The 72,089-nt window shown below is 38.6% G+C and overlaps 1 protein-coding gene across 1 annotated transcript; it reads left to right on the top strand.

The window, feature by feature from the left end:
* Positions 1–22,041: 22,041 nt before the first annotated feature.
* Positions 22,042–54,086, top strand: LOC120541716 (transmembrane immune signaling adaptor TYROBP). Its single transcript, XM_039773599.1, has 5 exons — positions 22,042–22,223; positions 36,842–36,862; positions 41,032–41,172; positions 52,539–52,594; positions 53,257–54,086. The coding sequence occupies exons 1-5, from the start codon at positions 22,157–22,159 to the stop codon at positions 53,311–53,313; spliced, it is 342 nt and encodes a 113-aa protein (XP_039629533.1). The 5' UTR covers positions 22,042–22,156; the 3' UTR covers positions 53,314–54,086.
* Positions 54,087–72,089: the final 18,003 nt, after the last annotated feature.

Below are 72,089 nucleotides of genomic sequence, written 5' to 3'. Positions count from 1 at the left end.
AGATTCTGACAAGCAGTCTGATACAATGGGTCTACCTGCAGGCATCTGGAAAGGCACCGTCCATGTTTCCAGAGATTTATGGATTTTTGGGAGCAAATAAAATTTCCGATTTGTCAGATCAGGTGGTCCCAAAAAATATTGTTTTTGTTTGAAAGTGATATATTCCTGTTCCAAACGTCTAGATACTATAGTAGTTATTTTTTGTTTAGTTATTTCCTGTACCGTTTGTTTTAAAGGTAATGTAGATTATTCAGTTGTCTGAAAGCCTCATATAAATATTGTTCTCTATTCATGATTACTGTTAACGATCCCTTATCCTCCAGTTTGATGATAATATGTCCTCGTTGTTTTAGTTCTTTCAACAATTTTCTTTCTAATTCTGTTAAATTATCCAACCTATTCTGCTGTTCCCTGAGATAATCTAATTTTTGCCAGTCCTTTTTAATCAAATCTAATATTGGATCACTAATATACTTAGTCTTTGGAACCCAAATAGATTGTTTTTTAAAAGGAGGTGGAGTCTGATTTATCTCATGGTCAAAATAATCTAACAATTTTAATTTCCTATGATAATGGTGTACATCTCGTCGAAGAAGTTCGCAACCTATTGTTGTTGGTGTGGGTATAAAAGTTAATCCCTTTTGAAGCAATGAGATATTCGCTTCTGTTAATTTAAATTTACTAGAGAGATTATAAATGTTTGTGACCTGAGACGAAACTGTTCTGCTTACCTCATCAAAGAGTTTAAAGACTCCTGCCAGTAGTCCAACACAAGTCTAGCTGTTTCCGGTATCCAATATATCTGATCCCTACAAATTTCTATCAAGTCTGGGTTTGGTACGTTTAAATAACTGAAAAATCTATTGATTATATTGTTAATGTCTATAATTTGATCCACTATCTCACTACTCCCATGTGGGATTTTAGAAATAAAAATTCTAGCCTTAGGAAATTTCCTTCTAGCTGTACTAATCAAAGCATAATAATAATGTCTTATAGTTGCATCCTTCACTCTTAAATTATTTACCCCAACTGAGAATACAACTGTTTTAACCTGCTGTTGCCTAGTCAATTTAGATATGATTTTTTCAATATGAAAACTCTTAGCTCCTGGATAACTATGAATCTCTGATCGTTCAGAAAATCCTCTATTCTAGCTAAGTTTGAATCGCCGATAAATAAGTGTTCCTTCTTAGGAACAATTGTACAAGTATCTTTTGTCATCCCCCTACATACAAAAGGTTTTAAAACCACCTGTAATTGATCTACTCTCCGTTGTGGGGAATTTACAGAACTAGGAAGAGGATCAGAAGGGGGCTCAAGATCACAAAAAATGTTTTCGTTTATTTGGCTCTCTTTCATCCTTTCCTCATCTTTGTTTGGAAAATTATTTTGAGAATTATGGACTTCTGATTCAATCTGTATATCTTGAACAGGCTCACTGGCAGAAGAATTCAAACCTGGAAGAGAATTTAAAAGACATATCATTTACCCGAGACTTTATCCCAATCGTCCTTAGTTATCTATGCTTTCTGGCTCACCTAATTGATCCTCTACTTAAACAGATGGAGTTATGTTAGGGTTAGGATTAGGGTAGGGGATGCCAGCGGGCTGGCATGCACAGGTTCTTAATGCACATTTATTTTTCAGTTCTTTTTATTTAAATCCCAATCGCATAATCATCACACCTAATTCATTAAAATCCTACTAACAGTTAGATAGACTCCTTAATTCCTTATCTCTCATTAAGTCCATTAGGGACAAACGTGTCTAAGGCCATAATCCACTCTAGTTCTTTTTTGAGTCTCCAAGTTTTATTCCAATAACTTCCACTTTCTAGGGGAAAAAATAGGGGTTCATGCCTTGACTGTTGGAAATGAATATATAATTGAGTTTTTTTATCCTGTTTCTCAATTAATCTGAGGTGTTGAATGAATCTGGCCTTTACCGTATTTGTAGTTTCACCTATATAGATAAGGCCACAGCTATTACATTGTATTGCATAGATGCAAATTTTGGAGGTGAGCGTCAATTCTTGATAAATAGGCAATTCTCTCGATGTTATAGGATTACTAATCATTTTTTTTATTTTTAAACGGTATCTGCCAGGCTGTCTTATTTCTTTTGCGAATCATACAAGAGGCCCTAACCAAATAATCTTTTAAATTCATGTTTTTACGGTAAGCAGAAACTAATTTAATGTCCGCCAACTCCTCATCTATTAGTTGGGCCCCACAGAAATTATTTTTGAAGATTTTTACTACCAACGGAGCCTGTCTGGAATAAGAAAACAATAATGGCAATAGGTTTGTTCCTGATCTTATCTCCCTTCCTTTTCTACCTTCGGTATACACTTCCCTCCACATATTCACATCCTCACCCCCTCCTACTTCCTCCACACCAAAAATAGCATTTGACTCACCTTTACTTCCATCCCATTCTGCCACTTGTCACTTGTCCAACCACTCCACCCCATCTCACCCCTCTAGCGGAATTTGAGGAACCCCTGTATTTTTATTTAACTAATTACTGGGATTTCAAGATATTTCTGATAGGTATTTGCCACCTCTTGCTTAATCTCTTTCAGGAACCTCCTGGAGTAACCCCTCTTCCTCAAAGATTTAAACACAATACATACGGCCTCATTCACATATTCCTCTTCCATATTGATCCGATAAAATCTAATTAATTGTGATTTCACTATAACCCTAAAGGTATGTTTTGGGTGATAACTAGATTTTTGCAGAAGAGCATGTGTGTCAGTACTACTAATGAAATAAACTTTGGAAAAGATTCTGTTTTCCACTTCCGATACTTGTTTTATATATAATTGGGTATCCAAAAAGGTCAGGGACTCTGCACTAATCTCTGCTGTTAAGTTAATACTTTGATGTACACTATTCAAGATTTCCAAAAACTCATCAAACTCCTCCCTGGTGTATGTCCAGATACCAAAAATATCATCTAAGTATCTTAAATACAGATGTGGTAACCTACGACACCTGGAAAAGGCCTGTTCCTCCCAATCAGCCATATATATGTTAGCATAAGAGGGGGCATATCTCTTCCCCATCGCCGTCCCATAAGTCTGTAAATAGAAGCTCCCATTAAATTCAAATTTGGTAGTTTTTAAATTTAATCTTAATAATTCCAAAAGATGTTTGTCGGACCATGTCCCATCAGGATAACGCTTAAATGTCCTCTCTAAGGCCTCCAATCCCAATTCAATATCAACATTGGTATACAGTGATTCGACATCCATAGAGAACATAAATGCTCCCTCTGGAAAAGATTTATTCTTAACCAACTGAAGAAAATTATATGTATCCTGTACATAACAATTGTGTCTCTGAGACAAAGGATTAAGATAATAATCAATGAATTCCGAAACTCTATAATATTCGGAAGAACAGTCAGAAATGATCAGCCTACCTGGAGGAATCTGGTATGGTATTGTCCAACTTTCCGGATTCTTATGGACCTTAGGCAACAAATAAAATTTACAAATTGATGGATCTGGTGGACCTATTAAATACCGCTTTTGTTGGGCCGTTATAAAGCCTTCCTCCTGCATAGTCTCGAAAATCTTAACCATCCTAGAATGTATCTTTTCTCAACTAGACTTTTTAAGAGGTCTATAATGTAACCTGTTTGACAATTGTCGTTTAGCTTCAAAGATATATAGTTCTCTATCCATAATAATCGTCATGGACCCCTTATCCGCTGGTTTAATAATAACATATTTATTATTCAACCTCAGATACTCTAAAGATACTCTTTCCGGCAGAGTTAAATTATAAGGGGCCTCAGGGAAAACCTGCATCTTCGCTAAATCCTGTCGGTCGTCATAAATCATATCTACGATGACCTGACTAATTTTACTATTTATTGGTTCCCAATGAGAAGGCTCAACAAGCACCTTTGGAGCCTGACCTCCTTGATACTCAAAATAGTCCAACAGTTTCAATCACCGATGATACTTAATCTTAATCTCTTCTAGGTTTATCTGTGTTGGAACAGGAATAAAGGTAAGTCCCTTCTGTAAAAGCGATACATCTGACTCTGTCAACCTAAAATTATTACTTAAATTATAAATGTTAACTTCCTTTGCCTCAACAAACCTAAAAGATTCCTGAATTAAGTCCAAACATTCTAGTCAATGGTCTACAATCTCGTATGCTTGTCCCGGTTTCCAGTGTAAATTATCACCTCCCACTAATTCAACATCACCCTGGCCAAGAGTTTCTATCACCTCAATTTCTGATAGTGAAGATAAACAATCATTCAACTCCTGTATCCAGGTAACCACTTCTTCCGATTGTTCCGTCACTGAATAAGGTACCTTGGCCATATATATTCTAGCCCTTGGGAAAGATCTTGTCATACTACGTAATAGTGATGGGACAATTTTATTCCACCTACTAGGTTTAGATTTATTACAATCATTCAAACCTACACAAGTAATCACTTTCAACACCTTAAGATTTGGTTTTCCCATACGTTGAAAAATATCCTGTAATCCTCCAATTGTTATTCCTGGATAACTGAAAGCCTCCAATTGATCCTGTCTAGAATGTGGAATTGGGCTAATATTGGAATCCCCAAATATTACATAAGGTTTATTAATCTGGGGGACCTTAAAACCTTCACTCTTCCACCCCTTAACCCTAATTGGACGATCCACTATTTCAATAGGTTAAGGTTAGGGTGTTCCAGCTCAGGGGCTAGCCTGAGTCTGTCTGACTTCAGATCAAAATGGTGATGTAAACTGTACATTTTAGTGAAAGCTGCAGTATTATATTTTCTGGTAGCACTTCTATCTATTTGTGTCTCATTAAGTCAGTTGTACCCACAGTACTGTCCAACCTCTATCCGTGGACATGTCTCTACAATATTTGAATACACAAAATACTGCGTAATGCATCATTCTTAATTGCTATTTATTCCAATGGCGCAAGCACAAGAAAGGTTTTCATGGACGTGTCCATATTGGTTTTCCGAATGTTTTACTACAACATGATTAACTAGGATGTAATTTCATTCCCATCCTCAACTTTTGAGGTAAATGTAAAAATGGAATGTGCACCTGTCTTGCTACTGACACTGTGTGACCACAAGAACGTCACTTCATCTGCCTGTATGCCAACTGAAAAAACTAAAGAAATGTAACCAATCGTATCTCAAATGTTTTAAGTCAGTTTTGAAAAAGGCATCAGTCCAATAATAAGTAAAGAGATCTCGCAAAGCATACCATGCTCTTAAAACCAAATTCTCAGTTTTATCTCCTTGTTACCTTAGTTGTATCTCATGTTTCCATTTTGTCTAAAGCTGCTTCTCCTAAGGAGTTTTAAGAAGAACCATCTGTGCCAAAGTTGGTTCTTAAATAAGAATCTCTTTTATGTCTCATGAGCCATCCAAGATGCACCTTTTTTTTCCAATGGGTTTGGAAATGTTTGGTGTGGCTGAATATGAGCGCCATTAAGTCATGGAAATAACTAAATGGCTTCATTAACGAAAAGAATTGGTTTCTAATTACAAAATTAGTTGGATTTTGAGGCCCACATCTTAGTTGGTCGTATTGGCTTTGCTTCTCATTTTTGTCTAGCTTCAAGTTAATAAAAAACAAACAACTAGGATTTGAGTCTTAACAAGCAATTCAATTCAATTACCCAAAAGCAGTCTCTTCAAGTAGCAGGAGTAACTGCATACTAATGGAGTAAGTGGTAGGAATGAAAACAGGCAGTCACTTTCAGCATCTGACCGTGGCACCCGTGATTTAGTCTGACTTTCCACACTCTTCAGTACACACATACACCTCAAAGCCATCAGAACAGGTTTTCAGTGCCTTACCTTCCTGGAATGCTTCTGTGGGAATTTTTTTTATATGTTGCACCAATTAAAATTTCAGGGTAATTTAAATTGTTTCCATTCTTCTTTTTGTTAATTAAACTATCAAACTTTGTTCAAACCCATTTATCTTTTCTGATCTGGTCAGGACTTCTCTAGCAAGACCTGGAAGAGGCCCATTCTCACACAGGCCACACTAACTCCTACTAGGCCAATTCATAGTAGCCATTTACTGTAATCTGTACGCCTGTAGGATATGGAAGAAATGATAACATATCTGGAGGAAAAAAACATTCAGACAAGAACACCACACAGTCAGGATTCTAACCAAGGTTATTATAGTTTTGCCTTTTTATATTAGTTTTTATTTCTATATTTTTTTTGACCTTACTTAGAAATTAATTTTAGTTTTAGTTTTCCTTCATCATGTATTTTTAGTTTTAGTTTGGTTTTTATTTCGCAAAGACATTTCTATTTTATTTTTATATATATTAGTTTCAGTTTTAGTTTTAGCAATTATGGCATGGAGCACCTACAGAGTTAGTTTTGTGTCACAATCAGATAGAACTGTACACTTAACAGATTTGGATACAAGTTTAATGTTAGTGAAAGCTTACTATACTACCTGGTTAATTATCTGGTTTTGTTTTTGTCTGATAAAAACAAGCATAATCAAAACTAGACACTGAGTATGAACAATTTTATAATTTTTTAAATATTTTCTCATGAAAATCACAGGGGCCTAGGAAGAACAGAGCTCTTAGACTCGAATCAGTGTGCAGACCCCACCTAGCTGTATTAAGGGAAACAAAGAACAACAAGTATGTAGTGTCAAAGTTAGGGGTGGTGAGCCCACCATAAGAACAGTAAACCCATAATGAGCAGGGCAAGAGCAGATAATAAGAGTACGGACAGGCACAAAACAACAGAGACAGCGTCTGTGATTAAAAACAACATATACATTATCTAAACCTGTTTATCCAGAGTAGGATTGCAGGAAACCTGGAGCCTACCGGAGCAGGTTTGGATGCAAGGCAGGAAAAATCCCTGGTATGCAATATGTATGATAAGGCTCATGTTAAGAACAAAAAGAATATGATATTTCAACCATCTATTTTGAGAGAGAGAGAGAAAAACATTTGACAAAAGGGAGACAGGTAATTTAAAATATAATTCTGCTAATGGATTAATTTCACAATATCAGGTATTTTGAGTTGTGAATATGAACTAAAAAAGATAAATTAATAAATATGGAATAAATACAAAATAAATAAATACAATAAATACAAAAATCCATTAGTAGTTTTTCATTACTTGTCAGACTCTCTACCTTTGTTTGTATTGCTTCGTTGTTAAACGATGTTTTAATGTAAAAGTGATTGGTCAGCAACAATATGCTCCTCTTGTATGATGACCTAGTCAGTGTCTCGATCAGTGCCATTTTATTTTCAAAAATCGCCAGTGGTCTCTCAACTTTCTCGTATACTCAGATATGGGGATGGATATTTGAGGAGTAAACCGCAAGACAGTGATTATATTTATATATTATGTACATTAAGAAACCATCAAAAACAAATCAAATGAATAATATATTGAGCAATTATTATAGAAGTAAAGATGAATAAATCGGACTCTGCAGCTGTATAGAAAAAACAAAACATCGAGTATGTGTTCAGGTAAAGTACCACTTCCGGGTGATGGATATGGCCCAAAAGTTAAACAAATCTACTATTGTGGTGTAACAACCATATGCCGAATTTCATCCATATATCTAGTTGCTTTTTTGAGTTACCGTGTTTACACACACATACATGCATGCGCATACACACACAATTCCAAAAAACAGTATTGTTGGACCCTGGGAGGTCTATAACATCAAGATTCATCAAAATATCAAGGTCGAATTTTTTTCATGATTACTATACTTTCTCTATATTTTGTATATGATAAAGTAAAAACGATTTCTCCTGTGCGAAGTGGCAGGTGAATTGCTGTCAACAAAACGCAGACACCTGAGAAATAAACTGAAACGTTACTCACTCGTGATTTTTCTGTCCATATGATAAACGTTTTGTTGTCTTGCACATTCTGATTTCTGCCGTTTGAATTACATCTTGATATACAACAAGCACAAATCGCTTTCTATTTCTTACGCTTTATGCAACCGCACTCAGCTTGCTCTGTCGCCGCAAATGCTGTGTGAACAGCCGCCCTACGTCACCTGCCACTGTATAGATGAATATGTGCGGGCGGCTCGTGGTGGATGACTTTCTGATTTAGAGTTAAAACTTACAAGGGTTAAAGACTAACGGCAAGAATATTCATTCAAAAAAGAAAACAAAAAATATTTTAGTAAATTGTTATTTTATTTCAGTTAGTCTATCCAGCTAATTTAATAGTTTCGTTTAGTTTTAGTTTTTCATTTCGGTTTTGTTAATTATTTCATTTCAGTTTACAAAAATGTTTTTTTAATAATAGTTTCAGTTTTGATTTTAGTTTTTGTTAACTATAATAACCTTGATTCTAACTCTTCAGATCATCAGTGGCATAAAGAGATTACAAAAAGCATAGGTGGAAGCATAAAATGGCCAAAACATTATTGCACAGTATCTGGAGCAATGCTTATATGCCATCAAATAATTCACAGTAGAAAGTGCAAAAATAAATTCATAGTAAGGCTGAGGGACAAATAAATCCATACTTGCATAAAAATGAGGTTAACCAAGTCATGAGTTAGGCTTCCTCTAAATGAGTGGTATGAGCATCTTGGCTTAAAATAACCTGTGGAAGGAAAATATTGCGGGTTGCTATGGCAACAGCTGACCAAGTGTGTGTCACATCTAGATTCCTTTCTTTCAGAAATTTATCAGTGAAGATCAGGTAATTTTAAAGCACATAAATAGTACATCATGATTGCCTAATTAATAACAAATTGCTCATGTCCTTCTGAATGCTCAGATGTGAGTTACATATTGGAGGCCCTGCTTTCTACTCTTTTGTCCCTGTACAGATTTCAGGAGTCCAGTGACCCAACACAGATACCTTTTGGTTTCAACTTATGTATGAAGAAAGTTATAATCTGGACCAAGTCTACCACTTTGCAGGTTCTGTCTTAGGGGTTTACGTATAAACACCAGGCTAGTACATGGAGAACTTCATAAAGTATAGTTGGCCAGTGGCTGGACACGCTGGGCAGTTGCCCAGGGGCCCCACGATCATAGGGGCCCCATGCTAATCTATGCATGTTATGATTTGCTAAGTGGTGGTGTAGGTAGGGGTGCCAGTGCACAGCTTTGCCCGGGGACCTATAATGCTGTTAAGACGGCCCTGAGTGGCGAAAATCATACAAAAACATTGGGTCAGTTCAGCAATTTGGGAGATGTGAGATGGAGTTATTTCTCAGCCAGTGAAAGTCTACTGGTATGCTGACTACGCATGGTAGCAGCAGAATATAGTTTGAAAAGGAATTGTAACTGTAACTGCCCCTTTTCCAGATTCTCAAAATCGAATAGCTACTCAGTTGGCAAGGTAGGATACAGCATGAGTCAAACACGAAACAAAATTAATTCCTCGGTCTAATAAAGTTTGTTTTAAAAAGTTTCAGTGAAAACCAAAAAAAGGAACAAATCACAAAATTCAGAAAATGGTTATTACACACAGAATAAAAGGCAAAAAGAGAAAAAAGGTTTCTTCTCTGTTTCATTATGATCTTATCTTTTTATGTTATACTTCAGTTACTTTCTGTACTTAAAAATTCTGTTACTTTTCTATGGTAAACTTCCATTGGTGTCACTTCAGTACATTCAATACGTTCAGTATGATCTGAAACTGTTTGCCCATCATGCCATACCAATTACAAAGCTATAGTGGGAATGACAAGAAATAATTAAAATATTCCATTTACAAGTTATCTTGTAGAGGTTATAATAGTACATTCCATTTACTATGCACTAATATATAGGTAAACATTTTAACATAACTAGGAAAATACAGTATTTCTTCCTATTTAACACAACGTAACAAACTAACAAATGGCTCTTGCACGGGATATAAAAAATAATTTATAAAATAAAATAACCAACACTCAATACACATGCATGTAACCAGGGCCAAAATGTCAATCGTCAGTCATAGTCAAAAAGCAGAGCCAAAATTCCATCCATCCATTATCCAACCCGCTATATCCTAACTACAGGGTCACGGGGGTCTGCTGGAGCCAGTCCCAGCCAACACAGTGCGCAAGGCAGGAAACAAACCCTGGGCAGGGTGCCAACCCACCACAGGGCACACATACACACCCAGCACACACTAGGGACAATTTAGAATCGCCAATGTAACTAAGATGCATGTCTTTGGACTGTGGGAGGAAACTCGGAGCACTCGGAGGAAACCCACGCAGACACGGGGAACAACATGCAAACTCCACGCAGGGAGGACCTGGAAGCAAACCCAGGTCTCCTAACTGCGAGGCAAGAGCCAAAATTAAAAAAAAGAAAAAATAGGCCCGAGTTGAATCCAATCATGTAAAACATGGAAATGCATGACATAACCTTTATACCCGTTACATGGGCATGCCACACTCTTCACTATTGCTTAGCAAACATCAACAAAAATCCTCAAAAGAGAAACAAAATTAAACACTTCACGTGGCCGTACTTTTCACATTAAAGTATTAACTTATAAGACATGTTATGTACTGTAAATGATGTTAACACTAACAGGAAATGAAAACTTTTAATTTTGTTTGAAAAAAGGAGATGGGTCTAGCTGCTGACCTCAGCAGCTCCGCGATTCAGTAGCTCCACTGGACAGACAATTGGATTTCAGGTTTTTTGTCACTTGATTTACTTGACTTGAGTTAAATAACCTTAACCCAACCCTAATCTTAACCCAAACCATAGTGTAACCAGGGGTCATAACTGATATAATATAAAGCAACAACCTCCTCAATGGAATGGAGCTCTGAAAATACGCAGTGTGGAAACCAGGGACTTGTACATCCACCCCACCCCAACATCGACAGACAGAGACACGAGTTTGCCACACAACACACATTTATTTCGGCGGGAAGCACTATTCCTATGTTCCCCCACAGCAGCACAGTACACACAAGCAAAGCACCAAAATACACTGTTCACAGTCTCTTGTTCTTTGTCTCCTTGTCATCTGCCTCCACTCCTCCTATTGGTAAACTTTGTCCCTCTTCCTCCCAGCTCTGGCTCCTTGAATGGAGTGAGGCGGCTTCTTTTAAGCAGACCTGGGAGTGTTCCAGGTGGTTCATTAATCAGACCTGGAATCACTCTCTGGTGTGGTGAAAGCCCCAGATAAGGCTCTGCAGCTCCCCATGGCAGCCCCCCACAGAACTCAACAGGGCTGTGCCTGTAGGAATCCATGGTGCCACAGCCATCCAGGAGGGCTGCCCTCTAGTGCCCATGGGAAGGTAATGCCCTGCTGATGCTCTCTTCCCCGGTCCTTCTATCCAGCTGGTGTCCTCGCCCAGGTAATGGCCACGGCGGCCCTTCACAGCAACTAAGTGATCTGAAGTGTTTATTGAAGCTGCACCTCCAAGTTTTTATTTTTCTCATTCGGTTCATCAAGGGAAGAGAGGTAGCGGCTTAATTATATAAATAGTAAAAATGCCAGTCTCCGCAGTTTCATATTTTTTGAGTATCTTGATACTGATGTAAAATGTGTACCATGACCACTTTTACTAACCAAAATATAATGCCTCATTAAATCATGCTATTTCAGATTTATTATCTGAAATAATATCTAGTCATAACAAATGTCTAATAGCAGGTGACTTCATCTTTCAGGTAGGTAATTATTGTGTTCCTAAAGCTAAGGAATCTATGAATCCTTTGAACTCTTTTGATCCCAGTCATTTAAGATGCATAGCAGGAGTTAAATCTCTGATATCACTTTAAGATGGTAAAAAGTTAATAGACACTTCTGTCTCTAGAGTTATGAATAGAGACCTCAAAAAAAGCCCACTAGAGGGGAATATACCCTCAAACCCTGACTAGATATAAGGGCAAACATAGGATCATTATAAAATAAAAGGTTTGTTCTCACAAAGAACAACAAGAATGAAGCTCTGGAGACCACAAAGGGCAAAATGGAGTATTCTAAAACAATAAGACAATCCAATGCAAACTAAGTTCCAATACAAGAATCCAAAGAGTGTTCAAAAACCAAAACAAAAAGGTGAAAAATCCAATAAATCACAATAAGCATATTAGAAACACAATCCAAAATTTCCCGAGTGCATTCATATGCAGGGATCTATGGTATCTGGGGTGAACTTCTCCATGCCAGTGGTAAGGCTGTCCTCCTGGCATTGCAAGCAATCTTTGCTTCTATTTGGGAGACAGGTATCATCACAACTGACCGGAAAGGGAAGGGTGATCACCTGGATTGCAACAACTACAAAGGGATATCACTGCTCTTGGTGCTGGGTAAGGTCCTGCCAAGGGTCATCTTGCCCCCAAACTTTCTGGAGATCGTGTCCAGCCTGTACACCGGTACTATGAGTCTGTACAGAGTGGAGGTAGAACCTCTGCATTTTTTCCACTTGATTCTGGGGTTCATCAAGGTTGTGTTCTTCCTCCTACTCTGTTTACTGTTTTCATAGAGAGGGTGTTGGGCAGGTTTATGGGGTCCAGCAGCTCTAAGGCATGTGTTTGAGAAGAGAGACTTACTGATCTTGACTTTGTCGAAGATGCTGTGATTTTCCCAGGGTCAGTGGAGGCTCTGATCGGGGCTATCAAAAGACTGAGTGAGGAGTTGGAGTGTCTGGGCTTGATAGTGTCCTGGATAAAAACTAAGATCCAGGCCATTAATGACCTCTTGGCCACACCCTTCAGCAGTGTGTCTGTTGGTGGCCAGAGCGTCAACCTCATCGAGAGGTTTACTTTCCTCAGCTGTGACATTCATTTCTCTGGTAATCTCTGGTTCCTATGAAGTCAGTAGACAAATTGGGAAAGCAAGGGGGTTGATGAGGTCGATGGAAAGGGGTGTGTGGTGCTCCCAATATTTCTGCAAAAGTACGAAGGTCCAAGTCTTTAGAGTCTCAGTGCTTCATGTTTTGCTATATGTTTGCGAGACATGGAGGCTTTCCAGTGACCTGAAACAAAGGCTGGACTCCTTTGGCACTATGTCTCTTTGGAGGATCCTCGGTAACTGCTGGTATGACTTGTTGCTCATTTAGTCCCGAATGAGGCACATTACCTACAATATAAGAGAGTGTCAGTTACAGCAATACGCACCATGAGGTGCGATTTCTCAAGGGTGATCTGGCTCACAGGATCCTCATACCTGAGGACCCGAGCTACTGGACCAGGCCAAGGGGACATCTACATAACGCCTGGCTGTGGCAGATAAATGGTCATTTCCAGAGGGTGGGACTGGACCGCATGTCTGCCTTGGGGGTTTTCAACAGAGATCCCAAGCTGTTTCATCATGTGGGGGGTGCGGCAAAGTGCTGTACCAGTGCATGCTCCTCAACCTGCCCTAACCTGATTTAAATAAACTACAATGGACCGAGGGAAACCCTAACCTTTATAGGGCTGAGGGCAGTGACGGGCAGGTGGTCCTTGTGATGTATCAAGTCCACAGCTCACGTCAAAAAGGCCACTTTTTAAATAAATAATCGGCACCTTAGCGGCTTAGAGAGGGGGCGTGGTAGTGTGGTGGATCGGTTCCCAGGGAATTCATGATGCGTGCGATCCTCGCTTATGTGCACAGGTGAGGAGTTGTTCCTGGGAGCTGCTAACTGACACATCTGATTCACGTCCCCCTGATAAATAGAAGCGTGAGGCGGCTAGCAGAAAAGGGGGATAAAAAGAAAGAAAAAATGGAGGGAGGTTGCAGGAGAAGAAGAAGGCAAGAAGCAGGGAGAGAAAAGCTGGTGCAGGAGAGCACGAACGAGCAAGCACATGCTCAAGGGCAGCTGAGCTGTGAGCCTGGGTGTTCAGCCGGCACCCGAGGAGCAGTCAATTGTGGTCGCTCCCGCCGAGCATTTTATGAAGAGCAGGAGTGACCGGAAGAAGGATGGCTCGTCATGGAAAGCAGCGGGAGTCGGGACTTGGGACATGAAAGCACCAGCGTGAGCACCCTGGTCGCAGGGGGGCCCAATTTGTGGTTTAGTGAAGCCCACTGGAGCCAGAGATTGGTGAGGTGAATGAACCAGCTGAAGAAGGCATAGAGAAGGTCAGCTACAGGTAGGGTGGCTCCACTGGCGCATAGCCTGGATGGGAGAAGCAGGGGAGTCACAAGTAAAAGAAGGCTCCATGCTTTGCGTTTTTAAAGAGACTGTTTCCAGCCATTGTTTTAACCTCATTGTTTTTTAATGGTTTTTCTAATGGATTTAATCCTACACCTTTCACTCATTTTATGGATTATTTATTTAAGTACATATTTCAAAGCACTGCACTTTATTTTGAAAATTTTGTTTTGTTTGTTGTTGTTTTAATAAAAGCACTTGGCACTTTTGCACCATCCCTTTGCTTCATTGTTTGTGCCTCACTGTACAGCTCATCAGTGACATTACCAACGGTGTCGGGTTTGAGGGCTCCAAGAAGCAAGATGGGAGCATGGCGTGAACCCGTGTCGTCACAGTCCTCTTGGGGAACCACCCACAAGACACAAGGAACTTTATACAGGCATAAAAAACAAAACAGATAATTGACAAAAGTAACAATTACATAAATAACTAAAAGTACATTAAACAAGGAATTGAACCCCAGCCATTTAGCTGTTGTGATTATAATAATGCACTCTAATCAGGAATACTTTAAAAAGATATGGAAGGTTAACTGAAGCCTCTTTATATATAAATCTCTATTTATAATAACCAACAATGGACTACATTTTTTATTCATTTATTGAGCTACCTTTTAAATATAGTATGAAATTGATGGGTAACCTATTACTAATTAAAGACAAGAGTAAGTGTATAAAGCAAAAACTGCATGTATCTCTGAGATACTCTTAATATGTTCTAATGAGCACTAGTTTGTACACTACGTTTATTGAAGCAATTAACTTTAAACAATTGGGTATGTTTCATTTCTTGTGAAAAATGAAGTGAAAATGGTTTTAAAAAAAATGTACTTATTGCAACAAAAACAGTTTAAGCAGAAAATAAAATTAAAACTGCTTACAAAGAAACCATAACAAAAACTTATCAGATCAGATCCAGAAAACAGTCTAATTTATTATTCATTATTCAACAGCAAACACACATGACAATTGTCCATGAATAAGTCCCAGTGCAGCAGTAATGGAAGAAGTGGTATGGAGTAAAAGGTGATGATCCCAGGAACAGCTTTCTGTAAGTCCTGATGAGGCAAGGGCTGTGATTTGGGGAGTGCTCCCTCTGATGAAGCACAATGTCCAATCCAACATTACTCAAATGACAGGCAGGCATGAGACAGTCCATACATCCTTACAGGTTCATCATCCAGGGTAGAAATGATATTCCACAGGGGTTATGGCAGACAAGACAAATGGGTGAAGAGAAACACAGACAACTGCATTCTTTGCTGCTTAACTGGCTCCTTTTTAAGATTCCCGGTGGCCACTCTTGTCCTCAGCAACTCCTTCGTTCACTTCAAACATCCAACTAGGGGAACAACCTCAGGGCAGCTGGGAAGTTGAGTCATTTATGTTGTACTGCTGCTACAAAGTGACCCTTAGTGGCAACACTCTGTTTCATAATACACAAAACCCAAAAGAAGCATAATATTCTGCTCACCTTTTATCAAATGCTCCAGTGATGCCAGATGAACCCATTATGAAAGATGTCATAGACGTTATAGACTTCTTACGCAAAAGATGGCTTTCCTGATAATGTAATGTCTCAAGTACCATGACCATCAGAAACTTCTCCAGATGGCACAGATAATGCCTAATGTGTAGAGCTTCCTAACATCTCAAACCAGGAAGGTAATGACTCCTGTATTGAAAGAGCTCATGAACTGTGGTTATAACCATTTCTTTAATTCTCCCACACACCTCAAGATAACTCACCCCTTATAAAACTTGATTTATGATGCAAAGTCTTGACTTATGATGACCCAAAGCAAGCTCCTAACTTTATTGACAATTTCTACTGGTATATTCGGTTTACTGTGGCTACTTCTGTGATAATTCTGTCATAAATTCCTTCTACATCTTTCCAGTGTTTACAATTCCTTTGTCATGATCTTCTTTCAAATGTATTTATGTTTTTGCTTTATTTTCATTTAATTTCTTTTTATATGTGGAGTTTTATTATCCATGGAATAAGTTTCTTATATTAGTTTTGTGGAATTCTCTTGTTTTAAGAGTCCTAAATATATTTTACATCTTCCAGCCATTTTGTTTCTAATGAATTGCTATGTTGCTATGGGTAGTGCTGCTTGTGTCATCGGGTGTCAAGGGTAAGGGCTCGTTTATACTTCACGCTCAGAACGCATACACACTCGCATCATGGCTGCCACGCGTTCCCAGTGTTCATTTGACGTGTCGTCTGAGCAGGTCCTCAGAAATTAATGCGACGCATATGCAAGTTGCAGTACCAGTAAAAAGTCGGGGTGCGCAGTGTGATAAAAGTTGGAATGTGACGTCAGAGTCTCTGGTTACTATCTACATGTGACAGAAAGCCGCTTACGGATCCTACGAGACCGATGTGCGCGCTTCGATGTTTGATGAATGGTTCGATGTGGTGAAGCAAAATGCTGACATGCAAATGCATTCATGGTGCTTTTATATTCAAGCATCGCATATTCCCGATCGTAATGACACGATACATTTTAAAAGTCTCACATGTCATCTGCTGTGCTGTTTTTTTTTCTAGGGCTTCCTCCAGACCTGACAGCAGCGGCAAACAGCAATAGATCGCCACACAGAACACATTAAATGTATGATATTCCAACTCTCTGCACATTTAGAATCCTAAGATTTATACTTGATACCACTTTCATGATAAAATGCATTAAAGTATGTATGTTACATTTTACAGATAAATCGTTAATTTCATTTAAATAATGAATACTTTTAATAATTACACACATGGGGGTGACACAGTGGCAGAGCGGTAGCACTGCTGTCTCACAGGGAGTCACATCGCTGGTATTCCCTGCCTGAAGTTTGCATGTTTTCCTGCTGGGTTTCCACAGTGTGCTCCAGTTTCCTTCCAAAGATATGCAGATTTGGTGACACTAAAATGACGTTAGGGTATGTGCTTGTATTCACCTTATGATGAGCTGATGCCCGTCCAGGGATTGTTTTAGCCTCGTGCCCAATGCTTGTTGGAATGGACAAATCCCTGGATTGATGGATTTAATCATCCTTTTCAGAGATATTGCGGTAAGTTGTCATCGGAATTCACAACACAGTGAAGCCAAACCTGTTCTTACCGTGTTGACATCTCACAGTGCCACCTGGTGGATTCCTCCAGATTTCCGTAAGGACGCTGGAAAGGGGTGTGTGGCACTCCCAATATCTATGCAAAACGACGAAGGTCCAAGTCTTTAGAGTCCTGGTGCTACCTGTCGTGCTATATGGCTGCGAGACAAGGACACTATCCAGTGACCTGAGATGAAGACTGGACTCCTTTGATACTGTGTCTCTCCGGAAAATCCTTGGGTACTGTTGATTTGACTTTGTATCGAATGAGAGGTTGCTCATGGAGTCCCAAATGACGCACATTACCTGCATTGTGAGGGATCGTCAGTTACGGCACTACAGCCATGTGACGCGTATCCCCGAAGGTGATCCGTCTCATAAGATCCTCATTGTTGGGGACCCAAGTGGCTGGGCCAGGCCAAGGGGTCGCCCACATAACACCTGGCAGCAGCAGATAGAGGATCATTTCCGGAGGGTAGGACTGGACCGCGTGTCTGCCTGGGGTGTTGCCAACCAGGATCCCAAGTTGTTTTGTCGTGTAGTGGGTGCAGCAACGCACTGTACCAGTGCATGCTCCCCAACTTGACTTGATACACTATATAGTCTCCTTTCAAATTATACCATAACTGGTATTTCACTAAATCACTTTTCTTTCCTGTCTCAACAAGATAGTTATATCTTTTAAGGTTTATGACAGCCTTCTTCCACCTTAAGGCTTCTGGACTAATGGATCAACCACCAGGAGTCAAGTGCAGCAAAGTCCTTATACCACACGCTGCATGGAATACTGTACACCGTTTTCAGTGCAGATTTCTTGCTTTTGGCATTAAAAGGGGACAGTCTGCAGAGTGTTGGTAGGTTTATGGGCTATTTTGATGCATGGATGCCCAGCTGTATATGTATGTGGGACAAACATATAAAACACTTGCAACACGCATACAAGAACATTGCAACGCTGTCAAAAGGAATTACCCCTAATCTCTGATATACACACATCCAAGTTCAACCAGACACACATTTAACTGGGACACGGTGTAAGTAAAATTCAGGGCTAATACTAGAAGTGCCAGAGAGCTGGCTGAGTCATGGCTCTCAAATGAAAACACCATTAACAGATATTTGGACCTGAACCCAGCATACACAGGCTTAAAAACAAAGAACACCTAAATAATGAAAAGACTTTATGACCAACAATGCCACCTGACTGATCCAACCTCATTTGCTATATATTGCCTTTGATTCCTGTATGTCTAATCAATTTCTGTTGATGATAATACATGGTCAGTTGTCGAAAGCTTAGAAATAAAAAGCTATTATAAGATACGTGATTCATTTTCTCCCTTTATGGATTACTATTGTGGCCGATGGCCGGGGCTCTTGCCCTATACTGCAAGGACCAGGGTGAGAAAATATATCCAGAGCTGTACCGATAGATGGCAGCCCCCCTGGGTTGCAGCGGTGCCTAGGATTCCCACAGGGCTCCATGAGAATTGGAATTTGGAGCAGCCCTGTTGTGTTCTGTGGGCGCCACCAGGGGTTGCTGCAGGAATTTTGTGGCAGCACTTTCACCACACCCGGTAGTGATGTCGGAAGAGGTCGTCAGACACCCAGAGCACTTCCAGTTGCCCTATAAAAGGAGCTAGCCACACAACAAAGCTTGGGGCAGGAGGAGGAGTGGAGGCGAAGAGGAAGAGAAAAAGAGAGAGAGAGAAAGAAGAAGAAAAGAAAGATAGTGCTGTGTGCTGTAGACTGTGTCACTGGGTGCTTTGTACTGTGCTGTGCAGTAGGGAACGAGACAAAAGCATTTCCCCACTGAAATAAACGTGTGTTGTGCTGAACTTGGGCTCTGTGGCTGGCGTAACTGGGATTTGTGGAGCTGTACGCCCCCTGGTGGTCACACTAGCTACAAATATACTAACTGTAATATCGACCTTCGCTTCCATATATACATCTATATATACTTCAAAGATTAATTGTAACTTATGAATGCACCATTAGGTAATTTGCCTACCACCTTTATCATTAGCTGCTTTTTCACAGTATAGTTTCATTTTCAATTACTCCGGTCCTATGTTGCTTGTTGTAAGTTCAGTTCTTCTTTTCTGCACAAAGCCAAATTTTGCACTCTTTAATTACCAATGACTCTGACTCCATAAATGATTCATCGTCTGTCTACATGTGCGTAAAGGTGCAATATGTGACTTTACAATTGGGTATGCCAGCAGTCTGGCTCGTTCAAACTGGAACAACATTTTCAAACCATTATTGTGGAATAATGCTTCTAATCCTTAAAGGCGTGTGGTGGACCCAAGATAAGAATTATTAATTACTCAGATTATAATTAAATTCCTTGCTATTTCAAAGGGAAGAGTTAAAGGGCCAAGGTTGTGCAAAACTTTCAAAAAAGACTCTAGTGAATTTGAATAAGTGTTTTGGCTTTGAACAATGATTGATTGTTCTCTGGATCTGAGACATTTATGCCGTTAGGTAGATCGACAAACTTTTATCTCCTGCTCTGTTTTCCTTGCCATTGTGACCTGCCACCTATTCAGCTCTTGGCAGTACAACGAGGACATATCAATCAGGGCCTAGCAGATATCTCTGAAAGAAACACAAAGTAAATGTAGTGGGAATAGCTCAAGGGTTCTGTGGTCTTGGCATTTGATACAATTCAATAGCAGGAGCTTTTAGAACCGCAGACAGTTTGCACGTTCTTCCTGATTCTTCATGGGTTTTTCTGTGGGTACTTTGGCTTTCCTCTCACATCTCAAAGATACCACTAGACTTCCAAAAAGCTTTTACCCTTGATAGAATAAACTGTTATCTCCCACATAATTATCTGTTTGATTTGTGATCAAGAATCCATTATAGTAGCACTAGCTCTACCAATAACTCAGCATTACTGTTTCAGTTTTTCTGTAGATGAGGCACTTTGATCTATGGGTGCTGTTTTCTCCACCAATGAAACTATTGACTTTTCATTGTACAATAAGGCATAATAGTAGGAAATTAAACTGAACTGAATCAAGATATGGAAGTTATGTTAATTAGTGTCACCAAACTGAAGCTTCTATGAGTTAGGATGGGTGTGTGGGGGTTCCTTGTGATAGTTTGGGTCCCTGTTTGGGGTTAGTTGTACTTGGTGCAATCAGGACTGTCTGTTTCTTTCCATGATTTGTAAAAAAAAGATATTCGTTATAAAATGGATGGATAGTTTGATAATGCATCAGCTACCTGCTCTTACATTTTTTATAACGATAAGCATAAAAATGGCAGTGTTTTATTCATGAATATGTAAGGAATTGCAATACAAGACTTTAAGGTGTATTTAGTCTGTAGTGGATGGTATAATAACGTAGAAATATACTTCTCATGCCATATGAAATACAAACACTGTTCAGTTTAACATAAAACTATTGTCATAATCTCTCTATTATAAAAAAAAAATCTTGAGAAGGCAGATTAGAGAGACAAGACGTGATCTTCTCAGAAGACAATTTGAAGTCCTACGAGAGACACTTTAACTTGCTCCCAGCTCTTAAAACAATGACAAGCGACAAGCAAAACACACAGCTCGCAGCAGATGATCTGATCACTTTTTCCTTGCGTGCGTTCAGTTTGCCAGAAAGTGGCAAAAAGGACAGCGGCTGTACAGGCTTTAAAATGATCGACAGGCAGCATGACAGCAGCTGCCCCCCTTCACATTGCGAGCTGTGTTTTACGTCCTGCGAGAAAGAGATGTAACAATGCCCGGGGCCAGAAATAAAGGACAAGTATTGTTTTACAAAAGTTTTTAAAGTAAAAGTGAAAATAATGCATATGTAACAATTCCCATGAAAATAACAATCTCTTTAAATTGTATATCCAGTAAACCAAACACAGGGGTGGGCGAATGAAGTAAGCAGGGGTGGAGCCCCCTAGTTATTCCTAAAAATTATTACATCGACCTGACTGACCCTGTCGATTTGATTACAGAGCCACATAGTAAGAAAAACTCATCAAAGACTTTGTTGGACAGCTATCAAAGGATCTTGACCATACATTATTCTCCATCCATCCATTATCTAACCCGCTATATCCTAACCACAGGGTCACGGGGGTCTGCTGGAGCCAATCCCAGCCAACACAGGGCGCAAGGCAGGAAACAAACCCCGGGCAGGGCGCCAGCCCACCGCAGACACTATTCTCCCCTCCTGCTAAATGAATCTTAGGCTGGAGAGGTCTGTTAACTTTTGACACTCAAGATGCCCCTTTACAGGTTTTAAAATGCTTTTTCTTTCCTAGTGTCTATATAAACACAGGGAACTCCAGTTTCTGTACAGCAACTTGACTGAAGAAGGGGTCTGAACTGCCTCGAAAGCTTACATATTGTAATCGGCTCACTTTGCCAGTAAAAGAAGTCATTTTGCTTCACTTCTCATTGCATCAATAATGGCTAACACGGCACATCACCCCGCTATTACAAACATATTAACCTAAAAGTGTATTACGTCTATTCTCAATGGATATTTAACAATGATGATAAAAATCAAATCACTCATTTTTATTTAGATTAGAGCGAACCAAAGATGGATAACAGTTCATAGTAAGTGACGAGTGATGTTCACTTTATGATGGCACTTCCAAAAATACCCTCAACATTTCCACTGTTTGCTGTCTTTGGTGCTGTTAAATAAGGGCATAAGAGCTTTGAGAATCAAATGTCTGAATTTTAATTCTACTTTTATAAGAGGAAGAAGCACTCTGTGGCCAAACTTGAGGCCAGTGATGTCAGAAATACAGTTAAAACTCGTTACTTCCTCTTTGAAGTCAGTGTGTTGACCAAGCCCTGCTGTGGCCCTTAAACAGAGGAAGTGTCTTACTTGAAGCATTTTGTTTTTTAACTTGTTTTTATCAAATTTCATGATACTCAGTGGATATGCTCAGAAAGATGGCACTGAAAGATATGTCAGTGGTTGCGCTCTTCATGTTTCTTGGGATACTGGGTGAGTAAAGTAAATATACTTTCTTAAAAAAGTCTATATAGATAGATATAGAAATCTATTTTATACATGTATGATATCGGACATTTTATGTATATAAAGTTTAGTTATGGGTTGTGTCAACATTTATCTGCAAAAGATAAAAAAGAGTTATTCCTAAAGTGAAAAAGAAGAGCACATCTCTAACTCTGACTCTAATGGCAGGCCTTTAATGTTGTAGTCCTTTTTCAGCATTGGAATCGCCTTTACTTTTTTTTAGGTGCACATTGACAAAGCCTTTCAGTAAATATGTGATATAATACCAATATAATAGTGCAGTAAACATTACTATATTTAAACACTTTATATAATTTCTATTATATTAGATAAATAGTGTATACAAATTATATCAGTATTATATAACATAGGCTATCTTGTATTTACTGAATTTGGTTTTTTTATTTAGATCAGAGCACAGCGATTCTCAAAGAATTTAAATTATATATGGCCATATAGTGCATCCATATTAATATTATTTACACTTTTGTTACAGTTACTTTTACAGTAATTATTTAAACTTTATCATTACAAATACAAACTTTAACACAGTGGGTAGCCATGGCATGTACAAAGACTATTGAAATGGGGGGAAATTCATTAAACATGTGTTTTCGGACCTCAAAAATAAATGAACACCACCAGCCTTTTTATCACGTTCAGCTTTTATGCCATTGATTGCATTAATATTCTGGATGCTGCCTCGCAACAAAGAGACTGGGGTTCAAGTTTCCAGTACTCCCAGTCTGGAGTTTACCCCATTTCCTCCTAAGACAGGCAGTTTAGGTGGATTGTCACTGCGAAAGTGACACCTGATGTGTGTGTGTGTGTGCCCACCGTGTGATGGACTAGGGGGTCCTACCCATGAAATGCTCCCTGTTCCCACCTTGTGCCCAGTGGTGTAGGCTCCAGCTTCACTGTGACGCTACACCTGAAAGATGGGTCCAGAAAATGGATGGATAAAGTTATTATTCTTTAATAATCACCATTTTTATCTACTTTCTTTGTTTAAATCTTGACATTTAAAAAATATTATTTTGATTGTGACAAGAAGATACTTCTTTCACAAATAAAAACAAATTTTTAGACATGTTCAGATTTGTTTTAGAAGCAGGGCCAGCAGATTATTTTTGCACAATTTCAAACAAATATTTTTTTTTTTCATGAAGAGTTAATTCTCCCCAGCGGTTTATGTGTTGTTTCTGGTTTTAGGTAAAATATACACGGTATGTCAGTTTGAACTGATGACCCTTCCAGAACTGAGGCCTGAGTTGCCTCGAAAGCTTGCATATTGTAATCTTTTTAGTTAGCCAATAAAAGGTGGCATTTTGCTTGACGTTTCACTATAGCCTTTATTTGCAAATATTTTGGTGCACCGTAAAGCAATTAAGAGGTTGTGAGTAAGTTATGAGTAAAGGAGTAAAATACGCTCTTAAGCAGCACATTAGTGAAGATCATAGCACTTTCATTTTATTTAAAAATTAATCTAGGTAATGGAGTTACTATACATATTAAAGAATAAATGTGCACTCACTCACTTACTGTATATCTGGCTAATCAAAACAATTCACATTCGCTTTATTTGCTGAACATGTCTCTCAAAACGCACTGGCTTCACTCCTTGTGCCCACCAAGGCTCACCCGTCCATATTAAAATCAGGTTGCAATGAGTTTCTCTGCAGCGGTGCATGGAAGGCTGGACTGTTATGTCGATGGACAACACAGTGCAAGGCCATTTAGAGCCACCAGTCAATGCACATGTTTGGAGCTAATTTTGGACGTCCATATTACTCAAAGGAAGTGGTTTGTAAGTCCACCCCAGTGGATCCTCAGCCAGAAAATGCTGCTGACAGTCCGTTCAGGTGTTGAGCTGCTTATCATGTACCGTAGGTACGACAAATTGTAAGGGACAACTAAGATCATAAAATGTGAAAGATGCTTTATTCAAGAGACAGCAGAGAAATAGAAACTCTTGTTTAACATAAAGCGCCTGATTAGCAGTACATTAAATAAAATAGGGGATGGATAAGGTTTACATGAGTACGAAGCAATTTTGGTTCACTCCAAGTCTGAAATAAACATTAAAATCACATTGAATAGCAGAGGAAAAAATATTTTAAAACCGTATGGAATGTAATTACTTGAAATCACTAGGAAAATGAAAACAATGAAAAAATAAATGGACCAATTAGCAAATCACACTATTCAACAAGGGGCAGCACGGTGATGCAGTGGCGTAGTGGTAGCACAGCTGCCTCGCAGTTAGAGACACGGGTTCACTTCCTGGGCCCTCCCTGCGTGGAGTCTGCATGTTCTCCCTGTGTCTGCGTGAGTTTTCTCTGGGTGCTCTGGTTTCCTCCTACAGTCCAAAGACATGCAGGTTAGGCATTGGCGAAGCTGAATTGTCCCTAGTGTGTGCTTGGTGTGTGTGTGTGCCATGCCCGGAGTCTGTTCCTGCCTTGTGCCCTGTGTTGGCTGGGATTGGCTCCAGCAGACCCCTGTGACCCTGTTTAAGGATATGGTGGGTTGGAAAATGACTGACTATTCAACAAATAGTACCACATCAAAATAAATTGTTTTTAAGTTGTTTTTTTTTTTTTTTTGTATTATTATTTGCTTACCTTGTTAATACAGCAGCAATGCTGAGCTTACATAGTGTTACTGTCCCATAGCTCAAGACAAAGGGGTTCAAATTCCAGTTAAAATCTCCTTGCATGGGTATTCTCCCCACACTCCATTTTCCTCTTGATTGTGAAGATGTGACTCTAAAATGGCCCAGTTCAGAGAGTGTGAGTATGTGCGCCTGGAGATCACTGCTTTGGCCCCGCTGCTGCCAAAATAAGCTTTGCAACATCCTACTCGCTTCTACAGAACTAGGAGGATTTTAGTAATAAACCTTTCTTTTCACTTTTCTTTAGTGAGCATCATTTAAAGGTATTTTACTGGCACACTACTATAGTGTAGTTACTGTATTATAATCCATTGCTGGAGACTAGGTTGGGGGCTCCCTTATATTTACAGTATATATTACGGGGTATCAAATAGGTAAATATACCAAATTTCAAAATATATAAAGTCATCATCTGCATATATAAAGTTAGTATCTCTAAGCACATAAAGTCAGTGTCTGGAATATATAAATCAATTTTAAATAAAGGAAGTCAGCTCAGAATGCATTAAGTCGACTATGAATATATAAAGGCAATTCAAGACAATTCTAAATATACAAAGGCAACTTCTAAATATATACAGTAAGCATCTGAATATACAAAGTCAAACTTAAAGAGAAAATATGAAATCCAATACATGTAGTGTCAAATCTGAATATATGAAATTAGTCTTGAAATATATAAAGCCAAATTCAGTTTATAAAAAATCAGATTCAATATGTATAATGTCAGTCAGTGAACATATAAACTCAGACTTGCCTTAATATGAAATCCAATGTACGTTAGATGGAGTTGATCCCTAATATATAAAGTCTGTGTCTATATAATAAAGCTAGATTCAGTAAATATAAAGTCAGCATCAAAATTAGCATATATATATATATATATATATATATATATATATATATAAAATTCATATAAATATATATATATATATATTCTATATAAATACACAAATATAATTGTGAACTTTTAGTGAATTCTAAACATGCGCAGTCGAGTCTGAAATATTTAAAGTAATAAGAATGTCAGCATTGGCTCTATACCAAAGCCCTGACCTATAAAAGCCATTTAAAAAAACAATAACTAACTAACCAACTAACTAACTAGCTAAATAAATAAATCTGTTGTGTTATTTCACAGTTATCATCGAGTTGCAGATTTTCCTTGTTTCTTAACTATCATGAGTGCCTGTAAATAAACTCTGCACCCATTTGTTTTGCTCTTGAGGCTGTGTGAACTTTCACCTTTCCACATACAGTTACACAGATATAAATTGCTTGCACCCTGCCCTGTCTGGGGTTCTTTCCTGCCTTGTATCCAGTGTTGCAAGGATAGGCTTTGTCCCTCATGAACCTAAATTGGAATAATGGATATGAGATATTTTTGTTCCAATGCAGTCTGCCTTTATACTCCTGAGTCTTACAGGCAAATTCCAGATTGTGTGGAGTTTTCATGGTCTCCTCATGTCTGTGTGGGTTTTTCTCACTCATCCCTAAAGATATACATGATTGGATAAGTAAGTGAGCGTGTGTCATGCAGTGGACTGATGCTCTATTTGTCACTGGAAGAGTGTCTAGCTACCTGAGACCCTGGGCTGGATAATTGAGATCAGATGATGTAATTCCTCTTGAAACCATTTCTTCCTATATACTGAGCATTTCTATTAAGAAGCTCTGAGTACTGCATGCATTTTCTAATATAGGAAAAAATAGCAAAAAAACACCAGAAAACAACAAACACAATGAAATAAGTATAATCAATTATGCAGATATAAACAAATATTTATAAAGTAAATGTGAAAAGTATGGATGCATTAAGTTAAGGACAGGTGACAGTAAAGAAGAGAAAATCTTCATTGATTTCTTGCCTCTTTATCTTGATACCTTCTTGCTAAACTACCACCCTGTCATACAATGAATGCTTTTTCTAAAATATATGGTTATTAATGCAGCTAATATTCATCCATTCATTTCCTGAACCTCCTCAATCCGTTTCAGACTAACAGAGAGCCAGCACTGTAAGAAAGGCAGGAGTCAACCATGAACAAGCAGGAAGTGTGCCAAGCAGTGCTTCTGCCATAGCAACAAAAAAGTCAGCCAGTTTGCAGTCATTGGAAAAAGTTATTTCTTCAAAAAAAGCTACATCTGTTATTAATGTGAGCTGTGCAACATAAACAGAAAGTATCTCATGTAAGACATTGTTCCTTTTTGGTAAGAAAAGAAGTAAGAATCTGAGAAAATGTGCACCGTGTAGTGTTCATTGACACACACACTGAGTTAACCTAGCTTATCGCTGAAGACTACACTCTTAAAAATAAAGGTGCCAGAGTGGTTCTTCAGAGCGATGCCATAGGGCAGGGGTCTTCAGTCACAGTCCTGGAAGGCTATGGTGGCTGCAGGTTAGACAGTCCTTGTTGATAATGAAACTTGGTATTTAACTTTTTGGCTTATTCGTGCTTTCATTCATTCAAGAGAAATTTTAATTGCACTATAGAGTTTCTTTCTCTGAGAACATTATCCATGTGTTTTGTGCACCAGAACAGATGTAACCTTAATGGTCCTTCCAATTCCCCTCTCATTTATTATCAAGCACTTTTAACACAGATACCTGGAGAGCTGCTGGTTTATTGGTTATCTACATTTCATTATGGACTAATGTCTGGTTTAGAAAACTTAAATGCAGCTGCTAAAAACTAAAAAAGACAATTAAGGGTTCTGAATTATAACAGGCAACATAAATAAAATTAAACCCAAAAAAGTATTGCTTTAGTAGTTAATAAATGGGTTCTAATTATGAAATTGGCTGAAGTGAAAACCTGTCACTGCGGACTTCCAGGACTGTAATTGAGAACTTCTGATCTACAATGTACAGAAACTAAAATTTGTTTTTGATGAATGAAAGTGCTAACAAGGCATATAGTTAAATACCAGGATTCATTATCAGTAAGGACCAAGTTCTAATTAGGTAACTTGCTAGAAAGAAAACTTGTAGCCGCTGCGGCCCTATAGGACCCTTGCCATAGGGGAACCATTATTGGTTCCCAAAAGACCCAGCCGCATGAAGGTTTCAGAAAGAACCTTGGTTTATTTAGATCGGTAACAGGCTCCATACAGCAAATAATCATGAATAGGTGCCAAATATTTGTGAAATATTTGAGGATCATTATTATGGAAGGGCTCTGGCTGCATACATACAGTAACACACACTAAGTCCAGGCTTATTTAATCTGTTAGAGTCCTGCCAGGTAGCCTACCAACATTAAAGTTGTCAGATTTCTTCGACATATTAGGAAGATTTTCAGATTACAAAGAACTATCTCCATATGCAAATAACTCTTTTCAGAATTAAATGGTTACTTGTCAAGTAATGGTTCTATGAGGAACCACACAACTGAGTATAGAATTATAAAGTGCCATTAAAGAACCATTCTTTTTAACAGTGTATGGTGCTCCATAAATGCTGCATGGTGTGTCTCTGCATTCTGTTGTAGACTGTAACTGCAGACTATAGTGCCTTATAAATTCTGTATGGCAGTGCTTCCCAAACTCGGTCCTGGGGACCCCCTGTGGCTGCAGGTTTTTGTTCCAACCAGCTTGTTTTTAATTGGACTCCTGGACTAATTAAGCAAACTGTTATTTCTCAAGTTCTGTGTTTTGGGAGCAATATAGAAATTAGAAAACTAAGTTTGCTAAAAAAAAAAAAAAATTATATTAAAATGTACCAAGCAGTTATATGGGAAAAATGTATATTTTTTTCTTTTTAACAAATAGGGGGCTTTGCCCCCTGCTCGCTTCACTCTCCAAACACCAGCACTACTCGTCGTTGTGAAGAGGGGGGCTGAACGCACTTCAAGGAGATACGGTCGATCCTCTGAAACCCCTCTTAAATGGTGATGCAATGGGAATCAAATAACAGTTGTTTTTTTTACCTCCTCTTTGCTTGATCAGCTGCTGGCTTGCTGATACTTGCTGTGCTGCATAATCTGCACTTCGTGCGGCGCTTTGAACATTTAAAAGCCTGTACAGCGCCTGTCCTTTTGTCTCACTGCCTTGTCTCTCTTCCTCCCCAGACATCCTCAAACACTATGCAATCTCTTTTTGCTGTTCCGTTATTTCACCAAGTAATATTTTCTGTTTGTTTGTGCTAATGCGATCTTTAGTCTCATTTTTTTGAGACTTTCGAATTATCCTACTTCCATTATCTCTAACCTGCTCTGCATGTGTATCAAGGGACTTGCTTCCAACGGTTGTAAGTATGACGTGACTTTTCCGTCTCGCGGGAGGTGAAAGTCTCTCTCTGTCTCTCTTCAAAAGATCACGTCTCGTCGCAGGAAAAAAGTCTTGTATCATCACAAGATTTTTTTTTTTTTATAATAGGGAGATATTCTCATTTTGATTTTCATTCTGCTTTTCCAGGTCATCTAATTGTTTAATTAATCCATTATTTACTAATTAGCTGGTCTGATGCTAAAGTAGTTGCAGCCTTTGATTATTCAGTGTTGTTTGCCAGCGTGTCTGCTCTGCTCGTTTTTAATTGTCATTAATAAGATACAACGGAGGGAGAAAAACTGCACAGAGAAAGGGCAAAATATAATGAAATCAACAAAAGAGAGTCAAGCATTTAAATCTTTAGCAAATGCAGAAATATTTCTAAATGTCTTATAAATGTAAATATAAATGCTGCTGTACTTTTCTGAATGTAGAATAAAGGAAAAAAAATACCAGCTAATTAAATGAGATCAGTGCTATTGGGTGTTGTCACTGATTAGGAATCTGGTTGGAACAAAAACCTACAGCCACATTGGGTCCCCAGGACCGAGTTTGGGAAACACTGCAGTATGGTATTCCTTTTCATTCTACTAGAGATTTGAGAAAATGGTTTAGTTTTTGTTTGCTTGTTTCATTCCACTTAGTGTGAGTATTAGAGTGAGCTAACGCAAACATTAGGGCTGCTTTAACCTAAAGTTGAATTGTAAGAAGAATTCAGTTGAGCATTTAGCTGCAGGTGGTAAACCTAATTTATCATAACAGTATGAAACCCATTTAATCCAATTCAGGGATGCCAGGTTCAGAGTCCAATCTGGCAGCACTGGACACTAGCGACCAATCAGTCCACCAGTCCATTTGGGCACACAGACATCAAACCAGAATCACCAGTTAACCTAACCAGCCTAACTTTGTGAGGTGAGCCCTGGCAGACTTGACGAGAAAGTGCAGACTCCATACAGATGATGCCAGGCACTTGATCTATGAGACAACCACATTACCTACTGCGTTACTGAGGAGAGAAATTATCTGCAGCAAAATGCGCTTTTTCATTTTCCTTATTTTATTTACAGCATAGATGTAAAGGTGATTTTGTAAATCCAGCCCTAACCAGTAATTTTTAACACTCAATTTACTGCTTTCCATCGAATTTGCACTGTTCCCAAAACCACACTCATCTGCAATGGTCTTGTTTCTTGTCTCGATCGTTCTTTACACTTTTTGTGTGGATCTCAGGCCTCCATTAATGCCTGGGGCTACATCTGGTGGTGTAGGTAGAGTGATGCATTAGCTAAGGACCACAAGCTTGTGTGCTCATTTCCCTCCTTCGCTTCATTGTGTGACCCTGGGCAGATAGAAGAGTTCTTGTTTTGAAAGTAGTCTTGGAAAGATTAAACTTAAGTGCAATAATAATAAACTTCAATAGGCAGATTTTTTATTAGTTCATTTTTAGTATTCTTCCATCGATTTTCAAGCTCCAATTAAGGGTCACAATGGACTGGAGTCTACCGCAGCAGCATTTGCCAACCCTAAGGAGCATATTAGCCCATCACAGAGTACATTCACACTCACACCTACACCCAGTTTACCACAACCAATAAACTTTACTTACATGTGTGAGTGTTGATTTTTACTGGTAAATATGATTTTCACCGTTTGATTATGGCAGCGTTTCTTAACCTGTAAGTATTTGCGACCTGACTTTTTATAACAGTTTTAATCGTGCCACCCTAAAGTTTTTTTGAAAGGAGCCCACTAATACCAATTTGTTCTTTTTTAGTCAATGATATATCATAGATGCATATTTTATTATACCTACTTGACTTTTATCGACATTTATCTAACCCTATATTTATTTTTCTAGGATCAGAATGTAGTTTAAGTTAATTTGTTTGGGTTTCAATAGATGTATTTTTCAGATTTTCAATTCTTGTTTTCTTTTTTTCACATCTTCGCCCGCCCCTTTGGTTACTTTGTGCCCCCCTAGGGGGGCCCACCCCACTGTTTGAGAACCACTGGATTTTAGGGTGGCAAAGTGGTAGCGCTGCTGCCTCGCAGTAAGGGGACCAGGGTTCACATCCCAGGTCCTCCCTGTGTGGACTTTGCATGTTCTCCCTGTATCTGCATGGGTTTCTTCCGGGTGAAGAAGTGGGTCTGTTAATAGGTATGGAGACATGCATGTTAGGTGTTTTAGAAATGCTAAATTGGCCCTGGTGTACATTTTGGGTGTGTGTGTTTGGCGTGCGATGGACTGGCACCATGTCCAGGCTTTGTTCCTGCCTTTCACCCTATGCTAGTGTGGTAGTAATGGCCGTCACCCCCCTGGGTGACCCAAAAACCCTAAGAGAAAACAGACAGGAGGAAGTTTAAATTATAAACCATTTATTCTCTTTGAAGAGGGAGCTCTTCTATTACAGGATGCCCTAACTAGACGCACACAGCATTCTGTAACAAGATGCACACCTTTTCTGCTAGATGAGGTCTTTTTTATACACAAGTAAAAGGTACAGAATTAGGTCACTTACATCATATAAAGTTTATCATCATCATCATTGGCTGTTTCCAGTTGCTAGCCGGGCAAAGGTCCTTCCATGAAAACCCTAAATACAAAGAGGACTGTTTGACTTATGTTAGGTAGAATGCCCAGAGGGGACTGGGCGGTCTCTTGGTCTGGAACCCCTACAGATTTTATTTTTTTTCTACAGCTTCTGGAGTTTTTTTTTTGTTTTTTCTGTCCACCCTGGCCATCGGACCTTACTCTTATTCTATGTTAATTAATGTTGACTTATGTTTATTTTTTATTGTGTCTTCTATTCTTCTCTTCATTTTGTAAAGCACTTTGAGCTACATTTTTTTTGTATGAATATGTGCTATATAAATAAATGTTGATTGATTGATTGATTGATAAAATGAACCATACTAAATTATAAGTAAACACGGTCAGCAAAAACACGTACTGTAGACCATTAATGTCAAGCATCTTGTGTTTGCTCTCCCATTTTAAGCTCCTTTCCTTATTAGCACAGAAGCTGAAGGCAGCTGCCTTTCTCATACAGTAAATAAACATATAATTTCCTGCTGACTGCCTAATATAGTCTGCATGCATCCTGTCTCAGATGCCCTAGGTTACCTGAAAATGCTTTTACATTATCTACAGTCGTGGCCAAAAGTTTTGAAAATGACACAAATATTAGTTTTCACAAAGTTTGCTGCTTCAGTGTTTTTAGATCTTTTTTCCGATGTTTCCATAGTATACTGAAGTATGATTACAAGCATTTCATAAGTATCAAAGGCATTTATTGACAATTACATTAAGTGTATGCAAAGAGTCAATATTTTCAGTGTTGGCCCTTCTTTCTTTTTCAAGACCTCTGCAATTCGCCCTGGCAGGCTGTCAATCAACTTCTGGGCCAAATCTGGACTGATGGCAACCCATACCTGCATAATCAATGCTTGGAGTTTGTCAGAATTTGTGGGTTTTTGTTTGTCCACCAATTTTATTTACTTTAGGCCGGGCATTGTTGTGCACCAGGATGAACCCAGGACCCACTGCACCAGCATAGGGTCTGACAATGGGTCCAAGAATTTAATCCCAATACCTAATGGCAGGGGTGGTACGTTGGCGCAGTGGGTAGCACTGCTGCCTCGCAGTTAGGAGACCCGGGTTCGCTTCCCAGGACCTCCCTGCGTGGAGTTTGCATGTTCTCTCCATGTCTGTGTGGGTTTCCTCCCACAGTCCAAAGACATGCAGGTTAGGTGTATTGGTGATTCTAAATTGTCCCCAGTGTGTGCCCTGTGGTGGGCTGGTGCCCTGCCCGGGGTTTGTTTCCTGCCTTGTGCCCTGTGTTGGTTGGGATTGGCACCAGCAGACCCCCGTGACCCTGTAGTTAGGATATAGCGGGTTGAATAATGGATGGATGGATACATGCACTAAAAAGCAAAAAATACATTTTTCTTTAACCATAATTTTCATGGTTATATGTAACTAAATAAAATCATGGGGTGCACATAAATGAATTCATTCAATCAATTCACAGAATAGCTACTTTTATCATAAAAAACAACAACATTGTAATTCCCCACCATGCTAAACAAGTTTCCAAAATTGTTTGAATCAATTAAGCAGTAAACTAATCTGCAACTGAAGTGGTATGGAATGTGTCCCTATTCGCTTTCAATAAGAGGTTTTAAAGTTTCAAAAATTTGTACAACATGCTTTATTCTGGATATCTCCATGAAAGTTGAACTTTCATGCCAAATTTCTACAAAATTGGTCCACTGGGGACTTAATCGTTTCATGTGAGCAGAACTATGAATCATATTGTGTGCGTTTTTCATTTTATGCAACCACACCTAAAAAGATTGGACGATTGTGTGTTTTTCTATTATGTTAAATGTACAGTACAAATTGTCTGTGGCACAATGGTGGGCCTCATGTCATCAGAAGCCTGTGTGTGATTCCAGCAAAGGTCGCCATCTGCTGTATTCACATTCTGTCTCTTTGTCTGCATGTCTACATTGGCTTTTCTTCACATACTCCGGTCTTCTCCTGCAGCTCAAAGACACAAGCAGTAGGTTACCTGGTGACTCCAACTAGGTTGGTCAATGATAGACTGGCACCTTTGCCAGGAGTGATTCTTGCATTGTGTCCATCTACATTAATGGCTCTGGCTTTTGCTTTTCTGGATTTACATTGGGCCGGTAAGAAAAGAAGCAAAAGAATGGATGAACTAAACATAAACAAATGAACAGCCAACACAATACACCACTCTGCTGGTTGAATTATTACAGTACATACATTATGCAACAATGCGGTAAGAATTTTATTTGGATAAAACACACAAAGAATTTAACAGCTTAGACTAATGGCAAGCAGCACTTTAGGGCTTGTGTTGGAACAGATTTAGCAGAAATGAAGTGAATGTTGGTTCTCCCTTTTATGAGACTTTTGTGAGTGTATGTTTCTATTTGTTTCTGTATTGCTGTATTTTTGTAGCACATTCACATTCTGTCTGGACAGAATGGAGGTTTCCTAATTGATGTCAAAATTAGTTAGCTTTGTGTGGACCAACAGAGGTCATCTCATACAACTTTGCAGGACCAAAATTTGAGTAAGCAGAGAACAGGACCAGGTGCAAAGTGCACATAGAGAGTGACCAGCTGAATTATGAACGCAGTTATCTGGAGCTACGAGAGAGCAATCAGTGCACCGCCATGCCATCAACAGCACTGTCTCATATTTAAGTGCTATAATCAGTGAGAAAAATAATTGAACTTACTGCAAGCCACCCATGTTTTGCTGCTATTCTATTATTAGATTCTGTGTTTTATTGATGGCTCATATTGGTGAACTAACTATCAAACATGAGAGATAACCAAAGAGTACTGCCAAGACAACTTAGTGATTTGAAAATGGCTTTATTACATCTCTGCTTACAGAAATATTTTTAGCTGCTGTATGTGGGACATTGAATGTAAATGTTGTGACTTAAATAACACGGTAGTTGCTTGAGAAGAGATGTCTCTACCTAAACATGTACAGTATGTTAAGTCTAATCCTGAAAATGACTGGTTTGACTTTTTATTATAACACTAGAATCCCTGAAATGCTGAACACTCGGCAAAAACAGAAAATGTTTTCATAAGTTATAGTAATAATAACAGAAAACATTATCATAAATTGCAGTATAATGTTGACATGAAGTGTAGGATGTGTGAAGACTGAAACCCAAATATTCAATAAACACTTTCACAAAAGGTATAACTAAATAAGTATGCTCATATTCAAGAATAAATCCAAAGAAAAAGAAATTGCTTAATTGACATGTGGCTGAAGCTCAACTATCAGTCGATACAAAGTAAAAGACGTTTGCATACGTCTTTACACATTCTACACTTCACGTCAACATTATACTGTAACCAGTAAAGGCGTACTGCACGATAACGTGCAGTGAATACACTTGACTTATAGTTTTCATCCTCTTTCTCTGTACGTTTAGCATTTGTTTGCTCAGAGGTTGATGTGCTTGCTGCTCTTCTTTTCTCCACCCTAGCGGCCCACTTCTTCTCTTCTTCCGTTGGCATCTTTTTGCGTTAAAACTGATTAAGTCAGTTTTTGTGTTGCAATTACGCAATACGTTTTTCTTAATTTTTCACTTAAACTGGCACTTAAGTGTTCGATCTGCCTCAAGAATGATTTAAATTAGAGGTAAAGGAAGTGACGGTGAAGGTGGTAGGGATGAGAATGGTGCCAGACGTATGTGCCACACGCGCCACCCTGATTCTACAATAAAATAAAATAAATATAAAAAGAGTAATATAAATCATCCCTAAGAAAGTGGACAGTAGATGTCACGTAGTATATGTGTACCACATTTTAGGTCAATAGGTCAAACGGTTTGTGAGCTACAGGTGATTTGAAATCCTGGACAGACAAACAGACAGCCACGGTAGCATATTATATAAGAAGATAGATGAAAACATTTTCTGTTTAAGCCGTGTGTTCAGCATTTCTTGCCTCGCATTTCCTCTGTCATTCTGTATTTACTCAGATCGTTGTAGATATGGAACACACATGAAATGAATTTATTTCAAATCACGAGCAGGCTGTGTTCTGCTAAACCACACATTTGCAAAACAAAAGTGGGCTTTAAGCAAAGTGAAAAGGAGCTACGAGATTCTTGACGTATGTCAGAAAAATGTAAGGACAACAAAGAAAATCGTAAGCTTCAAGGATTCTAGTGTTAAAACCTTGATGTGCGATGTGCTGGGAGCAATTGAATTCCTCCAAGGCCAATTAGATTGCTGCTGTGTGTTTCAAGTCTTCCTTTGCACTATGCTATGGGTGTAAGCTTTGAACTTGTCAAATTTTTGATGATATTCACCTGTATTAATTACCTAATTTAAAAAAAAAAAATTATTGTAATCATTCCATACAAATAGATCAACTTTTACAAAAAATAGGATTGAAAACAAATCGCCCCCCACCCCTGAGAAAGAGAGCATGGCCAACAGAGTAAAACGTAAGGCTTGTAAACATACCTAAATTGATGAGTTTAATAGGGCAATAGAGATGAATGGAGAAGAAAAAGAAATGCGGAGAGAATTACTTCCTTGGTGCTTTAAAGGCTTATTCTAAAATATTATTGATTAGATCCTGCCAGGTTTTGAAAAAGTTCTGCACAGATCCTCTAACTGAGAATTTGATTTTTTCCAATTTCAAATAGTATAAAACATCGGTTTCCCGCTGACTTAAAAGAGGAGAGTTAGGATTCTTCCAATTTAGAAAAATAAGTCTGCGTGCCAAAAGTGTAGTGAATGCAATCACAGTTTGTTTGTCCTTCTCCACTTTAATTACCTAATTTTAATGACGAGAACGTAAAGTGCGACTTTATTATCAACAAGCAGTATTGCAGAAGCCAAAAATATATCAGCCTTTCAGTTATATTTATGCTATGTTTGACTACAGATGTACTAGAAAAAAATATGTATGCAACAATATGCATGTTCTCGTATGTTCTTTTGCTGTACAAATCTTAAGGGAGCTCATCGATTAAAATAACAGAGAGCTCTACTCATGCAGCAGTTACTGAATCCCAGCCTTGAGTGTCTGTCCGTGACTTACGCATTTTCTCTTATCTCTTTCTAGGTTCCACCAATGGACAGCAAAGTAAGTACACTTTTATACCTCTTCATGGCATATCTTTTAAAACATTACAACTAAAAAATAAAAAAAATGTATGAAGAGAAATGACACTCTAGCCTGGAAATTAACCTAATCCAAGTGTTAAGTGACAGCCTGAGAGTGTTTGAGTAACTGGTGTTTTACAAAAGCTGATCCAAATCAAATTCTCATGGCAACATTTCATTTGGATGAAATTATAATGTAAACATTTCTAATTCCCTTTTGATGAAGTATAATTCTGGAACATTCTGGTGCATTAGACCTCCTGTGGCTGCAGGTTTTTGTCCCAACCAATTGCTTCTTTTACTTGGTCTCCTGCCTTAAGCAAGCTGTTAGTTCATCTTAGTTTATCTTATTTTTTTTGTATTAATCCAAAAATTACAAACTGGATATTATAAATAATTACAGAATGAAGCCTGAATTTGGGCATTAAATTATTTTAAATTATTATTATTTTTCAATGTTTGGGTTATTTAAGCCATCACTTTCTAGTAATCATGGAAGTGGGTAACAGTGAAATAGCTGCCTTTTAATACTTCATATTGTCTGCTCCAGTGACTACAGTGTTTGTCACTAATTATCAATAGTCGATTGCATATAAGAGAGGAGGTTCTGCAGAATAATGAGAATTTAAAAAAACATGACAAAACAGTGTTAAGCTTTAAAAGATATTTCTTATAAATATTCTCCTCACACTACTGCACTTTTCTCAATCTAAATTACAACAGCAGACCTTTCAGTCCATCAGTCTTGCTTGTTCAGCTAATAGCAAAGCTGTCCCAATATCTCATCCAGGTACTTCTTAATGGTTGTCAAAGTTTCAGCTTCAACTGCATGTCTCGGTAGTTTGCTTCAGATTCCTGCAACTTTGCTTTCTTCCTCAATGCAAAAATTATAGCTAATTAAACAATGAGATCAAAGGTAAAAACAACTCAATGATTGTGAAATTGGTTAGAATAAAAAGCTGCAGCCAAAGTGGAGACTGAACTTGTGAGTCACTAATCAAGTCAAATAAGGACTATAATGATGTTTAGAGATGAGACCTTTTACTTCACTGGTCTGATTATTCAACAGCATATTTGGGCTAATAACACATTCTGTCATCAGGGTATCTGTTCAAATTGATAATGTATTATAAATTATTCAAGATTTTCACAGCCCTGTGAGAGTAGAAAGGTTTCCGTCATAAATACGTCTCATTTTAATTTCCAATTTAACTTCTTATGCAAAGAAAATAAGGGTCTTGGTGGAACAACATTGAAAACTTTGGTCACAACTGCAACTCAAACCCTTCACTACATGCATGTCTCAATGAAGTACCATGCACATCCTCCTCCCATGGAGTCCTTATTTTAGGACAACAGGCACCAAGTGAGTAAAACACAGTAAACGGTGGGTCTGACTGTATTCAAAAAGTAAAATTCAGTCAGCCCTGGACTGCTCCTGGACACCCTGTGACGCTTGATGTAAAAGCAGAGTCTGGTAGGATTTCCAGGATCATTTCCTGTGTATATGAATATAGTGCCAGCAAGTAACAGGGAGAGCTTTTCTCTTGGGTAGCTGGTCTGTGTAAGCCATGTGATAGTAAGAGACAGTCACCTGTACTGGCAGACACAGTGAGGCATTAAGCCTTTTGTAATATTTTCCATTTTGTTTGCCTTGTTTTGTGATCGGGTAGCACAGTGGCGCAGTGGTAGCGCTGCTGCCTTGCAGTAAGGAGTCCCGGGTTCTCTCCGTGTCTGCATGGGTTTCCTCCGGGTGCTCCGGTTTCCTCCCAAAGACATGCAGGTTGGGTGCATTGGCAATCCTAAATTGTCCCTAGTGTGGGCGTGTGTGTATCGGTGGGCTGGTGCCCTGCCCAGGGATTTGATCCTGCCTTGCACCCTGTGTTGGCTGGGATTGGCTCCAGCAGACCCCCATGACCCTGTGTTAGGATATAGTGGGTTGGAAAATGACTGACTGTTCTGTGATCCCTATATTACCTTAAATCCTTCTTTTGTTGTAATTTGGTCATTTCTGGTCTTCTTGGTCATTATTTGGATACATAGTGTAAATGCGTTGAATATAGCAGCATATGGCAACATATGGTTTACAGTTAACTATACTCTGTGTAAATAATTTGTATACATATTGCAACATTTATTATAGCTGGAAAGAGGTTGACAGGATATTGCCATAAGTCAGAGGTACTGCATGGAGTGGCACTGTCCCTTTAAATCTGGGGTTGCCAAGTCCAGTCCTGGAGGACCACCGTGGCTGCAGATTTTCATTCTAACCCTTTCTTAATGAGTGCTCTGCTTGTGCTGCTAATTAACTTCTCGTGAATTCATTTTAATGGACTTCTCCTTTAAGATTTGTTCCCCTGCATTTCTTCATCGTTCCTCTGAATTGCTTCATTTCTTTCCTTAAATGGCACCCAAACAGTAATGAAATGTGAAGTGAGGGAGCCAACAGAAGACCAGCTAAGTGAAGGCCTCAAACTCTATTCACTCCAGCCAGCTGCTTAATGAGGTGCCGATTTTTGTTGTTCACTAAAACCGTTCTTTAATGCCGTGGCTTGTTGCTGCTCTCATTGTGCAGTGGCAGATATTTCTGAAATTGTTGATTTTCTCTTTTCTAAGAGCATCTGCTAAAATGTTTTGGGAACCTGAGCAGATCAACACTCCTGAGACCTTCATCTTTATTTTCAGATATTGTATGATAGACACAAGTTGTTTTGGCTAATTTTGTATCTCATTATTGTTTGGCTGCTAATTAAGGAAAAAGAAACGATTAAGGGGTCTGAGTCTTCAACAACAAGTCTATTAAAATTAATTCAAAAGAAGTTAATTAGCAGCAAAAACAGATCACTCATTAAGAATAGGGTTAGAATGAAAACCTGCAGCCACGGTGGTCCTCCATGCACTGGAGTTGGCAACCCCTGCTTTAAATAGGGTATGGGATGCCAGGTGTTTGGGCTAACTGTGGTGAGACAACCAGGGCACTTTCAGGGGGCCTTCCTAACTGCCGTCTGTCCGAGTCTCATTAATCGTAGAATTAGAGGCAAAGGTTTAGCTGGCATGGAGTTACTGGCATGAGATCAGGGACAGGTTGGGAGGAAGGTTTGGAGGTGAGTGGGAGAGTTTTGTCATTTGTGCCACTATCATTGGGCTGGAGGGCAAAGGGGAGATTCTTCCTAATATGCGCATAAGGAAAGAAAATAGAACTGATTTGGTTCTCTTTTATTTAATTCTATTTTGTTTGCCCTGCAATCATACCTTCATGATGTGTTTTTTCATGCAATAAATAATCAAGGCTTAATGTAAATTGATGCTAATTTAAATTTGACTGTTTTGATTTGTCTTTTTTTAAACCTACAGTATTTTTCCTCATTAAATTTTGATGATGATTCCATTATGATTGATCATTTACTGATCTTTTGATCTTTCTCTCTTGTTCATCTCCTTGCTTTCGTATAAAGATTTAGAGAGAGCCGCCCAAGCATTTATTTCTTTTCATCTTGACTACTGTAATTCTCTTTATTTGGGTATTAGTCAGTCTTTGCAGCTTGTCCTAAACGTACCAGTTGTTCTCTTGACAGGTACTAAGAAGACAGAACATATTTCTCCAGTGCTGGCCTCTCTCCATTAGCTGCCAGTAAAATATAGAATGTAGTTTAAAGGTTCATTATTTGTCATTAAAACACTCAATGATTTAGCCCCACGTTATATCTCAGATCTCTTTCACTCCTACTCCACCTGTAGGCCTTTGAGATCATCCTGATCAAAAGGTTCTTTCCATCCCGTGATCACCATTGAGGCTTAAGAGTGATCGTCCATTTTTTTTTTTTGTTCCTGCCTCGATTTTATGGATCAGTTTACCCTTTTACATTCGGTCCTTAAACACTATTTATATTTTTAAATCTCAATTAAAATCTCCTTGGTTTATGGAGCTGTTTAAAGGTAGTAGTGTTTTATTTGACAATGGTTTGATATGATTTATGTTTGTGTTTTATTTCTAATTTATCACTTTTATACATTTAATATATGTATTGATTTTATTCTGAAGTTGTGTTTATTCTGAGTTTAATTACAGGTCTGTATGGTTGGCATCTGTCTGTTTAAATGTGTTTTATTAATAAAACATTGATTGATATTGATTGATTGACTTTACAGACTGTCACTCCTGTTACCAGCTGGACCTGAGTGCCATAGTCGGGATCATTGTCGGTGACATACTCCTCACTGTTCTCATTGCACTGTCTGTCTTCTACTTCACCAGCCGTCTGAATAAAAGTCGCTTGGAGGCTATCAAAGGTGCAGTACTGTTCATCAGAGTATTTTGTGGGGACTCTTTTTAAACTGCTGAAAACTGGGTTTAACATCCACATGTACAATCTGACAAAAACATACATTTTCCATTTTTATGAAAGCTATCTCTGTTTTATATAGCACAGTATTAAAAAGTGAGATAAGAGTGGGACAATTCCCCCGCTAGAGAATTCCTTTGTGTTGACCCTGTGACAATGCTGAGGTGAAAGACATATTCTGAACATATTCTGTGGTGGACTGCCATACAGTCCAGGGTTGGCTTGTTCTTTTTCAAAAGAGGATACATGAAAAGCTTTAACAGACAATCTGTGGAATTATGGGAAACTGGAGCATCTCCTTTAATTTAAGTATGTAACACAAGAATAACAAAAACAGCAGCAAACAAGAGGTTTATGAGAAGTAAAGCTTACTAGTCTAAAAGCACCAGCTAAGAAGTGCAGCATGTGAATTACTTAAAATATTCCGTTTTAAAAGCTATCTTGACCTTCATTTTCTATGTCTGGCCTCTGTTTGGTTTAACTGTTGGTCACAGTAAAGACCAATGTGTGACTGATATGAAGTGTCACCTAGCATCCCTAAAATAGCTTGTTTCAGATGCTGAAACTACAAAGCACAGAAAACATTCCCTTTTCAAAGACGACAGCTTCATATTATTTTTAACTGTCAGCTTTTGCTTTGATAGGACTAAATGTTAATTGCTATATTATAATAAATGACATAAGCAAAATAAGCAAAGGGATTTAGCATATGAAAGCCCCCTAAAAGTTGTATTTCAATAGAAAACCACACCAATACTCTGTAAAAGCATACTTTTTAGGAGAACATTTTGGTAATTGTTTATGAGTTATGTTATAAACAAATCTGGGTTTCCCAAAATGTAGCTTTTGGCTTTCATGCAAGTTTTATGTTGGATCTTGATTGTTAAAATGTATCATTTTGCTGTCACTATTGTGAGTCTATTTTGTATTGCATGGGGGTGTTGTCTGTTTGTTTTATTTTGCCATGGGTAACATCAGGTTGTTTGCCATGACTATGCATGATTGTCAGTCATGTGACTTACATCATGGGACGTCTGCCACTGCAATGCTGTCACTACAAAAAATGGCAGCATACTAGACTCATAGTTCAAGTTTTGGATCTCTCTTCTTGATCTCAATTAAAGGGGCTTTCGTGAAATTGCTAGTGTTTTGTCAGATGTTTTGTTTGTGACCCTTCCTCTTACATACATCCTGTTTTTTAACTGTGATTTTGTTCCACCTGTTAATGACATTTCCTGGTCATTTTCACTCAAGACATTTTGCACCCTGAATTTTGGATCTATTTTCGTTTATCTTTTGAAGGAGCTGAAAGTTGCTTTCATGAAGTCTACCTGCACCTGGTTTGGCATTTCCTCATGATTTTCTCAATCAGGACACTCTCCTCTCTTACACCAACAATAATAACATTTAAATTTATACAGTACTACATACTCATGCAAAACATGTAGATCCAACTGTTTAATAAGATGTTACAGACAAAAATCTAATAAATAAATGAAAAAATAAAAGAATTAACCAATTTCCACTTACATAATACCGACAAAAAGAAACAGAGTCCTTAATTATGAATAAAAGATATATATACAGTGGAACCTCGGTTCACGAACGTCCCGGTTCACGTACAACTCGGTTCACGACCAAAAAGCTCGCCAAACTTTTGCCTCGGTTCACAACCACACACTCGGTATACGAACAAGCCAGTTTCCCTTGCCTGTCTGAGCTGAGCTGAGCTGAGCTGAGAGAGTAAGAGAGAGAGAGCAAGAGCGAGCGAGCACGTGCCTGCTGGGTAAGGGGGGGGAGGGGGGGGAGGAGGAGATTGCTGCATGTGTTTGCCTGCCTATCTGTAGGCTGTAGTGCAAGTGAACCATCCCCCCACCACAGGCAGCCTGAGAGAGAAAGAGAGCTGCCATGCTTTTTCATTTAAGCAAAGCCGCTCCTTGTTCATTGTTTTCAATAAGACGTGCACTCTCTTTGTGCTCTATAGTATTTCGTGTGCTTTTGCAGTTAACTATGGCTTCTAAACAAGTGGAGAGTGGTCAGAAGTAAGTTTTGAAGAAAATTGAAATCGAAGTGAAGAAAGAAATTACAAGAGGTGGAAAAACTGCTTACCAGTTTACTCATTTACCAATCTGAGAACCCTCGTGCTTTCAAGCAGCACAATGTAAACAAAGCCAGACTGCCAGTAATGTGGAGGGTCACAAGAACTTTCTTTTTTGAATGGCTGCATGAGGCTTTCACTCCCACCAGCTAAACAGCTAAAAGCACCAGAAACCCAAGAAATCACAAGAGAGAAAACACCTGAAGGAAAACACTTCATGCCAGAACTCGTTTCATGCAAGGTTAGTTTTCTTGGTGGTTTTTGTATTACGGATTTTTCAAAAGTTATTTTTTTAGTTCATAATGCGATTTGTTGCAATGTTATTTTTCTCTTTTTTCAAATGTTCGCTTTTTTCCTTGTGCTTAAAACTCATGAAAGTGTTTACAGATGGAGTTTTTCATAGCGCAATTAGGTGCGATGTTACATTTCTCTTTTTCAAATGTTCGCTTTTTTCCTTGTGCTTAAAACTCATTAAAAATTGTTTACATGGAGGACTTCATCGTGTGATTTGTTGCAATGTTACTTTTTTGGTTGCTTGTGAGTTGGTTTTTAAATGAAGTTCGGATTTGTGCGATGTTTTTTCTGCTGTACTTAAAACTCATTTTAAAAACATTGTTTACAGCGATCAGGCTTTAGGTTTAATAGCGTGATCTCCTGCAATCTTACTTTTTTGTTTGCTTGTGAGTTGGTTTTTGCAAGCGCTTCGGATTTGTTGTTCATTTTTTTTTCTGCTGTGCTTAAAAGTCATTTTTAAAAAAATGCTGCGTGAGCACGTGCTACAGAGAGATTAGAGAGCCCGAGCAAGCAAGCGCAGAGAGAGAGCCGGGCAGCTGACAGGGAAGGGATGGTGGGGAGGATAGGGGTGTGTGTGTGTGTGTGTGTGTGTGTGTGCGTGCGCTCGCGCTACACAGAGAGAGAGCGCGTGAGCCAGCCTGCTCCTGAAGCTGAGGTAGGGAGGGGCTTTGGTGGTGTGTGTGCTACAGAGAGAGAGCGCGAGCGAGCCAGCTCGTGTAGCTGATCAGGGAGCCTGGGTGTTTTGTATCAGTGTTATTCAATGTTTTTACATTAGTTTACTATTACACTGTGGATTCTATGGTGTAATTAACTATATTTGTGCTTAATCTTTACATATTTTTACATATTTACATACAGTTTGTACGGTCTGGAACTGATTAATTGTATTTACATACAATCCTATGGGGGAAACTGCTTCGGTTCACGACCAACTCGGTTTACAACCAAAGTTCTGGAATGAATTATGGTCGTGAACCGAGGTTCCACTGTATTTTAAAGTTTCTAATGATAAGTTCAATACCAAGGCCAAATGGCCAGAGAGAACAGAAAAGCAGAATCCCCAGCCAGTGAGATGCTGCGGTTCCAAGGCCAAATGGCCACTCCGTCTCCACCGGGCATACTACCCAATGTAAACATGTTAAAATAGTTCATTGTTGGGTTTTTTTGCTTGGTTCTAAAAGATCTGATGCAGTTGGTCTTTTTGGCAATTGGAGCAGCCACATTTCTTCCAACATCAAATGCGGCTGCAGAGTACATTGAACATAGAGCATTTTGGACACAAGTTTCCCTTTATTACTTTTCCTCTACCCAAAATGAATACCATATACATTTGCGGATAAGTTCTCCTGCGGATAAGTCAGGACTTGTTTTTACAGTATAATTTCTGGTATTTTATAATGTCGGTCTTATATAGTCGAATGCAGAAAACTCCTGCTATTGGTACAAGAGATTATGATAAGCTAATGTGCACCTGAGAGAGTAACCACGGAGCACAGTGCCTTTTTTTCTATGGGGGTGCGGCATGAGCTGCATATGTGACCACACGGTAAGACCCGAACTGTTCCGAAGCAACGTTTGCGCTGATTTGTGTTTTTTGTATATCACACCCTCATACACCTTTATCATAAGAGCATCCCTTATCTACGATGGAGCGTTCGATCAGAAGAAAATATGAAGCTGGTTTTAAATTAAAAGTCGTTGAAGTAGCAAAAGAAATTTGATGTGTTTGAGAAACTGATGCGAGATTAGAGGAGGCAAGAAGATGTGAAAAAAAAATAAATGTCACATTTTTGAATGGGTGTATAAGACGGGGTCTGATTTTATGATCTTTTTTTGAGTTTCAAAACCTGACTTATACGTGAGTATATACAGTAATCAGGTAAGAAAATGAATGGATGGAAAGTGGAAGTTGAGAATCTTAGATTAGATTAGATAAACTTTATTAATCCCATGGGGGAATTCAAGTGCATTCAGCAACAGAAACCTAATAAATCAGAATACAGACTCACAAGACAGATAATACATCATCCATCTTAGGCTGCTGTTTTGTCTTGGTAGAGCTCTATATTGTGTAGCCTCAGATCTCAAAGATTTACCCTTGTTTATAAGGTATTGTAGTATATAACTTCTCCCCACCTTCCCTTCTACATTTGTAATCTCAGGTAATTAGGTGTAGTAAAAGACAAGCCTGAGTTAAGTTAAACTTTAAATAATTTATAATTGATAATATTCATAAGTAATAACAATAAGCAAAGTACAAGTGAATATTGGGAACCATACAACCTGATAAATGCTGATGTGTAATTTCAGGCAGCACACAGACTTGTTTGTTACTTAAAAGGCCTCAGTTAAGGCCTCGCTTTTGGTCAGCTTTCTTCAGGACAGGTCACATGCCTGTCTCAATATGACTGCCGAGTTGTGCTTCTCAGTGTGGTCTTTTTCAGTTCATGATGTGTGAGATGCCTCTTCATCAGATGGTATGAGAGAATAGGGAAGGGTAAAGCAAACAAATTTATAGATTCTCTATATAATACCCTACAGCCAATAGGGCATTGTGGTGCTTAATGGCTTCTGATTTGGTTTCATACCTGCCCCCAATTGTTAAGCTGATGCTGGCCAGCAAGGTAGTGTGGCTTTCCTGTGGTGGTTGATTGACAGAGTCCTGCAGAGAAACTGGTTTTAGGCACTTTCCCACCATCAGACCATTGCTGTTCTTATCAATAATGTAACACTAATATTATATGCTTTGTCTAAGTTACAAATCAAGACATACAAAATATTTATCAGCTTATATACATGTACAAAATTTCATACCACAAGAGCTGCATTAATAACGGAGATAAGTCAGATTACAGCAAAGTCATGGAGAACTTTGTCTTGTTGGGCAGAGACAACAACCTGCAACTCAACACCAGCAAGACAAAAGAACTGGTGGTGGACTTGTGACGGGCCAAGAAGTCACTGAAACCAGTCACCATTTGGGGGACATGGTGGGCACAATGAGAGAGGTTTCTCTAATTAAACATTTACCAAATATCGTACTGTTTCGTTTTCTGTTAGACCTTTTGAGTGGCACAAAAATGTGTTGCAGGAACTCAGATTCAATCCCTGTCTTTTTGTAGTCTGCACTTCGTCTCCATATAAGTGTGAGATTTCTTCATGTATCCCATATTTATGTGCAGGTTCTTTTAGCTGGTGACTCAAAGTTGGCCTCACACAAAACAACATCAACATTTATAAATATAGCACACTTTCATACAAAGAATTGAGCTTAAAGAGCTTTATAAGACATCAAAGAGAGAGGTACAAGGAGAGAAAAAACAAATAAGATTAGGTAAAAATAATAAATAAGAAAAGTATCCCTATATCCTTATTAAACATAGATATATAATTAGTGGAAGACAAGTTAGTGCAGATGTGTTCATATGTTTGTCTGCAGTAGAGTGCCATCCCATTCAGAGCAGGTTACTACTAATGTCACTTGGATGGACTCTGTCTCCCTATCACTTGGAAAATGGATGCTTTGATGAAAAGTCCTCAAACAATTAATAATATTAAATAGTTTAGCAATACTTAAAAACAAAATTATTTAGATTTAATGACTTTCTAAAATCTGATTTTACTTCATTTACAGAATACACTTACAAGTCTTGCAACAGGTTCTCTCTTATCAGTGAGACTATAAAGTTCAATTTTTGTTTTTTAAATATAAAAAATGTCACTGTTTTTGCAATCAGTGAAACACTATAAGTATCAATCTATCTAGCTCTATACATTTTTCTAACAGATGTAAAACAAATGTGGTTTCATTATATTGCTCCTTAATAGTGAATCCTTCTAAATAATTAATGTACATTTTCTAAAATTTGGCCAGATATATATAATGCAGTATAAAGTGACAATTTGTTAATGATATTAGTCATCAGGTGCTGGGCAATTCAAAAAGAATTAAACGCTTCTAAAAATGTATTACTTAGTGACTAAATAGCATATGAGCACAAATCCTAAACTAATTTGTAAATGATTTCTCAGAGATTTATTTCTTAATTGTAATCACTCAATGTTCCTCTTGGGTCACACAACACACACAGATCCCGTAGTCTAAATTTTCCCAGACTCTTTACAGCATATTGTACTTTCACTTTCTTTGAATCAGCATGGTTGAAATACTCACACGACAACAGATTTCAGCAGCAAGAGTTTATTCAGCAACTCCAATGTCTCCAGCAAATTACCAACAGTAAAGGTGCAGGTAATTCTTTTGTTGGGGTAAGCTTGAGGCATATATAGTATGTATGTGTCCGTACCCAAAGTCTGAAACACAACTACTGCCTGTCCCTCGTAATGTCAACCCAACAGCCCGCGGAAATGCTTGTGGCCTGATTGGCTCCCACTACCAGCGCTACACACATACCATTCATTACAATATCATTGCTAGTGGTTGGCAAGGCAGTCAGTCATAGGAAAAAATGAGGGGTGACAATTTGGTGCATCCTTCATGTTCAGCTGCTTACTGAATAATACATTTTTGAAACTGTTCACCTTTTTAAATCACCCTGTACAAAATTTGGAACTGATCTCTAGATGTAAGAGCACATTTTTCATATACTTTATCTAAATCAAGTGCTAAAAGTGTAAATTAAAATATACACTTTATTTCCTAATATATCAAATACTAGTATAACGTATGCTGTTCTTTAGTTATTTCAGCTATTTGCTAAAGTTTCATAATAATAACAACTAGTTAGACACAGGCGTGCACTTCTCCTTCTTTGTCATTCTTGCATTCTTAATCCCACATTTGACTCTCAGTAGATGGTGCTGCACTTCTTCCTACTATGGTGTCCCTCTTGAAGGCATCTGTCTCTGCAATTTGCTTGATGTGCAGAAGATGTCTTTAAGGTGTTCTTTTTATTTCTGACATGTCATTCCATTTGCCAATTGTTTTGCCATAAGAAGCCCACAATTGCAGATTACTTTGTCGAGTTTGGAGCCACCTCAAATTTTCTGAATTACCAGAATGTATCAAGTCATAAGCTTTCGATTAAGACCAAGATCAAGGTTAGTGCTACTGTCTCACACCTCCAAATCTAACCCCAGTTGCTGTCTCTTTAACTCATGGGTGTCAAACTCTGGTTCTAGAGGGCTGCAGCGGCTGCTGGTTTTCGTTCTAACCCTTTTCCTAATCAGTGACCAGTTTTCACTGCCAATTAACTTATTTTCCCTTCATTTTAATAGCCCTGTTTTTCAGGATTCAGTCCTTTGAATTTATTCCTTTCTTCATTAAAACAGAAATGAGATGTAAAACGAACCAACAGATGCCCAGCTAAACTGGGGCTTCAAACTCCAGCCAGTTCCTTAATGAGAAGCCAATTCTTGCTGTTAATTAAACTTGTTACTTAATTCCATGGTTTGTTGCTGCTCTCATTCTGCCACAGCAGACATTTCCAAAACTTTTGATTTTCTGTTTTTTCTAAGAACGCTGTCAGAATGTGGTGAAATGAGAGATCAACCTTACTGAGACCGTCACCTTTCTTTATGTTCAAATAATGTGGTTAGCTGGTGATGTGGCAACTTGCTTTGTGTCTCATTATTGTTTGGCTGCTATTTAAGGAAAAAGAAAGAACTAAGGGGTCTGAGTCAAGTTAATTAAAACAAAGGCAAAAGAAGTTACAGTGGTGTGAAAAACTATTTGCCCCCTTCCTGATTTCTTATTCTTTTGCATGTTTGTCACACAAAATGTTTCTGATCATCAAACACATTTAACCATTAGTCAAATATAACACAAGTAAGCACTAAATGCAGTTTTTAAATGATGGTTTTTATTATTTAGGGAGAAAAAAAATCAATCAACATTTATTTATATAGCACATATTCATACAAAAAAATGTAGCTCAAAGTGCTTTACAAAATGAATAGAAAAATAGAAGACACAATAAAAAATAAACATAAGTCAACATTAATTAACATTGAATAAGTAAGGTCCTATGGCCAGGGTGGACAGAAAAAACAAAAAAAAAACTCCAAGAGCTGGAGAAAAAAAATAAAATCTGTAGGGGTTCCAGACCACGAGACCGCCCAGCCCCCTCTGGACATTCTACCTAACATAAGTCAAACAGTCCTCTTTGTATTTAGGGTTTTCATGGAAGGACCTGATGATGATGGTCACGTAGACTTCTGGCTTTCAGTCCATCAATGTTGGTGCATCATGATGCTTTGAGTAGGGTGGTGGCGCAGGCCGCCACCACAAAGAAACCGGAAAAAGAAACAGAAGAGAGAGTAGGGGTCAGTACGGATTTAAGAGCCACTATGAATAGTTATTATGATGAATTGAACATACAGAGTATCAGTATTAAGTTAAAGTGAAGTTATGAGAAGGCCATGTTAAAGTAATGTGTTTTCAGCAGTGTTTTAAAGTGCTCTACTGTATTAGCCTGGCGAATTCCTATTGGCAGGCTATTCCAGATTTTAGGTGCATAACAGCAGAAGGCCGCCTCACCACTTCTTTTGTTTAGCTTTTGGAATTATAAGGAGACACTCATTTGAAGATCTAAGGTTACGATTTGGAATATAATGTGTCAGGCATTCCGATATATAAGATGGAGCGAGATTATTTAAGGCTTTATAAACCATAAGCAGTATTTTAAAGTAAATCAGGAAGGGGGTAATAGTTTTTCACACCACTGTAATTAGTAATAAAAACAGGTCACTAATGAAGAAGATGGTTAGCATGAAAACCTGCAGCCACTGTGGCCCTCCAGGACTGGAGTTCGACACCCCTGCTTTAACCAATACATTCACCTATACATGGGCCATGTCATAGACTAGCACCACTTTATGAAGGTTAGGGCTTGATCAGTGCCTAGTCCTGTCAGTATGCTAAAGTGGAGAAAACGTTTTGAGAATGTTGCTATAATAATGCTGCCCTAGCCATTTGCGACTTTATCCTCAGTGTCAGTTTGCTTGACTTCTCAGCTTGATTACAGTGTAGCCGCCGAAGCGTAAGGCAATGTCAAGCACAGGTAAAATGCGTGTCGAAAGAAATTTTTCTCAGTCTAAAAGTTTGTTTTAAAAATATTTGGTGAAAGTTAAAGGCAAATAATCCACATAAGAATAAAACAAATAATAGTTACACACACACAGAATAAAAAAGGAAAATAAAAGAGGAAAAAATATGTCTTCTCTAAACTTAGCTTTTCTTGAGAAACTTTACTTCTGTACTTAAAGGTTCCTTACTTCTTCTTTCTATTCTTAGAGGTTCTTAATTTCTTCTTCTGTAAGCCGTAAGCGTACGGTTCAACACTTAAATATGTGCGGTTTTACAATTTACTTTACACATTCAAAAAGCCCGTAGGCGCGGGCACAAACACGTGTCCAGGCAAGATCACGTGCATTAGCACGAACACAACTACGGTTTAAACTGTCACTGACTGAAGAATAATGTTTACTCAAAGCTGTTAGAAATGGCAAGAATATACCAAAACAATTCTACTTATGGGGGGTTATAGGAACCTCCCATAGATTATGCATTATCATCTAGTAAAATATTTATGAATCTTATAGAACTAGGAAAATGGCTTCTTACACATAGTTTAACTGCAAGGTGAAGTCTTCAGCAGCAGCTCAGGGTGGTTAGTTTGTAAATTGTCTGGCAACTTGAAACATCATGTAAATTGTACAAAAAAGTCCTATAAGTGTACAAGCAACATCCATTGCATAACATTAACATGGCATTCTTAAACCTATTGTGGACTTTTGGGGGTGCTTGCTAGCTGACCTCAGACCAAAGTGATGACAAAGGAAACCAAAGTAAAAGGCAAAGGAGAACTTACTGAAAAATAAAGGAATAATATGAGCAGATAAAGGTTATAGAATATAAATAAAGAATATAAAATAAATATAGAATATATATAAATATATAATATATATATAATATATATATAATATAGAATATAAATAAATAAATAAATAAAACTTTAGCCTTTAAGCTTATCTAAACAACAAAAGCTCCTCATCTACCCCATGGGATGGCTGGTCCACTTTCCCACTACCAGAGGTTCTCTCCTGCTCTCCTTCTTGCTCCTCTGGTCTTCCTTTTCCAAGCAGTTCAGCTCTCATACTCTGTGACCTCAAAACTGACAGATATGATATTGGCTGGAAGTGCCAACCTTTCAAGAGTTCTTCTGCATCACCCAGTGGCCATTGAAAGTCATTATGGTAACTTTGAGGGGTTCCCTTAAGCAGCACCAGATGCCCCTACATGTTCCCTATATCCCAGTATCACAGAGTACCAAACTAGTGGTCTTTCACAGCAGCAGCCTTGTGGGTTTGGCACACACTGCCCTCGAGTGGTCAGAGGCAATGTTAAAACAGTATTACTAATGGGATTATCTTCTCTTCCTGGCTCTTTTTTCATTGAAAGTCTGCACATGTGGCACCTCCTGCTGGATAATTAGGGAGCTGCTATTCTGAAATCTTTAATACGGTTTGACTTAATTCAGGGTTGATGGGGATGAAGTCTCACCCTGCAGAACAGGAAGCAACGTGGGAGAAAACCCTGGACAGGGCACCAGTCTATCACCAGGCCCAGCCAAGCACACACCCAGTCTCAGGGTCACACAGGATCAACTTTGAATCACATATTTGGGGGATTTGGGAGTAAGATTGGAAGTGCCTGAAGGAAGCCCCATACAGGCAAGGGAAGAGGATGACCTACCAACCCCATACAGATAATGGCTAACCTCATAAGGCAGCAGTGCTTTCCACTTTATGGCCTTCATCAATTGCTAAAATTGTTTTGTTTTTGGTCCTGAAGGTTTAAACTCATTTCTTATAAGACTAAAACTGAACATTTTTGAGTATTCGATTTAATATTATGGGCTTCATTTTTTAAACAAAATTAATTGTTTCTCTCTCTGCAGCTCAAGGGGGCCTCAAACTTAAAGAAAAAGAGGATAAAGATGAATCACCTTACCAGGTAGGCTTATCTAGCATGAGAAACCAGAAAATACATTTTATGGCAGTGCTACAATTCATGATGTTCACATGGAGCTGGCATGTTACGTTTGGTTCTTCAGCCACTGCCAAATGTCTTTCTCATGTAAACAATGAGAAACATGGAAAAACAACAGAGAAGCAAGCATAAGGAAATCAGAGAATATAAGAAGAAAAATAGGCTCAGAAAATGCAGATCATGAAATAAAGAAAATCTATTAAATTAGAAGAACGAAAGACTATTAAATGTAAAAAAAATGCTAGGCTGTATACAGCTGTAATGGTTAGCACTGCGTTCTTACAAGTCCAGACTGCTGGGCTCAAATGTGAGCCAGTCTGTGTGAGGACTTGGCATGTGTGGAGAGGTTTTTCTCCAGATACTCTGATTTACCATCCATATTCCAACAACACAAGTTTTGGGCTAAGTGCTGACTCGAAACTGGGCTGGCATCTGTGGTGGTGGGTAAGCCCATTGTGAGCCCTTCAAGTGACTGGCATCCCCTTCAGAGTTGTTCTTCTATTATTCCCACTAGAGAAGGGTTAATTGTTGGCTCTCATGATGCATAACTAACTAGATCAGGATGCTTTGAAATTGGATAGATGGATACATAAAGAAATGTGACTAATTATACTTTTGTTTAATAGGAACTACAAGGAGCCAGAAGTGACATATATAGTGACTTAAAGGTTGAAGCCAAATAAGCAAAAGTACAAGAACATCCAGAAAATATGTAATTCTAAAGTACATCTGTAAACTGCATACCAGATACCACTTTTTGTAAATAGTATGTGCATTTCTAAATCTTTTTTGTTGTTTTGTTTTATAGAGTTCATTAGACAGATACGTAAATGTAGAGAATCCTACTATTCATTCATTGGCAAAACTATCATACAGCCGTTGCTATGAATGTGCTTTTGTTTTATTTTTATTTCTTTGTGTTTGAGTTGTTAGCTGTTGCAATCTGCAGTTTCATTTAAAGTATATATTTCCTGAGGTATAATTTATTAAGTGTACAAAAATATGACATTGGGTAAGACAAAATCACAAAAAAAAAATAGGATAAATTAAAAATGTGTTTTAAATATTTTAAACAGATGAATTTGCAAGATAAGACATATTCCAACTGTTACATGCAGTACAATACAGTAGATGTAAAGTGTCGTGTAGCATTAAGAAGGTAATTCTGCATTTTTAGCTCCATCCTGATTAGAACCCAAAATATTTCTGAACAGCACACTACAATATGAACTATTCTGCCTATAAGCCTGAAATGTGTAAAGTCAAGGGGGTGTAGGATGGGAGCTCATATGCAATAAATGTAATGAATTACCTGTTTCATTCTAGGTGTATTTTGCTTCTGTTGTTTTTTTTTAAAACTGAAAGTGTATCCTTTTGCACTTGTAAATTAATAAAATGATGTCCTTCATTCTTTTATGTAATTATCTGTAGAAATAAAGAAATAGTTTGACTTTTACTTTCCTCCCTCAGAGTATTTAAGAAGTCAGAGCAACAAACAACTAAATAAACTTCTTTGTGTTTTTTTTTTTTTAATGGAGGTGAATGAAGACATGTCAAAACCAACTATGTAACTATCATGAAAATTGTATTATGATAAAAATATGTACTTTGAAAAGAGTAATTCATACTTTAGAAACCAATTGTTGCACCTACTATTGGTTAGAACTAGTATAGATAAGATTTTAAGGGATTACAGGTGGCTGGAGCTGAAAGGACACGAACAGTCTGACAGCTGGACTAGAATGGGGGCGGAATGAGTTCTGAGTTCTGCTGAAGAGATGAATCGTGAACAGACGCCGACTACTCCTTGAGGCATATCAAGGACACCAAGACTGGACTTAAATGAATGACCGAGAAGGAGGCAAAATAATCTGTTAGGTGCTCCATTCATGAAGAAAGCCATTCCATCCACGGGGTATTCCTGACCACGATGGACCAGAAACCAATCATCATGTTAAAACAGAGGGCCACCAGGTAGCCTATTATCTAGAATGTAAAACAGCTATTTTAGCTTTCTGTTTTCTTTCAGAGTCAGGTCTCTCTTCCTAAAACCCTGGCAGTTTGAATTGAACAAATTGGAGAAATTTGGAATTTTAGGAAGAAACCCTGTTGGTGTGGCCTTTTTTCGTGGCAGATTTTGATGCTATTCACTACCAACTTTTTAACAAGTTATCCCCAGGCATTTATTCTTGTTTGAGAATCACCTCTGGTCATGCGGGACTGTCTCTTACTTGTCTTACTGTTTGAATTATACCCCACCTATTCAAACCTATGGACCTCTGATGTCCTGCATGCTAACCTTTACTTCAACCCTGTTTAGTATCAATCGAGTACTTCTCGAAAGTGTACTTGCAAGCTCTTTTAACAGACTACAGGTAGACAAGAAATGGACAATTTAGCTTCTTGTCTTGCTAGTAATAATTAGACAAAGGTGTAGACTTGTATTAATTGTGATGGAGAGGAGCCCTGTTCAAGGATCTTTACGGCCTTGCACCCTATGCTTGTTGGGATCGGCTCCAGCTTCCCGCAACTCTATTTAGGGTTTGAAAAATGAATAATGTTAATTTGCATCCAAACCATTAACAGTAAATATATAATGATAGGAAGAATCATACAACCGGGATTTCTTAACAGTCCAGTCCAAGCAGCAGTAGTAAGATGCTGATGACCATTCTGTTCCCAGGGTGCTTCTTTTCTTCAATATTGTGTTCTCTCAAGCAAAATGAGACGAGAGAGTGAGCGAGCTCTTTGGCAGTTTCAAAAACAGCTGCAGCAAGAGTCACACCGAAAAAGACACTGAAAACTGTCCTCTTTTGTACAGCTGCGTCACTTACACCCTTCTATGCCAAAATAGAAGCAAACGCAAACCGATACCATTGTATATTTACATCATTACAGCACAAGAAAAATGTTTGGTACATTGTCAAAAAAAAGATCAAAGTTAATTTTCAAACGTAAATAAGCAAACATTATATAAAAAAAAACCTAAATCCCTGCTTCATTTTTCAAATTTCCCAGCATGTGCTGTACTTCTATTCAGCTTGACAAGACGTCAGGCTAGAATAAAAAGGATTCTTACCTGAACAGTTTAAAGTATCTCTTACTTCAGCGTTTCTCAACCTTTAAGTATTTGTGACCCGAGTTTTCATAACAGTTTTAATTGCGCCCCCCCTAAGGTTTTTTTGAAAGTAGCCCACTAATACCAATTTGTTCATTTTTAAATTATTGATAGATCACAGATGCATATTTTATTATACCTACTTAACTTTTATCGACATTTATCTAACTCTATATTTAATTTTTCTAGTATCAGAATGTAGTTTAAGTTAATTTGTTTTGGTTTCAATAGATGTATTTTTCATATTTTCAGTTCTTGTTTTCTTTTTTTCACATCTTTGCGCCCCCCTAGGGGGGTCCGCCTCACAGTTTGAGAACCACGGTCTTACTTTTAATGTCCTCAGGTATTGTTGGGATTTTCATTTAAATCAACAATGTCACCTTTACCTAGAGTGCTTTCAAAAGGTATTACCCCCGACCTAGCATTTTTTCTTTTTTTACATTATGACTATTGCCAATGGATGAGGACTTAAGCATGTTTTAAGAGAATAATCCAATTTTCTATCCTTTGTGGCAGTAGGGGGCGCTAGTGCTCCCTTGAACCCTCAGGTATAACTCCAGACACCGGGTAAAAGTCCAAGATTCTTTATTTTCTTCTATCACAAATGTGCACCAAGCACCCTCCACACTACTCATACAATAAACTAACAATAATGAATACAATAACCTCTCCTCCTCGCCCAGACACTTTGCTCCTCCACCTCCCAGCACAGCTCAGTGTCTGGACTGAGGCACCATCCTTTTATAGCCCCTGACCCGGAGGTATTCCTGTCCTGACAGTCCATAGTTCCTTACTCCTTCCGGGTCAGGGCAATCAGTCCTTTCTTTAACCCGGGAGCACGTTGTTCGTTCCTGTCACGTGACCATGACGTACTCCCGGGTCATAGGGCATAAAAGAGCCCATAAGCCTCCCCACAGCGACTCCTGGTGGCCCCCAAGGTATCCAGCAGGGTTGTGTAAAAATACTACAAGGTCCATAATGCCCTGCTGGACCTCGGGGCATGATCCTGCTGTCAGGAGAGCTCCTCCTGGCGGCCTGGGGGTGCGGACCGGCATGGAAAGCCGGCAATCCTCCACACCTTCTTATCCAATTTAGGGACACAAAGAGCCATTACCTATCTGAATACAATGCAGAGAGTAATGCTGCATGGGAACGCCATCCATTGCAGTGCACAATGACTTACAGAGTCATATTCAGTTACGTCTGGAGCCAATTAATCTAACTCGCAACTCACTTGCTAACTGGAGAACTTGCCGACTTCCAACAGTAGGAATCAAACCTGACACTCTGGTGCTATGGAACAGCAGTGCTGACCACCGCACCAGTGTCCTGCCGTGGTGCTCTAAGTGGGGATGTCGATTATGCTGCTTGGATTGGCACCAGCTTCACAAAACCTGTAGATACACTCATTTATGATGGCTCCAGAAGGATATGACATTTTGCATGTTGATTATTACATGAAATTGTAAATTTTGCTGTACTCTGTATATGTGACAATAATTCACCATAGTAAAAGAAGAGGTGTCCGTGACTCTGTCTGTCTGCCTGTCCCATTGCTAGGTCTCTTCTGGCAGACGACCAGGGACCTTGCCCCACTGGGACGCCTGGAAGAGGGAAGGACTGGGAGAGGGGCAATATATTCTCCTGGACACAAGAGGGCAGCCCCCCTGGATTCCATCAGGGCCACGGAGATGGAGCTGGGAAGCTCAGCCCTGTGGGGGTCCATGGCCTGATGGAATCCAGGGGGGCTGCCCTCTTGTGTCCAGGGGAATATATTGCCCCTCTCCCAAGTGTCCCAGTGGGACAAGGTCCCTGGTCATCTGCCACACTCTGTATTTCCAATAGATGGCACCCCACGAACATTTGTACCAATAAAATGCATTGTATATGTTATTCCAATAGATGGCACATCCCAAACATTTTACCATTCATACCAAGTATAACAGAGGCATGTGCACTGCACAATGCACTGCAAATTTTCACAGAGAGGTCTGTGTTAATTTCTTAGATTTCAAACCATCTTAGATGGGTAACACAGTTAGTGACCCTATAAACCTATAAATGTAACTGACATTATGCTATAAAAGAAGCAGAGATGACCAAAAGAAGCATACTCCCTGTTTATTTAGTAAGATAGAACCCTGAAGGGATTTGAAAGACATACATTCCAAATGACATTGTGGAGGAGTGACTAGTTCATCTTCTTCTTATGACCACATTGTCAAGTGGAGGACCTTTAATAATGACATATCAGTGGGAAGATTGGTGGGTAGAGTCAGGTGAAGGTCTTCATCTTCCAGATCATTTAGGGACACTGTTTGCCACTCACTCTCCCTGTGTTTCCTTTAAGTTATTTCCTTGTTTATGACAACATACCATAAAACAATAGGCTACTAAATATTGTATGGTCTGCGCACCATAATTAAGATGGCCTAAATAAAATGCACAAAGATAATACCGATTAAAATAAATAAAAACAAATCAGATGAACATAAATCTATTCATTTCAAATATTTACCCTTTTTGAGTTTTAAGGCATTTCTAAAATGCTGAGCATGAAAAGTAAAAAGAGAATATAATAAAGAAGACTCTTGTATGCAGCTGAAATATCCTTTGTTTGAAATAATTCTTTTAACATTTTGAAAGCTGTGCTTTATCATGAAAGTGTCCAAGAAAGGCACTTCAGCTTTGTGGGGTTATTGGTGGACAAGTTAATCCTGGAAATGTCTAAATGATGTCCCCATGCTTGCTAACCTTGTTTCAGAGGAACATTGGTATCCTTAACAAGAGATGGTGCACACTGCAGAACTATCATGTTTTCAGTTTTCCAACACCACAAGGATTTAACACTGAACCTCCGAGTACCTTCAAGCAGCTGAGACCAATCCAGTGTTCCACCACTAAAAGGGCTGAACTTCTGAATACCTTCATAACAGCAGGCTTAATGTTGCTGGGACTAAGTACTGAAACTGAATACCTTAACAATGGCTGAAACCAATCTTGCTTTTTGTTTCCCAAACTGCAAGCGCTGAACCATTCCTATTGGGTACTTGCTACTCTGAAAGGATATTAAATACCCTAAACAAAGGACAGGAGTCTGCTCCTGCTGGGATCACAGACCACCACCTGCTCCCAGTTCAGTACCTCTGAAAGAATTTACTCTGAATAAACAGATCCTACAGAACCTCGAAAAGTATCTTCAACACGGCTGCCCTAAGCCTTAGCTTTACTTCTTCTTAATGGGGTCAGGACCATGCCATTCTTTCTCTTGCTGTTCTCCTTTCCTGTGCTTGTAGTTTTCTTTCAATTTGAATGTGGTAGGGTGGGGTTGGGTTGTGTTATGGAATGGTGGAGTGGGGTGTGAATGTTGAGCATTGGGTTTTAATTTAATTCTTGTCAAAATGGCTTTTGTTTTTCTTTAAAGTATCTCAATAAATATTTTATCACCAAAAAAAAAAAAAAGTTAAGGGTATTGTACTGCCCTCCATATTCCCTAGCTCTTAATCAAAATGAGCTTCTGTAGCATGTGTCAGAATAACAAGTCTGATCCATGGCAGCTCCATCTCACAACTTACAGTATAGAAGAGTTAGAAAATCTGCTACTAGCATCCCGGTGGCAGATACCACAGAGGTAGAGTCCATGCCTCATTGGGGCAGAGCTGTTTTGGCATCACATGGAAGAGCATCAGCATATTTAGCAGGTGGTTATAATGTTTTGGCTCATTGATGTACATTTACAAACTAGAGCAAACCTTAAGATCTCAAGATGCCAGTCTACTTTTGACTCCAATGATTCATAAAATGACAACGAGCAGTTGAGCTTTTAGCTACTGGACCCTGAAGCTGTAGAATGATCTGCTTGCTTATGTAAGAGATGCCCCTTCAGTCTCAATTTTAAATACCAGGGTGAAGACTCACTACCTTAGTCTAGCACAGGGGTCCTCAATCACAGTCCTGGAGGGCCGCAGTGGCTGTAGGTTTTTCTTCTAACCCGGTTGCTTAATTAGAAAGCAATCCTTGCCAATAATTTAATTTCATGGCTTGTTAGTGCTAACTCTGCTATGTCAGGTCATTCTCATATCCTAGATTTCCTTCCCCTTTCATCCAAATGATTTGAAGGCTAAAATGGTGGAGTTATTCTCAGTCCTTCACTTTTTCTCTCTACTTTCCTTCCAAGTATTTAATTAAACCCAATAGTGCATGATAAACACACACTGGTGTAAATGGTAACAAGCTAAATGGAGAAATGCTGCTCTCTTTTGCTATTTGCATGTCATTGCTAATTAGGAGCCATTAAAAAAACAAGATTCCTGCTGTTTAAGGCTAAAATAAGCAATAATAGATGCTATAAAGTCACTCCAAGGTGGAAAAGCAGCAGGCCCTGACGGCTACCTGCAGAGTTTTACAAGAAATTCTCCGCTCAGCTAGCTCCCCTCCTATTAGCAACATTTACAGAAGCCAGAGATAACCAATTTCTTCCACAAACCTTTCGCCAAGCATTAATCACTGTCTTTCCAAAACAAAATAAGGACTTATTACAATGTGCATCATACAGACCAATTTCACTTCTGAATAACGACGTTAAAATACTCTCTAAAATCATAGCTAGAAGGATGGAGAAAGTGCTCCCCTCGGTAATATCACAAGACCAAACTGGATTTATTAGGGGCCGACACTTATCTTCAAATCTTCGATGTCTGTTTAATGTAATATACTCACCAACTAAATCAAACACCTCAGAAATATTATTATCATTGGATGCAGAAAAAGCATTCGACAGGATTGAATGGAAATACCTTTTACTATATTGGAGAAGTTTGGGTTTGGCCCAACATTTGTGCATGGATTAAATTACTGTATACTAACCCAGAAGCTTCAGTTTGCATCAATAACATTTGCTCAGACTACTTTAAACTAGAACGTGGCACAAGACAAGGATGCCCTTTGTCACCACTGCTGTTTGCAATTGCCATTGAACCACTGGCAATACATTGTGAAATACTGATCAGATAAAGGGGATTAGCAGAGAAGGACTGGAACAGAAAATCTCATTATATGCAGATGATGGTACTGTATATTCGACCCAGAAAATTCTGTGCTTGCAGTCTTAGCAGCACTCACAGAATTTCAAAAGCTCTCTGGTCTCAGAATTAATCTGAATAAAAGTGTACTCTTTCCGTGAATTCTCAAGCATATAATATTAGATTAGACACCCTACCTTTTATCATTGCAGAACAGTTTAAATACCTAGGGTAAACATCACAAGTAAACATAAAGCTCTATATCAACAAAATTTCGTGTCTGCATGGAAAAAATTAAACAAGACTTGCATAGATGGTCAACCCTTCATCTCACACTAGCTGGAAGAATTAACACTGTTAAGATGAATATTCTTCCTAAGCTCCTTTTTATTTCAAAACATCCAATATACATTAATAAATCATTTTTAAGTAATTAGATTCAACAATAACCTCATTTATTTGGAATTCAAAACATCCACACATCAAAAGAGCGACCCTACAAAGACAAAAGGCAGAAGGCGGCATGGCTCTACCTAACTTCCAGTTTTATTACTTACTGGGCAGCAAATATACAGGCATAAGAACCTGGACACAAATAGAAGAACATACACAGGCTTGGACCACAATAGAAGTAAAATCCTGCAGTACTTCTTTGTATTCCTTGCTCTGTGCTCCAATAAACACACGCTATCGGCAATACACTAATAACCCAATTGTGCTCCACTCACTTAGAATCTGGAACCAATGTAGAAAGCATTTTAAGACGGAGAAGCTTCTATCTGTGGCACCCTGCAAGAGAACCACCTCTTTCAACCTTCACAAACATATGCAGTTTTAATATCTGGAAAAATTTGGAATTAACTTGCTTAGAGATCTTTATATAGACAACATCTTTGCATCCTATGAACAATTACATTCCAAATTTAACATTCCAGCTACAAATTTCTTTCACTATCTTCAAATCAGGAACTTTGTTAAACAGAACCTTCCAGATTTTCCTCATCTTGCACCCTCATCCATGCTGGAAAAATATTGCTCAATCTCAAGGAATTAGACTCCATCTCTACAATATATAAAATCATTTTACAATCCCTCCCTTTCAAAGATCCATGAGGACACTCGGGAAAAGATCTCTCAGTTAATATATCAGAAAAGGAGTGGAAAGTAGCAATGCAGAGAATTCACTCGAGCTCCATATGCGCAAAGCATACAATTATACAACTCAAAATTATATATCGAGCACATCTGTCTCGACTAAAACTCTCCAAAATGTTTCCAGGGCATGATCCAACCTGCAACGTTGCAACCAAGTCCCAGCCTCACTGGGTCACATGTTCTGGGCCTGCACCAAATTAACATTATTCTGGACAAAAATTTTAATTACCTCTCAGACAGCCTTGGACTCACAATCCCTCCTAACCCATTAACAGCTGTGTTTGGGGTTCTTCCAGAGGGGCTTAAAGTGGAGAAAGACAAACAAATTGTGATTGCATTCACTACACTGTTGGCACGCAGGCTTATTCTGATACACTGGAAGAACCCAAACTCTCCTCTTTTAGTCAGTGGGAAACCGATGTGTTATATTATTTAAAATTGGAAAAAATCAAATACTCAGTTAGAGGATCCGTACAGACTTTTTTCAAAACATGGCAGGATCTAATCAGTAATATTTTAAAATAAGTTTATAAAGCACAGAGAATTTATTAATTTAGGTATGTTTACAAGCCTTAAATTTTACGCCGTTTGGCTTGCTCTCTCTCTCAGGGTGGGGATCGATCTGTTCTTAACATAATTCTTTTTTTTGTAAAAACTTGATTGCTATGTATGGATTGTAATAAAATTAATAAAAAAAAATAAATAAAAAAAATAAAATAAAATAAGCAATAAGAGTTCAAAATCTTAACGAGTGAGACAACTAAAGTGAAGCAGAAGTGTCACTTAAGCAATAAGTGCTTCTTATTAAGCAATTGGGTTGGAGCAAAAACCTGCAGCCACTGCGGCCCTCCAGGACCGTGATTGAGGACCCCTGGTCTTGCATTACCCTGAGTAGAGCTGCCGATTAGCTGTGCATACTCTGATTGTTAGTCATTTATACAGAAATATAAGTAATATATGTTTTAAATATTTTTTTAAAATGTTACAAACTCTCCTCTGTTCTGTTTTTCTTCTTGGTATCTTGTTGTGGCACTTGGTGCCACTGCTCTACTCCCAAGCTGTTCTAATGCCAAGGAAAACATCATCTCAGATAATGGGAGAATTGGAATATCACATGGAAAAATTCTGTAATCAGCACAGACTATTATAGAATACCCAGGAGGGGGTTGGCAACTAATTAGCCAAGGCCTATAGGGCCTTGTGTATTAAGCTTTGCTTATACTCGGAAATGTGAGTAAGCGATTACTCAGACAAAAGTTGCAATGAACATAGCATGGAAATTGGCTTAAAGTTCATATACCCGTAACACCTGTGCAGGCATTTTATCGATTTTGGTGACAGAACAAAGTGAAAGAAAAGTCTAATTTCATAGTATATTTCAATGACTCATCAGTCACATTCTGATGTCTGTCCATCCATCCATTTCCTAAATCCGCTTCTTCCAAACCTGTTACAGAACCAGGATTGCATGATGTTCGCTGTAATGTCGGCTCCAATCCAGCCCATGACTTCAAGAGGATGGCTCTAGGACATCTGAATTGGCTTGTACGTCAATCATCATGACAAAAAAAAAAATCACAAATAACATTAAAAATATTTAAAATGACAGAAAACATTGTGTTTTTAAGGTTGCTTGTCTATGTGTTTTAATTGTGGCAAAATAAGCACTCTCATTTTGAGAAATTAGAAAATGTATGCATAGTGTAACATCTGGATGAGGCTTAGTTAACTGATTTGAAAGCTGGAGTGTTTCCTATTGTATATTTACTTCAACAAAGAGACAGATGTCACATTTCTGTTTTTTTTAAGTATTTTGAAACAGGAATAGGTGTGATGTATGCTCAGACTGCTGTTTGTATAGGTAGGCATAAGCCACTGCCACTGCCACGTGCACTACCATTTCGACTGCTCACTGTTGACTACCAAGGATCTGGTATATAGCTTGGGTGTGTAAATAAGCCAGATACAATATTTAACACATTCAAGTTGAAATAACCTGTCCCAAACTAAAGCTGAAACAGTGACTTAATCTGAGATTGAAATTGTACAGAGTATTTCTCTGTGTGATTTGAAGATTGGCAACAGGCAAGCGAGAGTTGCTTTGGGCAGGACAGATTATAGTATTCATTGATCCATCCATCCTCTAAACCTGCTTATCCAGGGCAATGGATGGATGTAGCCTATCCTAGCAAGCAACAAGTGCATGTAGGTACAGCTCCAGACAGAGTGCCAGCCCATCACATGGTGGACACACACACATCAGAGGATGATTTAGCATCACTGATACACCTATCCCACATTTCTTTGAACTGTGTGGGGACATGGGGCCTATGTGAACCTTCCACACAGGGAACGCCTGGGACCCCCAGACTCCTTACTATGATACAGCAGCGCTACCACTGTCACCGTGTGCCTAATTTCTTGATTAACATTAACAATAACTGTGGTATTAAAAATTGAGGGAAAAAAACTCCCTTTTATTTTAAGACTTATTTTAGAAATAGTTCATCTGTTGGGATGGAGGAATGGGAATTGTTGCAGGCCCCCCCAGCTATTTCTTAAACTCCATTAAATGTCTGTAGTACCTCAAGTTCACATTTATTGAAGTTTCATCTTTTTTCTTTAATGGTTTGAAAGTTTAGATGTCACTCTGGAACATGGCCAAATTTATATGGTGATTAAGTCTAGAATATTCAAAAATGAAATTGTTTAGGGCCATTAATGGTTACTGGTGGGAGAAGATGGGGAGTAGCTAGAACTGTATGCACAATTGACTACAAAACCCACCAGAAGGTTTATTTTTCCCCAGGGATGTTGCCGACTGTCTCCTCTAAGGTCAACTGGCCATCATTCAACAAGTAATTAATAGATAATTGATGGTTTGCGTGTATATTAATAATAGATTTTACTATTAAAAAGCACCTTTCAAGGTACCCAAGACCACTGTACAGCAATACACATAATCCAATGTGCAAACAAAGTTAAGAACAACAAAAGGCAATATTAAAAAGATAGGTTTTAAGTCTAGATATAAAATCAGAAAATTAGGTGCATACACAGATCTGCAAAGGTAGGGCATTCCATACCCATGGCCTTGATACAATAAAAGCCCTGTCACCCATAATGTGCAATCTGCATAATGGAATGATTAATAGCAAGGAGTCAGAAGAATGAAGTGATCATGGAGTATATGAACAGATTAAAGATGATCAGTAAGGTGGGGCTAAACCATGAAGAGCCTTAAAAACTAAAAGGAGAAGTTTATATTGAATATGGAAGGGAACAGGTAGCCAATGCAGCTTTAGAAGTGTAGGAGTGATATGCTCCAAGGGTTTTAAGTAGGTATCCACTCTAGCTGCTGAATTCTGTACACATTGTAATTTCTTTAGACTCAAAGTAGGGAAGCCAAACAGCAATACATTGCAATAGTCAAGTCGCTAAGTGAATAACTGTCTCAGTAGCAGTGTTAAAGAGCAATGGATGCAGCCTTGAAATTTGCTTAAGGTGGAAAAAGGCAACCTTGGTAATATTCATGTGATGATTAAAGAAGAGTGTAGGATCAAGGATAACACCAAGATTTTTAACCTGTGCAGATAAGGATGTAAAAGCCAGGGATTTTTACTAAGGAATTGTCTATTTTTCTTTAAAGTGTCTGGAGATGCAATAATTAAAGCCCCAGTTTTTCACTATTTAGTCTGAGAAAGTTTTCAAATAACCAGTGCTTGATGTTGGCCAGACAGGCAACCAGTACAGGAGGAGGTAATGTTTGCGTAAGCCCTGCATGTAGGTAAATATATGCATCATCAGTGTAACAGTGAAATCGTAGAACATGCAGTCTGATAATGGCACCGAGAAGAATCATATAAATGATAAAAAGCAGAGGGTCAAGAACTGATCCCTGAGGGACACACTGAAGCAAGTAAGATGGGTTAGACCTAAATTTACTGACAGCAACAAATTGCTGACTGTCCTAAAGATACGATTTAAGCCACGCAAGTGTTTTTCCAGCAATATTTAACTCATTCTCAAGTCAAAAAAAAAAAAAAAGTCAGGATGGACTGTATCAAAAGCAGTAGCAAGGTCTAAAAAGTGCTAAAACACCATAATCTTCTGTGATTAGGAGATCATTAGTTACCTTGCAAGTGCTGTCTCTGTAGTGTGATTGGCCCTTAAACCAGACTGAAATTTGTCATTAGATGTAAGATGGTCTCTTAAAGGACGGCACGGTGGCGCAGTGGTAGCGCCGCTGCCTCACAGTAAGGAGACCCGGGTTCGCTTCCATTTCGCTTCACTTCTCCCCTTCTCTGCGTGGGTTTCCTCGGGGTGCTCCAGTTTCCTCCCACAGTCCAAAAACATGCAGGTTAGGTGCAGTGGTGATCCTAAATTATCCCTAGTGTGTGCTTGGTGTGTGTGTGCCCTGCGGTGGGCTGTCACCCTGCCCGGGGTTTGTTTCCTGCCTTGCGCCCTGTGTTGGTGGAGACTGGCCCCAGGAGACATCCCTGTAGTTAGGATATAGCGGATTGGATAAGGGATGGATGGATGGTCTCTTAAATGGCCTGCAACAGCATGTTCTTGGCATTTATTAAGAAACAGAAGGTTTGAAAAAGGTCTGTAGTTTTTAAAATCCTCAGGGTCAAGTCCAGGGGTCTTATGTATAAACAGTGCATACGCACAAAAATTTTGCATACGCCCATTTCCACGCTCACATCACGATGTATAAAAACTAAACTTGGAGTAAAGCCATGCACATTTTCACGCCAGGTTAAACCATATCATACACAAGTTTTTGGCTCCGTTTTGCAAACTGGCAGCATCTAGCATCAAAGCAGTTCTACTGTTCTTGTGTGCTTTCCCTTTATTTATTTGATTCACATTCTTGACATGGCTTTATCAAATACACTGAAATTAACTGCATATCGTTTTCTAATTTAAAGCATCTGATTGTAATCAGCCAGTAACGGAATGGTTAAGCTATTCTAAATACCATAGCTCCTTTAGTGTTGTTACTCTTGGTGAACCTGTATTTTAACCCATTGCATCAGAGTGGGGAAATCACAGCTATACAGCACCTGATCGGAAAGTTCTATGGCAGATTGTGTCAAGTACAGAGAGACTTGTCGGGGTACAGCATCTAGCACACACTGCCTTAGCCATGTGCACAGTCTATTTGAACTTCTCCAATTCGGCAAATCCTTCAGAGCCCTTCCTGTACGAACCTCATGGTTCAGAAACAGTTTCATCCCAAGAGTTCTAAACGCACTCAAATCAGTCCATCAAGTACTCCTGGTAGAACTGTTTGTACTTTTAAGTTTATGGAGCATTTGCAAATTGAATATCATTGTATCATACAATAACAATAAAAGGAATTCAAATCAACAGGAGAGAGTGTATATTTACAAAAGATGACGACTGGCTCCTTTGTCGGTTTAGATTTCCAGGAGCTATCTTCTTGGAGTTCTTGATATCATTTTTAAGTATAAGTATATATATATATATATATATATATATATACAGTATATCGCGGCTTCACTCTATCGCGGATTTTGTATGTAAGCATAACTAAATATATAACGCAGATTTTTCGCTGCTTCGCGGACAATGGGTCTTTTTACTTCCTGTACATGCTTCCTCAGTTGGTTTGCGCAGTTGATTTCATACAAGGGACGCTATTGGCGGATGACTGAGAAGCAAACCAATCAGAGCACACACTTAAGTTCCTGTGTGCTGAATGCGGTGTTAACCAGGAAGTCTTGTCTCGCTCATTCAGCATCAACGTGTTTTGCTGTGTAAAGAGTTAACATTTGTGCTCTTTTGTGTTTATCTTTGTGCATAGTCAAGCCCTTCAATATGGCTCCAAAACGATCTGCTCCTGCTACTGCTTCAGGGGCCGTGCCCAAGCGCCAATGAAAGATGTTAACGATTGCCGAAAAGGTAAAGGTAAAGGTAAACGTTTGTTGAAGGAAGGGAAAAGCTACGCCACTGTAGGACGCCATTACAGCATCAATGAGGCTACAATTCTTTTTATTTAAAAAGTAGGAAAGGAATGTAAGATCTATGGCCGCAGTGTCCTTTTAACCAGGGTGCAAAACGAGTTATAAGTGGATGGCAGTAGTCTGGATGGAATCTGTTTTACGGATTTGGATTGAAGACTGCCGGATGAACAACAACGGTGCTGCTACACAGTCGCCTGAAGTGGCTTCTTTAGAAGGGCTGTAATGCTCTCCTTTGTTGTGCAGTAAAATTACACTCATCTTGTCATTGTTGGTGAGTAACCATAATTAATTTTCTACTTACAGTACTTAGCACATGTACGTACGTTTAGTGTCACTGTACACACATTTACTGTATACAATTTTTCTTGCATTGTACGTATTTATTGCTGGTGGCCTGTCTATTGTAATGGGTGTAACATATGTGATATCGGAGACATTCGATATCTTTAAAATAATATTTAGGTTTTACTGTATAGAAACAGTGTGTTTACATACATAATTTCAATGAATCTTACCTAATATCTAAGAGAATACAAAGGAATTATGCTGTATAACTCTGCAGGGAATATTTATAAACAGTGTGGTAGAGTTTATAAGGGCTTAAAATATATAAAAATAACCATACAAACATATGGTTTCTACTTTGCGGATTTTCACCTATCGCGGGGGGTCTGGAACGCAACCCCCACAATCGAGGAGGGATTACTGTATATTACAATATACAGCTACATTTTAACTTCATTTAAATGATGTATGCTGTTATTAAAAGTCTGGACACAGTGGACAACACTAGCGATGAACTGGTACCCGTTCAGGGATTGTTCCTGCCTTGCACTGTATGCATGCTGGGACTGGCGCGACCCTGGATGGATTCCTTAAAAGTTTTGAAGAATCGGCGTTCTGATTTTTATTACAGAGCTGATTGTGTAGCGATTGGTTACACTCAAACAGTGGACTACAACTCGCCATTTCATAGCAACTTTGATATCTGTGCACTGTGCGACTTTCTGATCTTGAACTTTCGATCAGCCTCCTTTTGTTAGTTATAAAACTGCTTAAACCAACAAATAGTATGTTTTTCATCACCTCCACTTGGCATTCACTGAAATTCTTTCCCCCAAACCCATGTTTTTGCCAATGTCTTTCACAGAATGCAGTACTTAAGGGAATATTTATATTGATTTACATATTCAAAGAAGTGCAATTATGAGACGAGTCTGGGAGGGGCGGTAGGCATGTCCATGAGCATTACTTTTCACGCTGCCCGGGATTATGTAGCAGAAGAACGTGGAATTTGGCTTACGAATTTTTTGTGTGTACACACATTTCGACTTTTGTCCATATGCCATGTTTTAGAGTGAATTCCATGCACAGCATTATGCATGAGGACCCAGCTGTTTTGTGGACAGGTGCAACAACAGCCATCTTTAGGCTGGCAGGGACCAAGCCAGTATAAAGAGATGTGTTGATGATACTGGTGATAAAAGGGAAAAGAAAAGGCAAAGCAGCCTTAACCAAAAAAGAAGGCATGGGATCAAGAATACTGGCAGTCATAACAAGCTTATGGAGTGCAGGATCGTCCAACAATGGGAAGCTTGATAAACAGCTGCTAGATAAGATAGGGGATGGACACAGTTTTGACTGAACAAATGGATCTTTTTTACTTTCAGAATAAATTAGATCCATCTTGTTATTAAAAAGGACAGAAATTTCTGACAAAGTTCACAAGAGGCAGCCAATGGAAAGTTATTTACAGGCTTAGTATTCATAGTAGAAAAATGCATTTGGGTATTATGCGGACCCCATAGAATGTTATTTCTATAGTAAACAGTCTTAGCTCTCTGTGGTGCCTGCATGTAGACGGCAACATGTTCCTGAATCAGTTTTTTCTTAGTTTTTTTCCACATTTTAACCAATCTGTGTTTTTATTTGTACTAAATCTGTATTAAGTAATTAGTAACATTTATTCTTACCACAGTGCTCTGCACCTTTACTCAGTGAGGAATGCTATACACAAGCAAAGTGACTTAAACTTGTGAATAATGTTATAAAATAAAAGCACTATGCTGGCTTGAATTGTTTTATCATCACACAATCCAAATTATTAAATGTATCAAACTGGATTATGCCAATAATGCCCCAGTTAGCAACACATCACCATTTCAAACCTCCCAACCCACTTTTTATAAGCAGATGTAAAAGTACAAGTTGGTTTTAAATCATCTGCAATTGACAACTTCCAGGTTAGAAAAAATGAGAAACTAAGAGGTATTTAAACGTGATGTACCCCCACCAATACATCATGTAAGGAAGTGCTGCTGCATTTCTCTTGGTTTACAAGACTGAAAAATTATAAATAAAGTAGAGAGACTGATGAGACTCTGGACCCCTGCGACCCAGTGTTGGATTAACCCTAGTGCACATATAACAGCCCATGACGCCACGTTTACAGCTCCCAAGGGAGTCACATAAAACAATGTGTATGCAGTTCAAGCAATGAATTGTACTTTGATGGGCAATAATTTAGTAGCAAAAATATGGCAAAAAAGTTTAAAACAATTTTATTATGATAATTTATTAAAATGAATCAGGTGGCTGGTTGTAAAGAGTCACGTGCATTTTAAGTTCTACGTTTGTAAACAGCGCTTGAACAAAACATGCTTTTTTATAATTTGTGTACAATATATATATATATATATATATATATATATATATATATATATATATATATATATGGATGTGTGTGTGGGGGGGTTCTGTTCATTACAGATGCATTTTCTTTCTTGTTGCTTATTATGTAAATATTCATGAATTGAGAGGTAAGAGAGAAGAAATGTAATGCTGAGATGCTTATCAGCACAGCAAGCCCTTGAAAGAGTCCAGTCTTTGATGGCAAATGACAAGTCAGTGAGCGACAGATAAACAGGCAGCTTGTTCTTCTTCTATCGGCTGCTCCCATTAGGGGTTGCCACAACAGATCATCTTCTTCCATATCTTCCTGTCCTCTGCATCTTGCTCTGTTGCACCCATCACCTTCATGTCCTCTCTCACCACATCTATAAAGCTTCTCTTCCTCTTGCCTGGCAGCTCTGTCCTTAACATCCTTCTCCCAATATACCCAGCATCTCTCCTCTGCACATGTCCAAACCAACGCAATCTCGCCTCTCTGACTTTGCCTCCAAAGCCTCCAACTTGAGCTGACCCTCTAAGGTACTCATGTCTAATCCTGTTCATCCCCGACACGCCCAATGCAATTTTTATCATCTTTAACTCTGCCACCTCAAATTCTGTTTCCTGCTTTCTGGTCAGTGCCCCCATCTCCAACCCATATAACACAGCTGGTCTCACTACCATCCAGACCTTCCTTTTCACTATTGCTGACCCATCTGTCACAAATTACTCCCAACACTCTTCTCCACCCATTCCACCCAGCCTGCACTCTCTTTTTCACAATCCCATTTACTCTGTACTGTTGAACCCAAGTCTTTAAACTCATCCACATTCCCCAACTCTACTCCCTTCATCCTCACCATTCCACTGACCTCCCTCTCATTTACACACATGTATTCTGTCTTGTCCCTACTGACCTTCACTCCTTTCCTCTCTAGAGCATATCTTCACAGTCTCCTCAACCTGCTCCCTGCTCTCACTACAGATAGAAAGAGCTCAGAGCTGATCCCTGATAAGCAGGCAGCGATGGAGATAAATCATGGAAAACAGAGTGAGGCATTGCAGAGTGAAAACTGTGATGGATCAAATCATGAACGTTCAGGCCAGGAAATTGTAGACCTTATCCAAAGAGAAGGAGAAAGAATGGAGGTGAAGGATGGAAAAGCACAAACCACATTACATGAAACGGCTAATACAAAAACTGTACACAAACACAGAAAGTGCCACATATGTCCAGTATTAGTAGATTGCAAAAGAGCCAACATCTGCAGTAGGTGCCAGGAGCCATGCTGCAATTATCACAAAGATATAGCTGTAGTCTATGATTATTATTCCGAGTAGCTCAATAGGACTGTGAAATTTGTTATTTAGGTTTTAGATTAAAATATTAAATATTGTTTTAAAGATACATATAATTATTAGGTTACAAAAAAATAAGGTATGTAATAATGCTTCCTGCAAGTCTCATGTCTACACTCTTAAAAAATAAAGTGCCAGAGCAG

Source organism: Polypterus senegalus, chromosome 12 (genome assembly GCF_016835505.1).
Source record: "Polypterus senegalus isolate Bchr_013 chromosome 12, ASM1683550v1, whole genome shotgun sequence".
Lineage (NCBI taxonomy): Eukaryota > Metazoa > Chordata > Cladistia > Polypteriformes > Polypteridae > Polypterus > Polypterus senegalus.
This window is presented reverse-complemented; position numbering and strand designations above follow the sequence as displayed.

Bases quoted from the DNA above. Each gene is read 5' to 3' on its own strand.
- LOC120541716 (XM_039773599.1), top strand. From the start codon at position 22,157: ATGCTCAGAAAGATGGCACTGAAAGATATGTCAGTGGTTGCGCTCTTC. The intron at 36,863-41,031 runs GTAAGTACACTT...TTGACTTTACAG, and splicing joins TTCCACCAATGGACAGCAAA to ACTGTCACTCCTGTTACCAG. The intron at 41,173-52,538 runs GTGCAGTACTGT...CTCTCTCTGCAG, and splicing joins TCGCTTGGAGGCTATCAAAG to CTCAAGGGGGCCTCAAACTT.